Here is a 64,149-nt window from a genome sequence, read left to right as displayed (position 1 = left end):
TTCCCACAGTTTCTGGTGGTCAGAATCCAGGAGAGGTTTCGCTGAGTGCTCCTGGCTCAGGGCCTCTCACAGGGTAGCTGTGCAGTTGTAAGCCAGGCAGTGTCATCTGAGGACTAGACTGGAGCTGGGGATTGCATGAAACGTGGCTCACTCACGTGGCTGCTGGAAGAGGCCTCAGCTGCTTGTTGGCTGGTCCCAGGAGCCCTCAGTTTCTAGAACTTGGAGCTTTGCACAGGGCTGCTTGTGACAAAGCAACTGGCTTCCCCAGAGCTCGTGATCCCAGAGGGGGAGAAACAAGGTGGAAGCCACAGTGAGTTTTATGTCCTACACCAGAGTCACAAACTGTTACATCAGCGTGGCTCTGTCAGTTAGAAGTGAACCATTAAGTCCAGGCCACACTCACAGGGAGGGCATTAAGCTGCACCTCGGGAAGGGAGGAGTATCACTGACTTTGCATACATGCCAAAAGCAAAATGAAAGTGATTGTTTCAGGATTTTGTAAATCAAATGCTTCTTTCCTCTGATTATTTTTTTTAATACTTTAAACTTCTCTTTTCCAAGTAGTGATTAAAATTTTGAGACATCACAGAACATTGGGTGCTGCATAAGAAGTTTGGGACAGAGGAGGGATATACATTAATATCTCTGAGATTTTCATGCAAATGCCTTTAATAATAATGTTCTCTTCAATAAGTTGATACAAAGTTGAGAACATAGTGTAGCTGGATCCAAGAGTTCCAAGACTTCAGTGCCATAACATTAATGCCTTTAAATGAACACTATCTTTGTTTTCTTCCAAAGAGGATTCAGAGCTGGGCACAGTGGTTCACACTTATAATTCCAGCAACTCAGGAGGCTGTAGCTGGAGGATCCCCTGAGGCCTGGAGTTTCATACCAGCCTGGACAACACAGGGATTCCATGTGTATAAAATGAAAAAAAAAAAAAAAAAAAAAAACATTGGGAGAGAGAGAAGACGGAGGGAGGGAGGGAGGAAGGGAGGAAGGAAGGGAAAAAATTTTCAAAATTAGTCTCTTAAGAATTCTTGAGAAGTTATTTACTCAAGCATCATCTTCACAAATATTTGCCTAATTGAATTCCCTTTTTCTTAGAAAAATGTGAGTCTCAAACTTCGGTCCACACACCAACCTTTAACATGGTGACAGTTTCGGTTTGATACAGGAGGAAGAAATGGTTAACTCCAGTCTAGGCACTAGGTTTCCTGAAAACTAGCTATTCGAGATAGGCAAGGTCCCTGTCACTCTGAGGTCGTGAGAGCCTCCTGTGAGCTGGTGGTGTCTGGGGCCAGCTTTCTGCACAGGCCAACCCGCCTCTGCCCTTTTGCTGAGCCTGCTCTTGACTCCATGTCTGGTCCCCAAGGAGAAGCCCCCACCGGTGAGCTGAGAACCCTTCGAGCTACGGGCACCATGGCCACGCCAGCCCCACTGGGGAGCCTGGAAGAAGAGGTGACCTGCTCCATCTGCCTGGATCACCTGGGGGACTCTGTGACCATTGACTGTGGCCACGTCTTCTGCCACAGCTGCGCCGCGACGTCCGCCCCGCCTGGGGGGGGGTGGCGCCCCGCGTGTCCGCTCTGCAAGAAGCCCTTCAATAAGGAGGGCGTCCGCCCTGTGAGGCAGCTGGCCAGCCTGGCGGAGAACATCTAGCAAGCAGCTGAAGGCGCAGGAGGGCTGGCGGCCTGGAACGCGGGCCCGGGAGCATCAGGGCGGGAAGAAGCTGTGCGCGGCACCGGGAGAAGCTGCACTCCTACTGCGAGGACGACGGGAGGCTGCTGTGCGTGATGTGCCGGGAGTCCCGGGAGCACCGGCCCCACACGGCCGGCCTTGCTGGTGGAGAAGTCCGCTCAGCCCCGCCAGGTGAGCCCGCCCTGCCGGGTGTCCAGCCGCCTTCCCGGGACGCTGCGCCCGCAGCCCCCAAAACCTGGGCCGGAGCATCCACCTGTCCCCGCAGCTTCCCTGTGCACAGGAAAAAATCCTGAACCACCTGAAGGCCCTAAGGAGGGACAGAGAGAAAATTCAGGGCTTCCAGGCCAAGGGAGAAGCTGACGTCCTGGCGGCACCGGTGAGCTCGGCTGCGGGAAGGCCGAGGTGGCTGGTGGCGTGGAGCAGGCAGAGCGCGGGGGTGAGCAGGCGGCTGCTGCGAGTGTCCCCAGGGGCACTATTTACAGGAGGACGGGCTCGGGCTGCCAGTGGCCGCCCTGGCTCTGTGTGTCTGAGCTGTGTGGCCTTGAGCCTGCTTCTCACCTGAGAGGTGAGCGGGCCGCCTGGACGCCAGCCGGGGTTCCCTTCCCTTCTCTGTGACTGTCACCTCCGCTGCAGGGTCCGCGTCTGGCAGCTGCTGCTCTTCCACCAGGTGGCGGAGGAGGCCTGGCTTCATTCTTCTCCTAGAGAGGGGAGAGAGACACGAATTCCTGAGCGCGGAGGGAAGCTGCAGGGCCTGGTGAGAGGGAGCTGGCGCCAGGGTAAGAGCTGAGAGGGAGGCGGAGGAGGCTGAGGGGGCCTGACCAGCTCTGGTGGCACCGTGCGGGTGAGGTTCGGGCCGGCGAGGTCGCCAGTGCATCCGGCCCTGCGTGTCGCGGGTCTGCACCCGTGGACTCCACCAGCCCACTGAGATGGAAATGTTCAGAAAAGGGAAAAGCGTCTCCTGCACACGTGCGGACTCTGTCGTTGCTCTCTGAACGGTGCGCAGCAGCGCTTCCCACAGCGTGTTCACTGCGCCGGGCGTCGCGGGTGATCCAGACGACAGAGTGCACGGAGGCCGCGCCCTTGTGTATCAGGGACTTGCACACCCTCAGATTTTGCTCTCCTCGGGGGCGGGAGGTCCTGGCACCCATCGCCTGCTGACAGGAGGGACAGTGGCAGTTATGACCGGGTGGCACCTTGTGTGCTCGCTTAGAAGAAGGCGTCAGGAGGCAGAAGGAAGGAAGGCATCAGGAGGAAGAAGGCGCCTGACAGGCGCCTTCCAGTTCTCCAGGGAGTGTGTTTGTTGGGGGGCGGGGCAGTGGAGGGACACTGGGCCCCAGGAGAGGGAGAGGTAAAGGCAGAGACAGCCCGAGTCCAAGGAGCATCTCCAGGCCCTGGTTGTCATGGACACTCTGGCCCAGCATGGGTCCGAGGGGCACTGAGGACTGTGGCTTGACTCCGGCCGGGCAGGGGGGGTGCAGGCAGGGGTGGACAGGGGCCCTGAGGAGGCAGGACACAGCCTTTGTGTCAGGGACGGGATGACACAGACATTGGGGACCTAGGGGCGGGGTACTGAGGAGAGGGCTGAGCAGGCTCAGATGACAAGTGCCCTTCTGGGAAGAGGCAATAAGTGGATTCCTCCAGGAGGGAGAGTGCTGGCTCATGGGAGAGACCCCAAGTTCCCAGGGCCAGGGGACTCGCAAGGTTGCCTGGAGCAGAGCTGGCTGCCAGGCCGGCAGAGTCCAGTTCTGCTCACACAGGGCTGAGGGAACCCAACCCATTCACTGCTCTCGCTTCTCTGAGGAGAGGAAGGGGAACCAGGAGCCCTTTAAGGCTCCTGCCTGCCAGACGCTGCAGAATTCAGGAATGGGGTCCTGGTGTGCCCCCAATACCAGGTCCTCTGCCCCTTGGCAGAGGCGTCAGCCCTTCCCGTGTCCCCACCCCCCACAGAAGAAGATCCAGGACTAGAGGCGGGACATTGCGGCAGAGTTTGAGCAGGGCTAACAGCTCCTGAGGGAGCGGGAGCAGCACCTGCTAGACCGCAAAAAAAAAAAAAAAAAAAAAAAAAAAAGAAAAGAAAGAAAAGAAAAGAAAAGAAAGGTTGGGTGCAGCAACACGGACACTATGTCAAGAGAAATGAACCAGGCACAGACAGATATCGAGTGTCTGTCTTTCATGTGGGAGCTAAAAAGAATGACCACACAGAGGTAGTGACTACAGTGGTGGTTTCTGGAGTTTGCCATGGCTATAAAATAGTTGGATAGAAGGAATAAGATCTAGTGTTCAGTAGGATAATAGGGTGATTCTAGTTAATAATAATTTACTGTATATTTCAAACTAGAAGAGAAGATTACTTTCCGAACACAAAGAAATGATAAACTTTTTTTTTTTTTTTTTATTAGAGACAGAGTCTTGCTTTGTTGCCTAGGCTAGAGTGAGTGCCATGGCGTCAGCCTAGCTCACAGCAACCTCAAACTCCTGGGCTCAAGCGATCCTTCTGTCTCAGCCTCCCAAGTAGCTGGGACTACAGGCATGTGCCACCATGCCCGGCTAATTTTTTCTATATATATATTAGTTGGCCAATTAGTTTCTTTCTATTTATAGTAGAGACGGGGTCTCGCTCTTGCTCAGGCTGGTTTCGAACTCCCGACCTCGAGCAATCCGCCCGCCTCGGCCTCCCAGAGAGCTAGGATTACAGGCGTGAGCCACCGCGCCCGGCCAATGATAAACTTTTGAGGTGAGGGACAGTCTAATGACCCAGATTTGATCATTACACATGTATGCTTGCACCAAAATATCCCATGTACCCCATAATATAAACAATTATTATGTATCCATAAAAATTAAAAATAAAGGAATAAAAAGGTTGGGGAAAAGATGCAAAACAAAATCCTGGAAAGAGTCCCAAAAGGAGGGCAAGAACTTGCTGGGTCTGAAAGTTCATCTTTTGACACCACAGACTCCCCTGTGCAGTGGCTGCCCTGGGGGCGTCTCAGCCTCTGTCATCACAGGTCCTGCTAGACAAGGTTCTCCTGGGACAAGGACAACAGAGCAGAGAGGATGACACAGCCAAGGAGTGACACATACAGCCTGTGATGGACTGAGCACTGAGTGGGCACAAGCCCCGTCCACACCCGGCTCCTCACAGCCTTCTCCTGTCCCCACCTGCAGCAGACTCAGCACAGCAAACACAAGGGTTCTGGAAGATTCTCAGGTCTTCCATTTATTTCCACTCTCAAATTTTAGGAAACTTATCCTTTAATTAACCCATCCACCTCTCATTGCAAGAATTTGAGAAAACAAATTTATTTTCAATTCTTATTTTCAGAAGGGAAGTGGCTCAGTGCACCGTGACAATGAGCCAGGGATGGAGACATCCCAGCCCTCCCTCCCTTGAACAGGAATAATGAAAGGGACAGGACAGGGACCAGTGTGGGGCCAGTGTGGTGGATAGGGCAGGACACGGGGCTGGATCCGCCTCCCCACCCCCTCACAGGATGCTGACAGGGTGGCACAGTCATCAGGTGCCTTTGCACACAGAGAAGTCAGAGGCTCCTGACGCCACACAGGGGAGGCGGGAACAAATCCTGCATCGCTCCGTCCCACACAGGCATCTGTCTCACCTGCAGAAGACAATAATCAGGAACAAATTCAGGTGAGTCATGATAAGTGGTCACACTAGGCACAGCAGGCCATGGTCAAAATGTCCCAATCACAGAATCCCCACAGCCCAGCTCTGTCCCCGCTGCCCCACTCCCTGCCTTAAGGCCCCCAGGCTCTCACCATTACAAGCAGTGAGAGACACATCTGAGCCCTGGGCACTGTCGCTGCCTGGGGTAGAAGAGAACAGGACCTGGTCAGAGCCCACAGGAGAGGTGGCTACAGGAGGATTATGGGGTGGGGAGCCCCCCCATGGGCTCCTGTCTACACTGTCCCAAAGGTCTCAGGGATAAGACCTCCATACTTACAGGCAGCCTGAGCATAGCTTCCTCCTTTTCTACCTGTGGGAAGAAAATGTCCTGTGAGAAGCCAGAGAGGAGGCAGGGCCACGAGGTCCTAGAAGATTCCCATAGTTTTTGACCTCACAGAAGGTTCTAGAACTGTGACTCATGATCTAGGGCAAGATGAGGAAACATGAGGGAAGGAGGAACTGGACCAACTACCCTCCTGGAGGTCTGTGCTCAGCAGGCACCTGTCCCTGTGACCTGTGACTGCTGGGGTTTCAGGTCCGAATTACCACAATCATGAAGGTGAAAGAATTTGTTATGCACATTCCATGTCCTTTCCAATAGAGCAAATGTGAGCAAATATTGCCCCTGAATGAGGCAGGGCACACTTCTGCCTGGGCATGAAACCCCCAGTGGGACAAGAAAGCCCTAAACCCTCCCCCATCCCTTCCTACCTGAGCTCTTCTTCCTCCACATCACAGTGGCGACCACAGCCCCAATGAGCACAGCTCCAAGGACAACCAGGCCAGCAACGACGCCCACCATGGGGACGCTGGGCTTGGAAGGCGGCTCTGAGAAAGGACGAGAAGGTGAGGGGCCTGAGCCAGGCTCAGCCCTGACCCTGCTCAAGGGCTACAGAAGGGCCCTGCTTTCCCTGAGAAGAGACGGGACCCCCACCCCTCCTTACCCCATCTCAGGGTGAGGGGCTCCGGCAGACCCTCGTGCTGCACATGGCACATGTATCTCTGCTCTTCTCCTGGAGGCACCACCACAGCTGCCCATTTCTGGAAGCTTCCATCCCCTGCTGGCCTGGTCTCCACAAACTCCATATCCTGGGTCAGGTCCTGCCCATCCCGCTGCCAGGTGAGTGTGATCTCCGCAGGGTAGAAGCCCAGGGCCCAGCACCTCAGGGTGGCCTCATGCTCAGAGCTGGGGTGGTGGGTCACGTGTGCCCTTGGGGGGTCTGGGGAAGAGTCAGAAAATTGGGGCACTTTGCATCCCTCAGAGGACACTCCAGCAGTGCTCATGTGACATCCTGAGAATGGGCAGGACAACCGGGGTGGGGGAAGGGAGTGGGAAATCCAGACTCCAGCCTGGACCCAGGGGTCTGGGATAATCTCCTACTCCTTGGAAAGTTCTAGTCTCTCAGGGGGAGTACAGGGACATCAGGACCTGGCCTGATTGGAGGTCAGCGGCCCAGAAGGGTGGGAATCCGACCCCAAACACAGAGTGCCAGGCAGAGAACACGGCCTTAGAGGAAAAGTCAGGGCGCCCGTGGCTGGGGCAGGGTCAGAGGGGACCACTGATTGGTATTCCAGGGACTGTGTTCCCCTGCATTCCCTGGGGGACTGGTCCCTAATTGTCCCAGTGGGAAGGGCGGGTCCTCAGAGTCACACCCTGGTGCAGGATCTGACACCAGGAGGCGTCTTCCTGCTCTGACCAGAGGGAGGGCTATCACCTGGGTCCCATTTTCCTCCCGTCCTTGAGGGAGCAGAGCGGGGACATCCACAGGAGATGCGGGAGGCGCCCCCGGCCCCGCGTACCCGCGCGCAGCAGCGTGTCCTTCCCGTGCTCCAGGTATCTGCGGAGCGAGTCCACGCACTCTCCCTCCACATAGGCCCTGTAGCGCTCCGCCTCACCGGCCGCCTCCCACTTGCGCTTGGTGATCTGAGCCGCCGTGTCCGCCGCGGTCCAGGAGCGCAGGTCCTCGTTCAGGGCGATGTAGTCGGCGCCGTCGTAGGCGTACTGCCAGTACCCGCGGAGGAGGCGACGCTCCCGGCCCACGTGGCAGCCGTACATCGTCTGCATGGTGTGAGAGCCTGGCCCCGCCCCCGCCGTCAGCCACGCCCACTGAGCCACGCCCCCACCCGCCGGGATTTTGGCCTAAACCGAAAATGAAACCCGGTGAAAGTCCCCGCGGGCTCGTCAGTGGTCGAAGGTGTCAACAAGTCCCGCAGCCTCGGGGTGACTGTCCCACCCGGGGACTCGGGGCGACGCGGGGTACTCTGTGAGGACCCGGAGGGGTCGTGACCTGTGACCCGAGGCGGGGTCACTCACCGGCGTCGCTCTGGTTGTAGTAGCCGCGCAGGGTCCGCAGGTTCACTCGGTTAGTCTGCGCGTTGTCCTTGGCGATCCGAGTCTCCTCGTCCCAATACTCCGGCCCCTCCCGCTCCGCCCACGGCGCCCGCGGCTCCATCCTCGGACTCGCCGCGTCGCTGTCGAACCGCACGAACTGCGTGCGGTCCACGTAGCCGACGATGATGAAGAGGGAATCCCCGCGGCCGGGCCGGGACACGGCGGTGTAGAAATACCTCAGGGAGTGGGAGCCTGGGGGCGGGGAGCGGCTGAGACCCCGACCCGCCTCCCGCGCCGCGCCCGCGCCCGCGCCCCCGCCCGGCCCGGCGGCGCCCTCGCTCCGCCCGCACACGCCGCCCCCTCCGACCCGCACTCACCCGCCCGAGTCTCCGTCACGGCCAGGGCGCCCCACAGCAGCAGGAGCGGGGTTCGGGGCGCCGGGACCGCCATCCTCGCGGTCTGGGGAGACTCCGAATCCGTGGAGACATTACAACCGGGAACGGAGGCTTCGCTCATGGCGTCTCTGGAAACCGGGCACCCAATGGGAGTGAGAGTTGGGTGCGCGTCAGCAGTATCCAGGAAGTGGGACCTGACACGGGTTGGGACAGACAGAAGTGAAACTCTGGGAGATGTGGAATCCCCAGGGCTGAGCTTCCAGCTGGAGACACCGCCCTCGTGACTGACACCGTGAGAGCCACGCTTGGGGCCCTGCGACATTGCCCTGACACCTCTCCTTCTGCACCGAGCGCTCTTTGTCACACTGTCTCCCTCAGTCACGGCCCAGGAGCTGTCAGAGGAAACTAGGGAGGGACCCTCCACACTGGGCCCACACCCTGCCCCTTCACTTCCCGCCCAGGAACCCCTCTTCCTGGACTGGACTCCCTGCCTCCTACTCCTGTCCTCTCCCCCTGGACTCTTCTAGAAGAAAACTCACCCCAGGGAACTGGATGCCAGAGTCAGCTTGCCCTGGGCCTGTAGGTGTAGAGACGGGTTTTTCTCTTTAAACCTGGAGATGTTGTGTCTAAATGCACCACAGAGAGACTCTCATAGAGACCAGGTTCCTTTGTGTTTATTGACTAGTGTGGGCAGCACAATCTTGGTAATCCCTGAATGATCAGGAATCTAAGGTGTAAAAGAAGCGAGTAAGACCCCTCGATATAAATGTGTCTAAACACTTTACAGTTAGACTCACAACGCTCCCAAGTTTTACTTTCCCAGACGGTGTGTCTTGGACCCTGAGTTGTTGTATTTTAAAATTGTCTTCGTTCTGTTGCCCTGAGTCTGTGTGTGTGAGTCCAGGACATCGCCTCATACCAAGAAGCACAATCTGTTCCTATTTCAACCAGGAGTAGTAGGACTTGAATCACTTCCAAGCTGCACGTGCTCAGTAGGAATTCACCTCACCCGTGCTCACCTTGCCTGTTTTTCTGAATTATTCACATCTAAGCTGTGTGCATATTTTGAGGCTACAGTTGGTATTATTTAATGAATAATGATGAATATTATAAGACAATTAGCATTTAGGCAGCCCCACAAATGTATTAATTATGAAATACAGGCTGCTGGAACAGCAAGAGCACATCATGGAGCTAGGCATGGGGAGTAATTATCGCCTCGGAATGAAGATCCGGAATTACCTGTGCGATGGTCAGCGGCCTGGAGACCAGCAAGAACTCATTGCAACATGGGATCTCAGCAGGTTATACCATCTCGCCCATCGGGGCTGTCTGGCTGATATTCTTACCTTAGCTCTAGGCCCAGACCACCAGGTCCGTTAGATGGATTTTGTCAGCCTGTCCCTAAGCTGCCTTCCAGACACGTTTTTTACCCATCAGTGGTAAGAGTAGAGGCCAGAATAACAAAAATGTCAGGCCATGTGAAATCATATGTTTGGGTAAGATAGCGGAACTCTTTGGTGTAGGCCGTGTGGTCATTAGAAAAGGAGCCTAAACGCTGTTCGATCTGATAGAGATGAGAAAGGGAGAAGGGAACATCGACACATACCACCTCTTCGGCACTGGCTGCCTCTCACAGGAGGCAGAGAAGGATTTGGTATGAGGGTCCCGAGTGGGATTGATTGTGGTGACTAACAGGGGACCTTGATAGAGAGCCAGAGGGGCTGTAGTGGAGGATGGTGGGGCACTAGGAGGAGGAGGAGGAGGTTCCAGATATGGTGGAGGCCGAGCAGGGGAGAAGTAGGGAGTCAGGTGTGTCAGAGAAGGCGGAAGAGGTTTCTAATGGGTCCTTCAGCTGAGAGGTGGAAGAGGCCTAGGACAGAGTAGGGAAGACTCCATGCAAGGAGGATAGGACAGGTCACAGGTATGACACAGGTAAGGATGGGAGTGCAGATAGAAGAAAGCCTGGGCATAAGGGATCTCCTCCCATTTGCCATTTCAGTGACAAAAGTTATCGAGATCTTGTAAGATTTTGAAATTGAAAGTCCATTTTTAGGCCACTGTGAGCTATTGTCTAATTTGTACATCAGCCAGGCGGTGTTACAATAGAAAATGAGTCGCTTGGGCTGAATATCAGACTTGAGGCCCAGGGCTGCAAGATTGCCTAAGAGACAGCCCAGAGGCGTGCTAGGTTTGATTTTGGAGGGTTGACTGCCCATTGTGTCCTAGTCCAATGAGGGAAGGATGATATTGAGGAGCCACCTTCCCAGATCACCGATCAGGCCTTGGAGAGAAAGCTCTGAGCCTTGCAAAAGATTGATTGAATGGATGAGGCGTCCCTGAGATACTCAGGGCCTTATGAAGCCTTATGGATGGAAGAACTGAATCAGGGGGCTCCGGCGTTCCCGAGACACTCATGTCCTTATGAATCCTTATGGATGGAAGGACTGACTGAGGTGTTCAGGGGTCCCTGTGACACTCAGTCCTTATGGATATAGGATCTCTGACTTGGGCCCAAGGTTTCATGGACAGAGACCCTGGAAGGAATCATTGGGCTAGAAACACAAGGGCAGAGGGATTTACCCAGGCCAATTAGTCGACTCTCGTCCGGTGAAGGTCCTGGTCCGAGGTCAGGAAGACAGGACAGGAGACAGTGCAACCAGGGCCCTGAGGCAGGCCGGCACAGCAATACTCCCCTCTGGTTTCTGCACCAAAAGTAAGGTTTTTAGGCAGCTGGGAAAAGAAAAGACAGACAGAGAGAAAGAGTGGGGGCCAAACCACGGGGCTTTATTATGCACTCCTGGAGGAGGTTCTGGGGTCCCAACAGAGGAGGGTCCCAGAAGTCACCTCCTTTTGAGGGGGGTGTGGCCTTTAATACCATTTGGATGGGCTAGGGACTTTTGGCGGGAAGAGCTGGGGCCACCTTTGTTGGTCATTGAGAAATAGGAGGGGCTGGGGGTATTTGAGGAATTCAGGAGCCAAAATCTTCTTATCCGGGTGGACATCTGGGTGTGGTTTTTCTCAGCGGGGTCTGATAGTTTGCCCTTGGTGGGTCTGGTCTCCTGAGCCTTTTCTTTTTGCTCTAGGGAGGGGAAGGGGGGCCCGCCACCAGACTTACAGTTATTACTATTAGAAGACCAAGAACACCAAAGTCACCTCCTCCTCAATGAATTTGAAGACGAGAGTGAAAAAGTCTAATATAATAGAGGGAAAATTGTAGAGAGAAGTAACCTTGGCTTGATCTCTTCTGTCAAAGTGTCAGGAAGTAACACAGTTCCGCATAACTTACTGTGCCTGACTGGCCCCCCAACTCTAAACATTTACTACCAAACGGCCCCCACTCCCTCTTCCTGTATGTCTTAGCCACACCCCTTAGCCAGTCAGGTAAGGACAAGACTGTGGGTGGAAATCTGGGCCAATGGGCTGAGACACAGCCGCAGGTCTGCGTTAGGGATAAAAGGGAGGACCCCCCTGTAGCACTGGCTGCTATGACTGGCCCTGGGCAACCTTCTGACCAGAAGGAAAGGTTTGGCCTTGCCCAGACAGTCTGCAGCTTCTGCCTGCTTTCTTAAGGACACTGTGGGTCATTTCTAACAACACAATGCCAACCCAATGACGTAGCGTGCAGCCTGGCACAGACGAAAGCTGGAGGGAATATCACACTCTCCAGGGAAGGGGTGGAAAAGTGTTTACTAGTCTCTTGTCCATCCAGCCGACCAAGTGCCGGCAAAGTGCCAGATGAAGCTCTAGTCTCACCTCGCTGCTGCCAGTGTCTCAACTGGTCACTCCTTTCCACCCCTCACCTCCCTGCACCGGAACCCTCATGCTATATCAAATTCTACACTGAACATCTTCACAGGGGACAGAAACCTCGTCCCTCCACAGGAAAGGACCACTCTCCAGTCATCCCTGCAGTGAACATGGACATGAGGCTTAGGCTCCTGCTTGACTCTGACCAGGACGAGGTGACTCAGAGAGGCTGGGATAATGCAGAGCACATTCTGGTAACGATGGTCAAGTGGCAGTGGTGACCGTCCAGTTGCAGGCGCAACAGTGACAGCACTTCTCACTGCAGGGCCCAATGTCCGGCATCAGGTTGTCAGAGGTATGAGCAGTGGCATCTGTCCCTAGAAGCAGGGTCAGGGGCTCCTCCAGGGGTCTGACCTAGGGTGGAATGTGCATTCTGTGCCTGGCTGCGTAGCCACAAGCCTGGCTTCCTGGCCTTCCTGCCAATAAAATTAGCCTCAGTAGCATATATACGACTGTATGTGTAAACCAGAAAAATTTGGCTTCTGTTGCTTGCTCCAAGAAGTGAGTGAGAATTCAGCATGGGGAACAGTGTAGAGAGCAGCATTCAGAGACTTTTTTTTATGCAGAGCTGAGAGCCAATTCTGGAATCTTCTACTTGGCCCTACCCTCAGAAGAGAACAATGCGAATCTCCCAACAATCATGTTTAATAATAATTAATGACATATGTTCTCCCTTTTCTTCCTGAGGGAAAAGAGGACATTTAAGTGGGTGTAAGACCCACCCTGGGCACTCTCTGGTCACTGGCCTCAGCTCCAGTCTGGCTGGGCACCGGGCTTGCTAGTGGTACTTGGACAACACTCAGGCCTCTCCCAGAGCCACCACTCAGAGTGTCATGTGCAAGAGCAAGGACTGGCGTGTTTACCAAGCGCTGCAGGGGCCTGAGCGCACATGTGTGGATCCTCCTCTATGTTCTGATTGGGGATAGGTGACCTGAAGACCAGCAGCATCAGCTCCGCCTTGTCACGAACTCGGGATACTCCTGACTTCCTGAGTCTCAGCGCCACGTCCAGGGGACTACCGCACACGGTACAGTCTGGGACTCCCTGGTCTTGGTGCCTTTGGGACGTGGTGTCGGACTGCGCAGTCTGCTCTGGACTGGGCGTGTGGTTGGATCAGATCCTCACCGCTGGAGGCCCAGGGCTCAGTCCTTGTTCCCTTCCTCTTCTGTAGCCAGTCACTCCTTGGTGACCTCATCCATGCTCAAGGCTTTATTTATTTAATTTTTTGAGACAGAGTCTCACTCTGTTGCCCGGACTAGAGTGCCGTGGCATCAGCCTAGCTCACAGCAACCTCCAACTCCTGGGCTCAACCGATCCTCTTGCCTCAGCCTCCGGAGTAGCTGGGACTACAGGCATGCCCCACCATGCCGGGCTAATTTTTTCTATATATATTTTTAGTTGGCCAATAAATTTCTTCCTTTTGTTTTTTTTTTTTTTTTTTTTTTTTTTTAGTAAAGAAAGGGGTCTCACTCCTGCTCAGGCTGGTTTCCAACTCATGACCTTGAGCAATCCTCCTGCCTCGGCCTCCCAGAGTGCTGGGATTACAGGCCTGAGTGGCCGAGTTCCGCTTCAAGTCTTTAAATATCAATTACACGCTGTAAATGATACGCCTCCAAATTTGGTACACCCCCAAATCTACTCCTCCAGCTCAGACATTTCTCCTAAAGTCCAGACTTGTCGTCCAGCTGCCACCCCGTCCATCCCCTGCACCCCTAGTGGCTCCTCCTGCACTGAAAGCCCCCGACGCCCCCTCCTCAAACCCGCCCCTCCGCAGTCGTCCCATCTCCAGGAGGGCAGCTCTGTCCTTCCGCTCGCACAGCCCACACCGCGGGTCCTCCCGGGCTCCTCCTCTCACACCGCAGATGCATCAGGAGACGCTGTGAAGTCACCTTCAACCTGCACCCAGAGCACAGCTCGTCCGTCCGTCCCCACTGCTCCGCCGCCACCTGCAGCCGGACTCCGCGCCCCTCCCGCCTCTCGGCTCTGCTCTCAGCGAAGCAGGCACAGGTCCTTTAGAAAGGGAGGCTGTGCCATGTCTCGTTCTGCTCACAGCTGTCCTCTGAGTCCACATCTCACTGGGAGCAAAGTTCAGACCCTTCCCACACCCTCAGGCCACCTGCTCCAGCCCCCTCTGACCTCCCCTCAGCGGCTCCAGGTGCCGCCTCCCTGCCTCCTCGCTCCGCCCACAGCGCGGACGCCTCCTGCCCCAGTGCGCCTGCGCGCAAGCGCCCTCTGCCTGGGAAGATCTTCCCTGGCGTCCTGGCAGATCCTTTCAGATCTTTCCTCAGAGCAGGGACCGTCCCTGTTTGCCTCCTTTGCAACAAGGGCCACGCCGACCCCCCCAGTGCCACAGCCACCTTCCCCGTCACTCTGGTCTCCTTCCCCACAGCGCTGACCACCTTCCACAAACCCTTCCTTGTTTGCTCTGCTCCTAGAACAGTCTGTCTCTTCCCACTGAACACGCTGCACATGGCCAGGAATGTTTCCGTTTTTACTCCAACCACGTTCCTCACATGCAGGACCAGCCTGTCATGAATCTGGCAGACAAAGGACAGTTGAATGAACGATCACTGTAGAGCACCCCAGTATTCAAGACACAGGATCTTTACTCATGTAGCCTCAGGGCAAGTGCCCGTTTTTGTGGAAGACACAGCACAGTGTCCTGTCATACTGACATCAATTCCACCTGGGCTTTCCTCACCTGTGCTGTTCTGTCTGCCCTCCCACTCCAACCCTCCCACACAACCTTCCTGCACCCTGCAGCACACAGAGATAGTTCTCCCCTAACAGTAACCATCATCCTTGACTATGGGTCCAATTTCCCACACAAATGTAAATCTAACTTAGAGCCTACTTTATAAATCCATGAGTTTGGATTCGATCCAGTGACAGGATTACTAGAACTAAGGGCAGAGATGGGGATAAATTAGCAGAGGAGACAGAAACCTAAAAGGAATTCATGTAAGATAAGAAATGGTGGGATCTGTCCTCTCTGCTAATTCCAGAATTGGATTCCTTTAAAAAGGTAGGGTGCAGAACAAGCGCAGTGGCTCCCGACTGTAATCGTAACACTCGGGGAGGCTGAGGAGGGAGGAATGCTTGAGGTCAGGAGTTCCAAACCAGCCTGAGCAAGAGCCAGACCTCGTCTTTACTAAAAATAGAAACACGAAAAATATACAGAAAAAATTAGCTGGTCATGGTGGCGGCATGCCTGTAGTCCCAGCTACTCGGGAGGCTAAGGCAGAAGGATCACTTAAGCGCAGGAGTTTGAGGTTGCTGTGAGCTGGGCTGATGCCACAGCACTCTATCCGAGGCAACAGAGTGAGACTCTGCCTACAAAAAAAAAAAAAGTTGGCTGCAGCAATACCAATGGAACTGGAGGACGCTATGTCAAGAGAAATAAACCAGGCACAGACAGACAGATATGGCGTGTCTCTCTCACATGTGGGAGCTAAAAACACTAACCTCACAGAAGTAGTGAATAGAGTGGTGGTTACCGGATGTTGGCATGGGTATAAAAATACTTTGATAGAAGGAATAAGATCTAGTGTTCGGTAGGACAATAGGGTGTTTGTAGTTAACAATAATTTACTGTATATTTCAAACTAGAAGACAAGATTACCTTGCCAACACAGAGAAATGAGAAACGTTTGAGGTGAGGGACACTCTAATTACCCAGATTTGATCATTACACATTGTATGCTTGTACCGAAATATCACATGTACCCCATAATATAAACAATTATAATGTATCCATAAAAATTAAAAATAAAGGAATAAAAAGGTTGGAAAACAAAATCCAGGAGAGAGCCCCAGAAAAAGGGCAAGAACTTGCTGGGTCTGAAAGTTAATCTTTTGACACCACAGAGACTCCCCTGTGCAGGGGCTGCCCTGGGGGTGTCTCAGCCTCTGTCATCACAAGGTTCTACTGGGACAAGGACAACAGAGCAGAGAGTCAGACAAAGCCAAGGAGTGACACATACAGCCCGTGATGGACTGAGCACTGAGTGGGCACAAGCCCCGTCCACACCCGGCTCCTCACAGCCTTCCCTGCCCCTACCTGCAGCAGACTCAGCACAGCAAACACAAGGATTCTGGAATGTTCTCAGGTCTTCCATTTATTCCCACTCTCAAATTTTAGGAAACTTCTTGTTCCATTAACCTGTTGGGCCGCAGAAATGTACAGCCCGTGTGGGGGAGAGACGACTGCCTAAAAAAAGACTCAGAGTCCAGAGACTTGATGCAAAAGCATGAGGTTTTATTTCCAGCGCAGCGCAGGGGCAAGTGAGCTAGGGAAGCTGCCGCGCCGGCCTTTTTTTCTTAGGATTTTTATAGGCAGAAACCACATGCAGGTGGCTAGGGATCACAGGGTGGGGGGAAATTCCATGGGCTTTGACCTTGCACAAACATGTACCAGATGAGCTAATATCGGGAACTTCTAATCTTGGTCAATAAACTCCAAGGACTAACGGCAAGCGGTTTTCGGGGAGTTACAGAGTGGCGCTGGCGCCAGCGGGGGAGGGAATAGGGTTGAGCGAGCGGAGGGACGCCAGCAGGGGAAGGGAGTAGGGTTGAGCGAGCGGATTTTACAGAAGCAGAACGGCAGGTTAGATTTTTCTCCACAAACCCATCAACCTCTCATTTCAAGAATTTGAAAAAAAAGTAGACCCGGAATCCAGCAGTCTGCAGAGTAACTGTCAACATGTGGGTGCAGGGTGAGCTAAGCCTGGGTAACAGGGTGAGCCTGTTAGCCAGTTATTGATATGAAGGACACAGGGCCAGACTGGCCTCCCCACCCCATCACATAATGCTGACAGAGTCGCAGAGTCATCAGGTGCCTTTGCACACAGAGAAGTCAGAGGCTCCCATGCCACACAGGGGAGGCGGGAACAAACCACGCATCACTCAGTCCCACACAGGTAGCGGTGGTACTCTGTAGAAAACAATAATCAGGGAGAAATTCAGGTCAGTCATGATAAGGGTGACACTAGGAACAGCACGCCACAGTCAACATGTCCCAATCACAGAATCCACACAGCCCAGCTCTGTCCCCGCTGCCCCAGCCCCTCCCATCAGGCCCCCAGGCTCTCACCTTTACAAGCCTTGATAAACATATCTGAGCCCTGGGCACTGTCCTGGGCACTGTCGCTGCCTGGGGTAGAACAGAACAGGACCTGGTCAGAGCCCACAGGAGAGGTGGCTACACGAGGATTATGGGGTGGGGAGCTCCCCCATGGGCTCCTGTCTACACTGTCTCAAAGGTCTCAGGGATAAGGCCCCCATACTTACAGGCAGCCTGAGCGTAGCTCCCTCCTTTTCCACCTGTGGGAAGAAAATGTCCTGTGAGAGGCCAGAGAGGAGGCAGGGCCATGAGGTCCTAGAAGATCCCCCTAGTCTTTGAGCCCACAGAAGGTTCCAGAACTGTGACTGATGATGGAGGACAAGATTAAGAAACACGAGGGAAGGAGGAACTGGAGCAACTGCCCTCCTGGAGGTCTGTCCTTAGCAGGCACCTGTCCCTGTGACCTGTGACTACTGGGGATTCAGGTCGCTATTCCCACAATCATCAAGGTGATGGGTTTGTTCTGCACATTCCATGTCCTTTCCAATAGTCCAATTGTCAGCAAAGAGGGCCCTGAATGAGGCAGGGCACACTTCTGCCTGGGCATGAAACCCCAAGTGGGACAAGAAAGCCCCAAACCCTCCCCCATCCCTTCCTACCTGAGCTCTTCTTCCTCCACATCACAGCGGCGACCACAGCCCCAATGAGCACAGCTCCAAGGACAACCAGGCCAGCAACGATGCCCACCATGGGGATGCTGGGCTGGGAAGGCGGCTCTGGGAAAGGACGGGAAGGTCAGGGGCCTGAGCCAGGCTCAGCCCTGACCCTGCTCAAGGGCTCCAGAAGGGCCCTGCTTTCCCTGAGAAGAGACGGGACCCCCACCCCCTCCTTACCCCATCTCAGGGTGAGGGGCTCCGGCAGACCCTCGTGCTGCACATGGCACGTGTATCTCTGCTCCTCTCCTGGAGGCACCACCACAGCTGCCCATTTCTGGAAGCTTCCGTCCCCTGCAGGCCTGGTCTCCACAAGCTCCGTGTCCTGTGTTTGGTCCTGCCCATCCCGCTGCCAGGTCAGTGTGATCTCCGCAGGGTAGAAGCCCAGGGCCCAGCACCTCAGGGTGGCCTCACGCTCAGAGATGGGGTGGTGGGTCACGTGTGCCCTTGGGGGGTCTGAGGGGAAGAGTCAGAAAATCCAAGCAAATTGCATCCCTCAGGGGACACTCCAGCAGTGCTCATGTGGCATCCTGAGAATGGGCAGGACAAACGCAGTGGGGGAAGGAAGTGGGAAATCCAGACACAGCCTGGACCCAGGGGTCTGGGATAATCTCCTACTCCTTGGAAAGTTCTAGTCTCTGAGGGGGAGAACCGGGACTTACGGTCCTGGCCTGAGTGGAGGTCAGCGGCCCAGAAGGGTGGGAATCCGACCCCCAAACACAGAGTATGAGGCAAAAAACGCGGCCTAAGAGGAAAAGTCACGGCGCCCGAGGCTGGGGCAGGGCAGAGGGAACCGCAGATCTGTATTCCAGGGACTGTGTTCCCCTGCATTCACTGGGAGACTCATTTTCAATTATCCCAGAGGGAAGGGCGGGTCCTCAGAGTCACTCCCTGTTACAGGATCCGGACACCAGGAGGCGTCTTCCTGCTCTGGATCAGATGTAGAGTCCATCCTGTTTATCTCCCCTCCTTGGGGGAGCAGAGCAGGGACATCAACAGGACATGTGGGAGGGGCCCCCGCGGCCCACGTACCCACGCGCTGCAGGGAGTCCTTCCCGAGGTCCAGGTATCTGTGGAGCCAGTCCACGCACTCCTCCTGCAGGTAGTCCTTGTAGCGCTCCGCGTCACCGGCCGCCTCCCACTTGCGCTTGGAGATCTGAGCCGCCGTGTCCGCCGCGGTCCAGGAGCGCAGGTCCTCGTTCAGGGCGATGTAGTCGGCGCCGTCGTAGGCGTACTGCCAGTACCCGCGGAGGAGGCGACCGTCCGGCCCCACGTCGCAGCCAGACATCCTCTGGATCCAGTGAGAGCCTGGCCCCGCCCCCGCCGTCAGCCCCGCCCACTCCGCCCCGCCCCTCCACCCGCCGGGATTTTGGCCTAAACCGAAAATGAAACCGCGTGAAAGTCCCCGCGGGCTCATCCGTGTTGAAGATTTGGCGGGCTCCGCCGCCTGGGGATAACTCTCGGACCCGGGTACTACGGGCTTCTCTGTGGGGGTGGGAGGGTCGTGACCTGTGACCCGAGCCGGGGTCACTCACCGCCGTCGCTCTGGTTGTAGTAGCCGCGCAGGTTCCTCAGGCTCACTCGGTAAGTCTGCGCGTTGCCCTTGGCTCTCCGAGTCTCCCGGTCCCAATACTCCGGCCCCTCCCGCTCCGCCCACGGCGCCCGCGGCTCCGCCCTGGGACTCGCTGCGTCGCTGTCGAACCGCACGAACTGCGTGTCGTCCACGTAGCCGACGGAGATGTACCGGGGCTCCCCGCGGCCGGGCCGGGACACGGCGGTGGCGAAATACCTCAGGGAGTGGGAGCCTGGGGGCGGGGAGCGGCTGAGACCCCGACCCGCCTCCCGCGCCGCGCCCGCTCCTGCGCCCCCGCCCGGCCCGGCGGCGCCCTCGCTCCGCCCGCACACGCCGCCCCTCCGACCCGCACTCACCCGCCCGCGTCTCCGTCAGCGCCAGGGCCCCCCACAGCAGCAGGAGCGGGGCTAGGGGCGCCGGGACCGCCATCCTCGCGGTCTGGGGAGACTCTGCGTCCGGGTCGCTGGGTGGGGACTTTACAACCGGGCACCGCGGCGACGCTGATTGGCGACTGTGGAAACCGAACACCCAATGGGAGTGAGAGTTGGGGCTGCGTCATCAGTATCCAGGAAGAAGGAGCTGGCACAGGTTGGGACAGGCAGAAGTGAAACTCTCGCAGATGGGGAATCCCCAATGCTGAGCTTCCCGCCTGGGACTCCGCCCTCTGGATGGACACCTTGAGAGCCGCGTCCTGGGCACTGCGACATTGCCCTGACTCCTCTTCTTCTGACGGAGCGCATTTTGTCACACTGTGTCCCTGCTTCCAGGCCCAGGATCTGTGTGAGGATCCAAGGGACATGGCCCTAGGCTAGGCCCACCCCGGCCCCTTCCCACCCTGGAATCCCTCTCCCTGGACTAGCCTCCCTGCCTCCTACTCCTTTCCTCTCCCCATGGACTCTTCTAGAAGAAAATTCACCCCAGGGGACTGGATGCCAGAGTGTGCTCGCCCTGGGCCTGGAGGTGTAGGGACAGGGTTCTCTCTTTAAACCTGGAGACTTTGTGTCTAAATGCACCACAGAGAGACTCTCATGGAGACCAGTTTCCTTTGTGTTTATGGACTGGGGTGGGCAGCACAATCTTGGTAATCCCTGAATGATCAGGACTCTAAGGTGTAAAAGAGGTGAGTTGGGCCCCTCGATATATACATGTGTCTAAACCAGTTACAGTTAGACTCACAACGCTCCCAAGTGTTGCTTTCCCAGACGGTGTGTATTGGACTCCTGAGTTGTTGTATTTTAAAATTGTCTTCGTTGTACAGCCCTGAGTCTGTGTGTGTGAGTCCAGGACATCGCCTCATACCAAGAAGCACAATCTGTCCTGTCCTGTCTGTTTCAACCAGGAGTTGTAGGACTTTAATCACTTCCAAGCTGCATGTGCTCAGTAGGATTGTGCCTCACCTGTGCTCACACCTATCCTGTTTTTATGAATTCTTCACATCTAGGCTGTGTGCATATTTTGGGTGTACAGTTGGTATTATGTAACCTGATGAATATTATAAGGCAATTAGCATTTAGGCAGCTCCACAAATGTATTTTTTTTTTTTGAGACAGAGTCTCACTTTGTTTCCCAGGCTAGAGTGAGTGCCGTGGTGTCAGCCTAGCTCACAGCAACCTCAAACTCCTGGGCTCAGGTGATCCTCTTGCCTCAGCCTCCTGAGTAGCTGGGACTACAGGCATTCTCCACTATGCCCAGCTAATTTTTCTATATATATATTAGTTAGCCAATTAATTTCTTTCTATTTATAGTAGAGACAGGGTCTCGCTCTTCCTCAGGTTGGATTCGAACTCCTGAGCTGAAACGATCCACCTGCCTCGGCCCCTCAGAGAGCTAGGATTACAGGCGTGAGCCACCGCGACCGGCCCACAAATGTATTAATTACCAAATACAGGCTGCTGGAACAGCAAGAGGGAATCATGGAGCTACCCATGGGGAGTAAGTACCGCCTCGGAATGAAGATCTGAGCGGGTGCTTTGGAGACACCTGCCTGGGTGCCAACATCACCTCTGGTGAAGAAGCTGCTATCAAGCTCCAGTGTGAAAACAAGGAACTTCCAGATGCACATCCAGAGCAATTTCTACATTTCTTTAAATTAAAAATAAAGAAAAGAAAAATTATCAAACACGGAGAACACGCAGCTGGGCTCTGTAGATATTAAATGTGTAAAACACTGTGTTTGAATCTGAGAATTTGGCTGCTTTAGAATTCATAAATTCATTCCAGTGGAAAAAATGATATGCGTTTATTAGGCATGGTGCGGATGTGTTCTCTGGGTTTCACAAAGCTGTATTCTCATCTTGAGGTTGGGTCCTCCCCCAAGCTTATATGGAGCCTGTGGGCAGAATTCCATTTCTGACAGTTGTAGGACGGAGGTCCTTGTTTCATTGCTGGCTATCATGTAAAGGGGGGCTGCTCCCACTTTCTGGTGCCCCCAGCACTCCCTGCCACACAGCCTCTCCACTTTCAAAGCCCACAGCGAAGGAATTTTCTCTCAATGAGTCCCTCTCACACTGTTTATCTCATGCTTAGGAAGAACCCAGTCCTTTTAAGGGCTCACCTGGATTAGGACAGTCCAATTCAAGATAATCCGTTGACTTAAAGTTAACTGATTTTGGACCTTAGTTATATCTGCAAGTCCCTTCGAAGCAGCACCTACATTAGTGGTGATTGAGTAACTGGGGGAAGGTGAATAAGCAGGGGGTGGTTATTGGGGGACATCACAGAATCAGCCTAGCATGGCCAGGATCTTCCTTTTGTGTTCAGTCGGGTCAAAGCTGGAAATAGAAGGTCAAGTAAATGGATAGTTGTGAGTGGTAATAAAATACACCCTATTTAGCCATGGAAATTCTTCTTACATCCTAAGAACAAATGATATGTTTAATACCTTATAATTCATGTAGAGCAAATGAAAATTAAAGTGCTATAATTCATTCTCTCTTTGCAAATTCTATTAGTAATCTACTGCTGTGTATGAAATTACCTAAAACATAGCAGCTCAAAACAAATATTTATTGTTTCCCCCAGTTTCTGGTGGTCAGGAATCCAGGAGAGGTTTCACTAAGTGCTCCTGGCTCAGGGCCTCTCACAGGGTAGCTGTCCAGTTTTCAGCCAGGCAGTGTCATCTGAGGGCTGGACTGGGGCTGGGGATTGCATGAAATGTGGCTCACTGACTTGGCTGCTGGAAGAGGCCTCAGCTGCTTGTTGGCTGGTCCCAGGAGCCCTCAGTTTCTAGAACATGGAGCTTTGCACAGGGCTGCTTATGACAAAGCAACTGGCTTCCCAGAGCTCGTGATCCCAGAGGGGGAGAAGCAAGGTGGAATCCACAGTGAGTTTTATGTCCTACACCAGAGTCACAAACTTACATCAGCATTGCTCTGTCAGTTAGAAGTGAAACATTAAGTCCAGGCCACACTCACAGGGAGGGAATTCAGCTGCACCTCTGGAAGGGAGGAGTATCAATGACTTTGCATACATGCCAAAAGCAAAATGAAAGTGATTGTTTCAGGATTTTGTAAATCAAATGCTTCTTTCCTCTGATTATTTTACTTTAATACTTTAAACTTCTCTTTTCCAAGTAGTGATTAAAATTTTCAGACATCACAGAACATTGGGTGCTGCATAAGAAGTTTGGGACAGAGGAGGGATATACATTAATATCTCTGAGATTTTCATGCAAATGCCATTAATAATAATGTTCTCTTCAATAAGTTGATACAAAGTTGAGAACATATTGTAGCTGGATCCAAGAGTTCCAAGACTTCAGTGCCATAACATTAATGCCTTTAAATGAACACTATCTTAGTTTTTTTCCAAAGAAGATTCAGATGTGGGCACAGTGGCTCAAAATCACAATTCCAGTAACTCAGGAGGCTGTAGCTGGAGTATCACCTGAGGCCTGAAGTTTCATACCAGCCTGGGCAACACAGAGAGTCCCTGTGTATAAAACGAAAAGGAAAAAACATTGGGAGAGAGAGAGAGGGAGGGAGGAAGGGAAGGAATAAAAATTTCAAAATTAGTTTCTTAAGAATTCTTGAGATGTTGATTATTTACTCAAACATCATCTTCACAAATATTTGCCTAATTGAATTCCCTTTCCCTTAGAGAAATGTCAGTCTCAAACCCCGGTCCACACACCTAGCTTAAACATGGTGACAGTTTCGGTTTGATACAGGAGGAAGAAATGGTTAACTCCAGTCTAGGCACTAGGTTTCCTGAAAACTAGCTATTAGAGATAGGCAAGGTCCCTGTCACTCTGAGGTCGTGAGAGCCTCCTGGGAGCTGGTGGTGTCTGGGGCCGGCGCCCTGCACTGGCTACCGCGCCTCTGCCCTGCTGCTGCGCCTGCTCTTGACTCTGTGTCTGGTCCCCAAGGAGAAGCCCCACTGGTGAGCTGAGAACCCTCTGAGCTACGGGTACCATGGCCAGGCCAGCCCGGAGGGGAGCCTGGAGGAAGAGGTGACCTGATCCATCTGCCTTGGTCATCTGCGGGACCCCGTGACCATTGACTAAGGCCACGTCTTCTGCTACAGCTGTGCCAGCGATGTCCGCCCTGCCTGGGGGGGGGGGTGGCGCCCCTCGTGTCTGCTCTGCAAGAAGCCATTCAAGAAGGAGGGCGTCGGCTGGTCAGCCTGGTGGAGAACATCTAGCAAGCAGCTGAAGGCGCAGGAGGGCGGGAGGCCTGGAGTGCAGCCCAGGAACAGCAGGGCGGGAAGAAGCTGTGTGCGCGGCACCGGGAGAAGCTGCACTCCTATTGGTAGTAAGATGGGAGGCTGCTGTGCGCGATGTGCTGGGAGTCCCGGGAGCACCAGCCCCACAGGGCCGGCCGGCCCTGCTGGTGGAGAAGTCCGCACAGCCCCGCAGGATGAGCCCGCCCTGCCGGGTGTCCTGCCGCCTTCCCGGGACGCTGCGCCAGCAGCCTCCAAAACCTGGGCCAGAGCATCCACCTGTCCCCGCGCCTTCCTTGTCCACAGGAAAAAATCCTGAACCACCTGAAGGCCCTAAGGAGGGACAGAGAGAAAATTCAGGGCTTCCAGGCCAAGGGAGAAGCTGACGTCCTGGTGGCACAGGTGAGCTCGGCTGCGGGAAGGCTGAGGTGGCTGCTAGCGCGGAGCAGGCAGCGCAGGGGTGAGCAGGCGGCTGCTGCGAGTGGGCACCTCGCACGGGAGGACGGACAGGCTGGCAGTGGCCTCCCCCGGCTCTGTGCCTCTGAGCTGTGTGGCCTTGAGCCTGCTTCTCACCTGAGAGGTGAGCGGGCTGCCTGGACCTCAGTCAGAGTTCCTTCCCTTCTCTGTGACTGTCACCTCCGCTGCAGGGTCCCCATCTGGCAGCTGCTGCTCTTCCGCCAGGTGGTGCAGGAGGCCTGGCTTCATTCTTCTCCTAAAGAGGGGAGAAAGACATGATTTCCTGAGGGCAGACAGAAGCCCCAGGCTTTGGCAGAGGGAGCTGGCTCCAGGTTAAGAGCTGAGAGGGAGGCGGAGGCGGCTGAGGAGGCCTGACCAGCTCTGGTGGCACCGCGTGGTTGACATGGGGGCTGGCGAGGTCGCCAGTGCAGCCAGCCCTGCGTGTACTGGTCTGCACCCGTGGCTCCACCAGCCACAGAATGGAAATGCTCAGAAAAGGGAAAAGCGTCTCTCCTCCACACGTGCGGACTGTGTCGTTGCTCTCTGAACGGTGCAGCGCAGCAGCGCTTCCCACAGCGTGTTCACTGCGCCGGATGTCATGGGTGATCCAGACGACCGAGTGCACGGAGGCCGCGCCCTTGTGTATCATGGACTTGCACACCCTCGGATTTTGCTATCCTCAGGGGCAGGAGGTCCTAGAACCCAAAGCCCGCTGACAGGAGGGACAGCGGCAGTTATGACCTGGTGGCACTTTGTGTGCTTGCTTAGACAAAGGCGTGAGGAGGGAAAACCCTGACGGGGGCGGTTCCAGTTCTCCAGGGAGTGTGATTGTTGGGGAGCGGGCAGTGGAGGGACACTGGGCCCGGGGAGAGGGAGAGGTAAAGGCAGAGACAGCGAGAGTCCAAGGAGCATCTCCAGGCCCTGGTTGTCACGGACACCTCCGGCCCAGCATAGGTCAGAGGGGCACTGAGGACTGTGGCCTGACTCCAGTCAGGCAGGGGGGCTGCAGGCAGGGGTGGACAGGGGCCCTGAGGAAGCAGGGCACAGCCTGTGTCGTGGGACGGGGTGACACAGACATTGGGGACCCACCAGTGGGGTTGTGAGGAGAGGGTTGTGCAGGCTCAGATGACAAGCACGCTTACCAGATGAGGCGATAGGCGGATTCCACCAGGATGGAGGGTGCTGGCTCATGGGTGAGACCTCAGGTTCCCAGGGCCTTGGGACAGGCCGGATTGCCTGGAGCAGAGATGCCTGCCAGGCTGGCAGAGTCCGGTTCTGCTCACACAGGTCTGAGGGAACCGAACTGCTCGAGCTTCTCTGAGGAGAGGAGGGGGAACCAGGAGCCTTTGAGGCCCCCTCCCCACCAGATGCTGCAGAATTCAGGAATGGGGTCCTGGTGTGTCCCCAATGCCGGTCCTCTGCCCCTCGGCAGAGGCGTCAGCCCTTCCCGTGTCCGACCCTGCAGAAGAAGCTCCAGGACCAGAGGCGGGACATCAAGGCAGAGTTTGAGCAGGGCCACCAGTTCCTGAGGGAGCGGGAGCAGCACCTGCCGGACCAGCTGGCCACAAAAAAAGTAAAAAATAAAAAAAAATAAGGTTTGGGTGTAGCAACACGGACACTACGACAAGACAAATGAACCAGGCACAGACAGATATCACGTGTCTCTCTCACATGTGGGAGGTAAAAGAAACTGACCACACAGAGGTAGGGACTACAGTGGTGGTTTCCAGAGTTTGCCATGGCTATAAAATAGTTGGATAGAAGGAATAAGATCTAGTGTTCAATAGGACAATAGGGTGATTGTCGGTAACAATAATTTACTGTATATTTCAAACTAGAAGAGAAGATTACCTTCCCAACACAAACAAATGATAAACTTTTGAGGTGAGGGACAGTCTAATGACCCAGATTTGATCATTACACATTGTATGCTTGCACCGAAATATCACATGTACCCCATAATATAAACAATTATTATGTATTATAACACGGAAAAGTGTGGCAGAGGGTCCAGGACACAGGGCAGGACTGGCCTCCCCAGCCCCTCACACGATGCTGACAGGGTCGCAGAGTCATCAGGTGCCTTTGCACACAGAGAAGTCAGAGGCTCCTGACGCCACACAGGGGAGGCGGGAACAAGTCCTGCATCGCTCAGTCCCACACAGGCAGCTGTCTCATGCTGCAGAAAACAATCAGGAACAAATTCAGGTGAATCATGATAAGTGGTCACACTAGGAACAGCACGCCACAGTCAAAATGTCCCAATCACAGAATCCCCACAGCCCAGCTCTGTCCCGATGCCCCACTCCCTGCCTTCAGGCCCCCAGGCTCTCACCTTTACAAGCTGTGAGAGACACATCGGAGCCCTGGGCACTGTCACTGCCTGGGGTAGAAGAGAACAGGACCTGGTCAGAGCCCACAGGAGAAGTGGCTACACGAGGATTATGGGGTGGGGAGCCCCCCCATGGGCTCCTGTCTACACTGTCCCAAAGGTCTCAGGGATAAGGTACCCATACTTACAGGCAGCCTGAACGTAGCTCCCTCCTTTTCCACCTGTGGGAAGAAAATGTCCTGTGAGAGGCCAGAGAGGAGGCAGGGCCACGAGGTCCTAGAAGATGCCCCTAGTTTTAGACCTCACAGAAGGTACCAGAACTGAGACTAATGATGTAGGTCAAGATTAAGAAACACGAGGGAAGGAGGAACTGGACCAACTGCCCTCCTGGAGGTCTGTGCTCAGCAGGCACCTGTCCCTGTGACCTGTGACCGCTGGGGATTCAGGTCCCCATTCCCACAATCATCAAGGTGATGGATTTGTTCTGTACATTCCATGTCCTTTCCAATAGAGCAAGTGTGAGTAAATAGGGCCCCTGAATGAGGCAGGGCACACTTCTGCCTGGGCAGAAGTGTGAAACCCTCAGTGGGACAAGAAAGAACCAACCCCTCCCCCATCCCTTCTTACCTGGGCTCTTCTTCCTCCACATGACAGCAGCGACCACAGCTCCAATGAGCACAGCTCCAAGGACAACCAGGCCAGCAATGATGCCCACCATAGAGACGCTGGTCTGGGAAGGCGGCTCTGGGAAAGGACGGGAAGGTGAGGGGCCTGAGCCAGGCTCAGCCCTGACCCTGCTGAAGGGCTCCAGAAGGGCCCTGCTTTCCCTGAGAAGAGACAGGACCCCCAGCCCCTCCTTACCCCATCTCAGGGTGAGGGGCTCCGGCAGACCCTCGTGCTGCACATGGCACGTGTATCTCTGCTCCTCTCCTGGAGGCACTACCACAGCTGCCCATTTCTGGAAGGTTCCATCCCCTGCAGGCCTGGTCTCCACAAACTCCATATCCTGGGTCAGGTCCTGCCCATCCCGCTGCCAGGTCAGTGTGATCTCCCCAGGGTAGAAGCCCAGGGCCCAGCACCTCATGGTGGCCTCACGCTCAGAGCTGGGGTGGTGGGTCACGTGTGTCCTTGGGGGATCTGAGGGGAAGAGTCAGAAAATTGGGGCACTTTGCATCCCTCAGGGGACACTCCAGCAGTGCTCATGTGACACCCTGAGAATGGGCAGGACAAACGGGGCAGGGGAAGGGAGTGGGAAATCCAGTCAAGAGCTTGGACCCAGGGTTCTGGGATAATCTCCTACTCCTTGGAAAGTTCTAGGGTCTCAGGAGGAGAACGGGGACTTCAAGACCTGGCCTGAGTGCAGGGTAGCAGCTCAGAAGGGTGGGAATCCAACCCCAAACACAGAGTGTGAGGCAGAGAACACGGCCTTAGAGGAAAAGTCACGGCGCCCGCAGCTGGGGCAGGGTCAGAGGGGACCCCTGATCCGTATTCCAGGGACTGTGTTCCCCTCCATTCCCTGGGGGACTGGTCCCTAATTCTCCCAGAGAGAAGGGCGGATCCTCAGAGTCACTCCCTGGTGCAGGATCTGACACCAGGAGGCGTCTTCCTGCTCTGACCAGAGGGAGGGTGACATTCTAGCCTCCATCCCATTTTCCTCCCGTCCTTGTGGAGCAGAGCGGGGACATCCACAGGAGATGCGGGAGGCGCCCGCGGCCCCGCGTACCCGCGCGCAGCAGCGTGTCCTTCCCGTGCTCCAGGTATCTGCGGAGCCAGTACACGCACGTTCCCTCCACGTAGGTCCTGTGGTGCTCCGCCGAACCAGCCGTCTCGAACTTCCGCTTGGAGATCTGAGCCGCCGTGTCCGCCGCGGTCCAGGAGCGCAGGTCCTCGTTCAGGGCGATGTAGTCGGCGCCGTCGTAGGCGAACTGTTCATACCCGCGGAGGAGGCGCCCGTCTGGCCCCACGTGGCAGCCGTACATCCACTGGATGGTGTGAGAGCCTGGCCCCGCCCCCGCAGTCAGCCCCGCCCACTCAGCCACGCCCACTCAACCCGGCCCCGCCCCCCACCGCCCGCGGGGATTTGGGCCTAAACCGAAAATGAAACCGGGTGAAAGTCCCCGCGGGATCGAAGTTCTCGGCAAGTCCCGCAGGCTCTGGACCCCGGGACTCGGGGCGACGCGGGTTACTCTGCGGGGACAGGGAGGGGTCGTGACCTGTGACCCGAGCCGGGGTCACTCACCGGCGTCGCTCTGGTTGTAGTAGCCGCGCAGGGTCCGCAGGTTCACTTGGAAATTCTGCGCGTTGACCTTGGCTCTGAGAGTCTGCTCGTCCCAAATCTCCGGCCCCTCCCGCTCCGCCCACGGCGCCCGCGGCTCCATCCTCGGACTCGCCGCGTCGCTGTCGAACCGCACGAACTGCGTGTCGTCCACGTAGGCGACCTCGATGTACCGGGGCTCCCCGCGGCCGGGCCGGGACACGGCGGTGGCGAAATACCTCAGGGAGTGGGAGCCTGGGGGCGGGGAGCGGCTGAGACCCCGACCCGCCTCCCGCGCCGCGCCCGCTCCTGCGCCCCCGCCCGGCCCGGCGGCGCCCTCGCTCCGCCCGCACACGCCGCCCCTCCGACCCGCACTCACCCGCCCGCGTCTCCGTCAGGGCCAGGGCCCCCCACAGCAGCAGGAGCGGGGCTCGGGGCGCCGGGACCGCCATCCTCGCGGTCTGGGGAGACTCTGAGTCCCGGTCGGTGGGTGGGGACTTTATAACCCGGCACCGCGGCTTCGCTCATGGCGTCTCTGGAAACCAGTTACCCAATGGGAGTGAGAGTTGGGTGCGGGTCAGCAGTATCCAGGAAGAAGGACCTATACGGGTTGGGACAGACAGAAGTGAAACTCAGGGAGATGGGGAATCTCCAGGGCTGAGCTTCCCTTCCCTGAACATTGACCTCGGGACTGACACCCTGAGAGCCACGCCCGGGGCCGGGCGACATTGCCCTGACCCCTCTTCTTCTGCACCGAGCGCTCTTTGTCATATTGTCTCCCCGAGTCCCGACCCAGGAGCTGTCAGAGGAAACCAGGGAGAGACCCCCAGGATGGGCCCAGCCCCTGACTACTTCCCGTCCCGGAACCCCTCTCCCTGACTGGACTCCCTACCTCCTACTCCTGTCCTCTCCCCATGGACACTTCTAGAAGAAAACTCACCCCAGGGAACTTGATGCCAGAGTCAGCTTGCCCTGGGTCAGGAGGTGTAGAGATGAGGGTTTTCTCTTTAAACGCGGAGACCTTGTGTCTAAATGCACCACAGAGAGACTCTCATGGAGACCAGTTTCCTTCGTGTTTATTGTCTAGGGTGGGCAGCACAATCTTGGTAACCCCTAAATGATCAGGCATCTAAGGTGTGAAACAAGTGAGTTGGGGCCCTCCATATATAAATGTGTCTAAACCCGTTACAGTTAGACTCACAATGCTCCCAAGTTTTACTTTCCCAGACGGTGTGCCTTGGACCCCTGAGTTGTTCTATTTTAAAATTGTCTTCGTTCTACAGCCCTGACTATGTGTGTGTGAGTCCAGGACATCGCCTCATACCAACAAGCATGATCTGTTGCTGTCTCTTTCAACCAGAGTTGTAGGACTTTGATCACTTCCAAGCTGCGTGTGCTCAGTAGGGATGCCCCTCACCCGTGCTCACGCCTTGCCTGTTTTTATGAATTATTCACACCTAAGTTGTGTGCATATTTTGGGGGGACAGTTGTTATTATTTAACCTGATTAATATTATAGGCAATTAGCATTTAGGCAGCCCCACAAATATATTAATTATGAAATACAGGCTGCTGGAACAGCAAGAGGGAATCATGGAGCTACCTATGGGGAGTAAGTACCGCTTCAGAAAGAAGATCGGGGTGGGTGCTTGGGAGACACCTGCCTGGGTGCCACCATCACCTCTGGTAAAGAAGCTGCTATCAAGCCCAAATGTGAAAACAATGCACCTCTAGCTGCACATCCAGAGCAAGTTCTACATTTTTTTAAATTAAAAAAAAAATTATCAAATACAAAGAACACTTAAAATCTATAAAACCCTGTGTTTGAATCTGAGAATTCGGCTGCTTTAGAACTCTTTCCCTCAGCTCCTGTTCCTCAGCTCCTGCTTCTCAGGCCCTTCCCTCTGTCCCTCTCAGCCTTCACTCATCTCCCCTTAGTCCCACCGCCTCTCACTCCTGACCTGTGTCACTAGCACTGTCCCCTCACCTGCTGCCCACAGCTGTCCCCCCCACAGTGCTCAGCAGTCTTGCCAATGAGAGTCAGGTCCTGTCATTTTTTCACTTAAAATGCTCCCATGGGTTGGTTTCACTCTTGGGAAGCCTCTGGAATGTAAGGTACGTGGGCACAGGGGCTTTGGGCTGTTTGGGTCAAAGCCGTAACCCCAGCATGTAAAGGTATACCTGGTACCAAGTGGGCACTAAGTTAATTTTTGTTGAAGGAATAAATCAGGGTTCCTAAAACTTTTTAAACAGGGGGCCAGTTCATTGTCCCTCAGACCACTGGAGAGTGCACACTGTGGGCCTGGGACCAGACAACTGCTAAGCAGGACAAGGCAGTGGAGGCAAAAACACTGGGCAGGCTGGATAAATGTCCTCCGTGGGCGCCAAGTGGCTTGTGGGCACCAAGTGGCTTGTGGGCAGAGTTTGAGGATGCCTAGAATAAATGAAATCTCATTGTCTTAAAATTTAATTTACTTACATAAAACTCATAAATGGAAAAATACTAAAAAAGGAATGATTTTATTTCATGCAACTATTACACATTAGTTTATAAATTCACTGCAGTGGAAAAAATGCTATGTGCTTATCCGGCATGGTGTGGATGTGTTCTCTGTTCAGGGTTTCCCAAAGCTGTGTCCTCATCTTGAGATTGTGTCCTCCCCCAAGCTTATCTGGAGCCTGTGGGCAGAATTCTGTTTCTGGCAGTTGTAGGACTGAGGTCCTTGTTTCATTGCTGGCTATCAGGTAAGTGGGGCGGGGGGGCGGACAGGGGGTTGAGGGGGTGCTGCTTCCACTTTCTGGTGCCCCCAGCATTCCCTGCCACATGGCCTCTCCACTTTCAAAGCCCCCAGTGAAGAAGTTTTCTCACACTGACTGAGTCCCTCTCACACTGTTTATCTCATGCTCAGGAAGAACCCAGTCCTTTTTAGGGCTCACCTGGATTAAGACAGTCCAATCCAGAATAATTTGTTGTCTTAAAGTCAACTGATTTTGGACCTTAGTTATATCTGCAAGTCCCTTTGCAGCAGCACCTACATTAGTGGTGACTGAGTAACTGGGGGAAGGTGAATAAACAGGGGGTGGTTATTGGGGGACATCGCAGAATCAGCCCAGCATGGCCCGGATCTTCCTTTTGTGTTCAGTTGGGTCACAGCTGGAAATAAAAGTTCAAGTCAATGGATACTTGTGAGTGGTAATAAAGTACACCCTATTTAGCCATGGAAATTTCTTCTTACATTCTAAGACCAAATGATATGTTTAATAACTTATAATTCATGTAGAGAAAATGAAAATTAAAGTGCTATAATTCATTCTCTCTTTGCAAATTCTATTAGCTATCTACTGCTGTGTATGAAATTACCCAAAACATAGCAGCTCAAAACAACAAATATCTATTATTTCCCACAGTTTCTGGTGGTCAGGAATCCAGGAGAGGTTTCGCTGAGTGCTCCTGGCTAAGGGCCTCTCACAGGGTCCCAGTACAGCTGTCAGCCAGGCAGTGTCATCTGAGGGCTGGACTGGGGCTGGGGATTGCATGAAACGTGGCTCACTCACCTGGCTGCTGGAAGAGGCCTCAGCTTCTTGCTTGCTGGTCCCAGGGGCCCGCAGTTTCTAGAACATGGAGCTTTGCACAGGGCTGCTTATGACAAACCAACTGGCTTCCCCAGAGCTCATGATCCTAAAGGGGGAGAAGCAAGGTGGAAGCCACATTGAGTTTTATGTCCTACACCAGAGTCACAAACTGTTACATCAGCATTGCTCTGTCAGTTAGAAGTGAACCATTAAGTCCAGGCCACACTCACAGGGAGGGAATTAAGTTGCACCTCTGGAAGGGAGGAGTATCAATGACTTTGCATACATGCCAAAAGCAAAATGAAAGTGATTGTTTCAGGATTTTGTGAATCAAATGCTTCTTTCCTCTGACTATTTACTTTAATACTTTAAACTTCTCTTTTCCAAGTAGTGATTAAAATTTTGAGACATCACAGAACATTGGGTGCTGCATAAGAAGTTTGGGACAGAGAAGGGAGATAAAATAATATCTCTAAGATTTTCATGCAAATGCCTTTAATAATAATGTTCTCTTCAATAAGTTCCTACAAAGTTGAGAACATATAGTAGCTGGATCCAAGAGTACCATGATTTCAGTGCCATAACAATAATGCCTTTAAATAAACACAATCTTTGTTTTTTCCCAAAGAAGATTCAGACCTGGGCACGGTGGCTCACACTTACAATTCCAGCAACTCAGGAGGCTGTAGCTGGAGGATCACCTGAGGCCTGGAGTTTCATACCAGCCTGGGCAACACAGGGAGTCCGTGTGTATAAAAAGAAAAGGAAAACAGAGAGAAAGAGAGAGACATAGAGGAAAAAAATTTCAAAATTAGTTTCTTAAGAATTCTTGAGATGTTGATTATTTACTCAAACATCATCTTCACAAATATTTGCCTAATTGAATTCTCTTTCCCTTAGAAAAATGTGAATCTCAAACTTCGGTCCGCACATGTATCTTTAACATCGTGACAGTCTTGGTTTGATACAGGAGGAAGAAATGGTCAACTCCAGTATAGGCACTCGGTTTCCTGAAAACTAGCTATTGGAGATAGGCAAGGTCCCTGTCACTCTGAGGTCGTGAGAGCCTCCTGGGAACTGGTGGTGTCTGGGGCCGGCGCCCTGCACAGGCCAACGCGCCTCTGCCCTTTCCCTGCGCCTGCTCTTGACTCCATGTCTGGTCCCCAAGGAGAAGTCCCCACCAGTGAGCTGGGAACCCTCTGAGCTTCGGGCACCATGGCCACGCCAGCCCCACTGGGGAGCCTGGAAGAAGAGGTGACCTGATCCATCTGCCTGGATCATCTGCGGGGACCCCATGACCATTGACTATGGCCACGTCTTCTGCCAGAGCTGCACCAGCGACGTCCGCCCCGCCTGGGGGGGGGCACCCTTCGTGTCCGCTCTGCAAGAAGCCGTTCAAGAAGGAGGGCGCCCGCCCTGTGTGGCAGCTGGTCAGCCTGGCGGAGAACATCTAGGAAGCAGCTGTAGGCGCAGGAGGGCTGGGGGCCTGGAGCGCGGGACTGGGAGCATCAGGGCGGGAAGAAGCTGTGCGCGCGGCACTCCTACTGGGAGGACGATGGGAGGCTTCTGTGCATGATGTGCCGGGAGTCCCGGGAGCACCGGCCCCACACGGCCGGCCGTGCTGGTGTAGAAGTCCGCTCAGCCCCGCCAGGTGACCCCGTCCTGCCGGGTGTCCTGCCGCCTTCCAGGGACGCTGCACCTGCAGCCCCCGAAGCCTTAGCCGGAGCATCCACCTGTCCTCGCGGCTTCCCTGTCCACAGGAAAAAATCCTGAACCACCCGAAGGCCCTAAGGAGGGACAGAGAGAAAATCCAGGGCTTCCAGGCCAAGGGAGAAGCTGACGTCCTGGTGGCACCGGTGAGCTCAGCTGCAGGAAGGCGGAGGTGGCTGCCGGCGCGGAGCAGGCAGAGCGCGGGGGTGAGCAGGCGGCTGCTGCAAGTGTCCCCAGGGCCACCGCCCGCGGGAGGACGGACGGGCTCGGGCTGGCAGTGGCCGCCCCCGGCTCTGTGCGTCTGAGCTATTGGCCTTGAGCCTGCTTCTCACCTGAGAGGTGATCGGGCCGCCTAGACTCCAGGCAGGGTCCCTTCCCTTCTCTGTGACTGTCACCTCCGCTGCAGGGTCCGCGTCTGGCCGCTGCTGCTCTTCCGCCAGGGGGCGCAGGAGGCCTGGCTTCATTACTCTTGTAAAGAGGGGAGAAAGACACGATTTCCTGAGCGCAGAGGGAAGCCGCAGGGCCTGGTGAGAGGGAGCTGCGTCCCGGGTAAGAGCTGAGAGGGAGGCGGAGGCGACTGAGAGCGCACGACCAGCTCTGGTGGCACCGAGTGGGTGAGGCTTGGGCTGGCGAGGTCGCCAGTGCATCCGGCCCTGCGTGTCGCGGGTCTGCACCCGTGGGCTCCACCAGCTCCCAGTGGAAATGTTCAGGAAAGGGAAAAGCGTCTCCTGCACACGTGCGGAGTGTGTCCTTGCTCTCTGAACGGTGCAGCAGCAGCGCTTCCCACAGCGTGTTCACTGTGCCGGGCGTCTCGGGTGAACCAGACGACCGAGTGCACGGAGGCCCCGCCCTTGTGTATCAGGGACTTGCGAGCCCTCGGATTTTGCTCTCCTCGGGGGCGGGAGGCCTGGAACCCATTGCCTGCTGACAGGAGGGACAGTGGCAGTTATGACTTGGGGGCACCTTGTGTGCTCGCTTAGATGAAGGCGTCAGGAGGGAAAACCCTGACGGGGGCGGCTCCAGTTCTCGGGGAGTGTGTTTGTTGGGGAGCGGGCAGTGGAGGGACACTGGGTCCGGGGAGAGGGAGAGGTAAAGGCAGAGACAGCCTGAGTCCAAGGAGCATCTCCAGGCCCTGGTTGTCAGGGACACCTCTGGCCCAGCATGGGTCACAGGGGCACTAAGGACTGCGGCCCAACTCTGGCTGGGCAGGGGGGCTGCAGGCAGGGGCGGACAGGGGCCCTGAGGAAGCAGGGCACATGCTGTGTGGCGGAATGGGGTGACACAGACATTGGGGACCCACCAGTGGGGTTGTGAGGAGAGGGTTGAGCAGGCTCAGATGAGAAGTGCGCTGCTTCCCAGAAGAGGTGACAGGCAGATTCCGCCAGGAGGGAGAGTGCTGGCTTATGAGGCAGACCCCGAGTTCCCAGGGCCGGGGGACATGTAGGGTTGCCTGGAGCAGAGCTGGCTACCAGGCTGGCAGAGAGGGATTCTGCTCACACAGTGCTAGGTGAACCCCATCCATTCACTGCCAGCACTTCTCTGAGGAGAGGAGGGGGAACCTGGAGCCCTTAAGGGCTCCTCCCTGGGAGACAATGCAGAATTCAGGAATGGGGTCCTGGTGTGCCCCCAATGCCGGGTTCTCTGCCCTGCAGCAGAGGCATCAGCCCTTCCCGTGTTCCCCTCCCCCCTACAGAAGAAGCTCCAGGACAAGAGGCGGGACATCACGGCAGAGTTTGAGCAGGGCCACCAGTTCCTGAGGGAGCGGGAGCAGCACCTGCTGGACCAGCTGGCCACAAAAAAAAAAAAAAAAAAAAGGTTGGGTGCAGCAACACGGACACTACGTCAAGAGAAATGAACCAGGCACAGACAGATATCGCGTGTCTCTCTCTCACATGTGGGAGCTAAAAAAAGTGACCACACAGAGGTAGTGACTACAGTGGTGGTTTCCGGATTTTGCCATGGCTATAAAATAGTTTGATAGAAGGAATAAGATCTAGTGCTCAGTAGGACAATAGGGTGATTGTAGTTAATAATAATTTACTGTATATTTCAAACTAGAAGAGAAGATTACCTTCCAAACACAAAGAAATGATAAACGTTTGAGGTGAGGGACAGTCTAATGACCCAGATTTGATCATTACACATTATATGCTTGCACCAAAATATCACAAGTACCCCATAATATAAGCAATTATTATGTATCCATAAAAATTAAAAATAAATGAATAAAAAGGTTGGGGAAAAGATGCAAAACAAAATCCAGGAAGGAGCCCCAGAAGGAGGGCAAGAACTTGCTGGGTCTGAAAGTTCATCTTTTGTCACCACAGAGACTCCCCTGTGCAGGGGCTGCCCTGGGGGGATTTCAGCCTCAGTCATCACAGGTCCTGCTGGACAAGGTTCTACCGGGACAAGGACAACATAACAGAGAGGATGACACAGCCAAGGAGTGACACATACAGCCTATGATGGACTGAACATTGAGTGGGCACAAGTCCCATCCAAACCCAGCTCCTCACAGCCTTCTCCTGTCTCCAACTACAGCAGACTGAGCACAGCAAACACAAGGATTCTACAAGGTTCTCAGGTCTTCCATTTATTTTCACTCTCGAATTTTAGGAAGCTTCTCCTTTAATTAACCAATCCACCTCTCATTGCAAGAATTGAGAAAACAAATTTATTTTCAATTCTTATTTTTAGTAGGGAAGTAGCTCAGTGCACCGTGACAATAAGACAGGGATGGATACATCCCAGCCCTCCCTCCCTGGAACAGGAAAGATGACTGGGCACAGGACACGGAAAAGTGTGGCAGAGGGTGCAGGACAGGGGCCAGGACTGGCCTCCCCACCCCATCACACGATGCTGACAGGGTCGCAGAGTCACTCAGGTGCCTTTGCAGAGAAGTCAGAGGCTCCTGACGCCACACAGGGGAGGCGGGAACAAATCCAGCATCGCTCTGTCCCACACAGACAGCTGTCTCACGCTGCAGAAAGCAATAATCAGGAACAAATTCAGGTGAGTCATGATAAGTGGTCACACTAGAACAGCATGCCACAGTCAAAATGTCCCAATCACAGAATCCCCACAGCCCAGTTTTGTCCCCGCTGCCCTACCCCCTTCCTTCAAGCCCCCAAGCTCTCACCTTTACAAGCCTAAGAGACACATCCGAGCCCTGGGCACTGTCACTGCCTGGGGTAGAACAGAACAGGACCTGGTCAGACCCCAAGGAGATGTGGCTACACGAGGATTATGGGGTGGGGAGCTCCCCATGGGCTCCTGTCCACACTGTGCCAAAGGTCTCAGGGATAAGCCCCCATACTTACAGGCAGCCTGAGCATAGCTCCCTCCTTTTCCACCTGTGGGAAGAAAATGTCCTGTGAGAGGCCAGAGAGGAGGCAGGGCCACGAGATCCTAGAAGACACCTTTGTTTTTGAGCCCACAGAAGGTTCCAGAACTGAGACTAATGATGTAGGGCAAGATGGAGAAACAGGAGTAAAAGAAAAACTGGAGCAACTGTCCTCCTGGAGGTCTGTGCTCAGCAGGCACCTGTCCCTGTCACCTGTGACCGTTGGGGATTCAGGTCGCTATTCCCACAATCATCAGGATGATGAGTTTGTTCTTCACTTTCCATGTCCTTACAATAGAGCAAGTGTGAGCAAATAGGGCCCTTGAGTGAGTCAGGGCACACTTCTGCCTGGGCGTGAAACCCCAAGTGGGACAAGAAGCCTCAACCCATTCCCCCATCCCTTCCTACCTGAGCTCTTCTTCCTCCACATGACAGCAGCGACCACAGCCCCAATGAGCACAGCTCCAAGGACAACCAGGCCAGCAACGATGCCCATCATAGGGACGCTGGGCTGGGAAGGCGGCTCTGGGAAAGGACGGGAAGGTGAGGGGCCTGAGCCAGGCTCAGCCCTGACCCTGCTCAAGGGCTCCTGAAGGGCACTGCTTTCCCTGAGAAGAGACATGACCCTCCCCACGCCCTCCTTACCCCATCTCAGGGTGAGGGGCTCCGGCAGACCCTCGTGCTGCACATGGCACGTGTATCTCTGCTCCTCTCCTGGAGGCACCACCACAGCTGCCCATTTCTGGAAGGTTCCATCCCCTGCCGGCCTAGTCTCCACAAACTCCATATCCTGGGTCAGGTCCTCCCCATCCCGCTGCCAGGTCAGTGTGATCTCCGCAGGGTAGAAGCCCAGGGCCCAGCACCTCAGGGTGGCCTCACGCTCAGAGCTGGGGTGGTGGGTCACGTGTGCCCTTGGGGGTTCTGAGGGGAAGAGTCAGAAAATTCGGGCACTTTGCATCCCTCAGGGGACACTCCAGCAGTGCTCATGTGACACCCTGAGAATGGGCAGGACAAACGGGGTGGGGGAAGGGAGTGGGAAATCCAGACTCCAGCCTGGACCCAGGGTTCTGGGATAATCTCCTACTCCTTGGAAAGTTCTAGTCTCTCAGGGGGAGAACGTGGACTTCAAGACCTGGCCTGAGTGGAGGGCAGCGGCCCAGACGGGTGGGAATCCGACCCCAAACACAGAGTGTGAGGCAGAGAACACGGCACGAGAGGAAAAGTCACGGCGCCCGCGGCTGGGGCAGGGGGGACCCCTGTTCCGTATTCCAGGGACTGTGTTCCCCTCCATTCCCTGGGGGACTGGTCCTTAATTGTCCCAGAGGGAAGGGCGGGTCCTCAGAGTCACTCCCTGGTGCAGGATCTGACACCAGGAGGCGTCTTCCTGCTCTGACCAGAGGGAGGGCGACATTCTAGCCTCCTTCTCATTTTCCTCCCGTCCTTGTGGAGCAGAGCGGGGACATCCACAGGAGATGCGGGAGGCGCCCCCGGCCCCGCGTACCCGCGCGCAGCAGCGTGTCCTTCCCGTGCTCCAGGTATCTGCGGAGCCAGTGCACGCACTCCTCCTCTTGGTAGGCCCTGCTGTCCTCTGCCTTACCGGCCGCCTCCCACTTGCGCTGGGTGATCTGAGCCGCCGTGTCCGCCGCGATCCAGGAGGTCATGTCCTCGTTCAGGGCGATGTAGTCGGCGCCGTCGTAGGAGAACTGTTCATACCCGCGAAGGAAGCGACCGTCCGGCCCCATGTCGCAGCCAGACATCCACTGGATGGTGTGAGAGCCTGGCCCCGCCCCCGCCGTCAGCCACGCCCACTCAGCCCCGCCCCCAACCCGCGGGGATTTTGGCCTAAACTGAAAATGAAACCGGGTGAGAGTCCCCGCGGGGTCGAAGGTCTCGCCATGTCCCGCAGCCAAAGAGTGACTCTCGGACCCGGGGACTCCGGGCGACGCCCGCTTCTCTGTGGGGATGCAGGGGTCGTGACCTGTGACCCGAGCCGGGGTCACTCACCGCCGTCGCTCTGGTTGTAGTAGCGGAGCACTGCCCGCAGGTTCTCTCGGAAAGTCTCGGCTTTGAGCTTGGCGACCCAAGTCTCCCAGTCCCAATACTCCGGCCCCTCCCGCTCCACCCACGGCGCCCGCGGCTCCATCCTCGGACTCGCCGCGTCGCTGTCGAACCGCACGAACTGCGTGCCGTACACGTAGCCGACCTCGATGAAGCGGGAATCCCCGCGGCCGGGCCGGGACACGGAGGTGAAGAAATACCTCAGGGAGTGGGAGCCTGGGGGCGGGGAGCGGCTGAGACCCCGACCCGCCTCCCGCGCCGCGCCCGCGCCTGCGCCCCCGCCCGGCCCGGCGGCGCCCTCGCTCCGCCCGCACACGCCGCCCCCTCCGACCCGCACCCACCCGCCCGGGTCTCCGTCAGGGCCAGGGCCCCCCACAGCAGCAGGAGCGGGATTCGGGGCGCCGGGACCGCCATCCTCGCGGTCTGGGGAGACTCTGCGTCCCTGGGGACTTTACCACCGGGCACCGCGGCGACGCTGATTGGCGACTCTGGAAACGGGTCACCCAATGGGAGTGAGAGTTGGGTGCGCGTCAGCAGTATCCAGGAAGAAGTCCCTGACACGGGTTAGGACAGGCAGAAGTGAAACTCAGGGAGATGGGGAATCCCCAGGGCTGATCTTCCCTGCCCTGGACAGCGACCTTGGGACTGACAGCCTGAGAGCCACGCCCAGGGCCCTGACCCCTCTTCTTCTGCACCAAGCGCTCTTTGTCACACGGTCTCCCTGAGTCCGGGCCCAGGAACTGGATGAGGAAACCAGGAGAGAGACTCCCCCAGGCTGGGCCCAGTCCCTGACCATTCACTTCCTGACCTGGAGCCCCTCTCCCTGGACTGGACTTCCTGCCTCCTACTCCTGTCCTCTCCCCATGGACTCTTCTAGAAGAAAACTCACCCCAGGGAACTGGATGCCAGAGTGAGCTAGCACTGTGCCTGCAGGTGTACAGATGAGGGTTTTCTCTTTAAAGCTGGAGAGGTTGTGTCTAGATGCACCACAGAGAGACTCTCATACAGTTTCCTTTGTGTTTATGGACTAGGGTGGGCAGCACAATCTTGGTAACCCCTGAATGATCAGGCATCTAAGGTGTGAAACAAGGGAGTTGGGCCCCTCTCTATATATATGTGTCTAAACGCATTACAGTTAGACTCACAACGCTCCCAAGTGTTTCTTTCCTAAACGGTGCGTCTTGGACTCTGAGTTGTTGTATTTTAAAATTGTCCTCCTTCTATAGCCCTGAGTTTGTGTGTGTGAGTCCAGGACATCGCCTCATACCAAGAAGCACAATCTGTTGCTGTCTATTCCAACCAGGAGTTGTAGGACTTGAATCACTTCAAAGCTGCACGTGCTCAGTAGGAATGCCCCTCACCCGTGCTCACGCCTTGCCTATTTTATGAATTATTGAAATCTAAGGTGTGTGCATATTTTGGGGGGACAGTTGGTATTATTTAACTTGATTAATATTATAAGGCAATTAGCATTTAGGCAGGCCCACAAATGTATTAATTATGAAATACAGGCTGCTGGAACAGCAAGAGCAAATCATGGAGCTATGCATGAGGAGTAAGTACCGTCTGGGAATGAAGATCCAGAGCCAGTGCTTGGGAGACATCTGCCTGGGTGTCAAATCACCTCTGCTGAAGAAGCTGCTATCAAGCTCCAGTGTGAAAACAAAGCACCTCCAGCTGCACATCCAGAGCAAGTTCTACATTTTTTAAAATTAAAAAAAAATGATCAGCCGGGCGGGGTGGCTCACGCCTGCAATCCTAGCACTCTGGGAGGCTAAGGCGGGCGGATTGCTCGAGGTCAGGAGTTCGAAACCAGCCTGAGCAAGAGCAAGACCCCGTCTCTACTATAAATAGAAAGAAATTAATTGGCCAACTAATATATATAGAAAATTAGCCGGGCATGGTGGCACATGCCTGTAGTCCCAGCTACTTGGGAGGCTGAGGCAGAAGGATTGCTTGAGCCCAGGAGTTTGAGATTGCTGTGAGCTAGGCTGACGCCAGGGCACTCACTCTAGCCTGGTCAACAAACAAGACTCCATCTCAAAAAAAAAAAAAAAAAAAAAAAAAAGATCAAATACAAAGAACACCCTGCTGGGCTCTGTAGATATGCATAGTAAAAGCTATAAAACACTGTGTTTGCATCTGAAAATTTGGCTGCTTTAGAACTCTATCCCTGTGCTCCTGTTCCTCAGCTCCTGCTTCTTCAGCCCTTCCCTCTGTCCCTCTCAGCCTACATTCATCTCCCCTTAGTCCCACCTGCACCCATCTCCCCTTAGTCACTCCTGACCTGTGGCACTGGCACTGTCCCCTCACCTGCTGCCCACAGCTGTCCTCCCCACAGTGCTCAGTAGTCTTGCCAATGAGAGTCAGGTCCTGTCACTTTTTCACCTAAAATGCTCCCATGGGTTGGTTTCACTCTTGCAAAGCCTCTTGAATGTGTAGCATGTGGGCACAGGGGCTTTGGGCTGTTTGGGTCAAAGCCCTAACCCCAGCATGTAAAGGTGTACCTGGTACCAAGTAGGCACTAAGTTAATTTTTGTTGAAGGAATAAATCAGGGTTCCTCAAACCTTTTAAACAGGGGGATAGTTCATTGTCCCTCAGACCATTGGAGAGTGCACACTGTGGGCCTGGGACCAGACAACTGCTAAGCAGGACAGGCAGTGGAGGCAAAAACACTGGGCCAGCTGGATAAATGTCCTCAGTGGGCAGCAAGTGGCTTGTGGGCAGAGTTTGAGGATGCCTAGAATAAATGAAATCTCATTGTCTTAAAATTTAATTTACTCACATAAAAATCATAAACCGAAAAATACTAAAAAAGGAATGATTTTATTTCATGCAACTATTACATATTACTTTATAAGTTCACTGCAGTCGAGAAATTGCTATGTGCTTATCTGGCATGGTATGGATGTGTTCTCTGTTCAGGGTTTCACAAAGCTGTGTCCTCATCTTGAGGTCGTGTCTTCCCCCACGCTTATCTGGAGCCTGTGGGCAGAATTCGGATTCTGGCAGTTGTAGGACTGAGGTCCTTGTTTCATTGCTGGCTATCAGGTAAGTGGGGTTGTGGTGGTGGCAGGGGTTGAGGGGGTGCTGCTCCCACTTTCTGGTGCCCCCAGCATTCCCAGCCACACGGCTTCTCCACTTTCAAAGCCCACAGTGAAGTTATTTTATCACACTGGGTCCCTTTCACACTGTGAATCTCATACTCAGGAAGAACCCAGTCCTTTTAAGGGCTCACCTGGATTAGGACAGTCCAATCCAAGATAATCCCTTGACTTAAAGTTAACTGATTTTGGACCTTAGTTATATCTGCAAGTCCCTTCCCAGCAGCACCTACATTAGTGGTGACTGAGTAACTGGGGGAAGGTGAATAAGCAGGGGGTGGTTATTGGGGGACATCACAGAATCAGCCTAGCATGCCCGGATCTTCCTTTTCTGTTCAGTTGGGTCACAGCTGGAAATAGAAGGTCAAGTAAATGGATAGTTCTGAGTGGTAATAAAATACACCCTATTTGGCCATGGAAGTTCTTCTTACATCCTAAGGCCAAATGATATGTTTAATATCTTATAATTCATGTAGAGAAAATGAAAATTAAAGTGCCATAATTCATTCTTTCTTTGCAAATTCTATTATCTACTGCTGTGTATGAAATTACCCAAAACATAGCAGCTCAAAACAACAAATATTTATTATTTCCCACAGTTTCTGGTGGTCAGGAATCCAGGAGAGGTTTCACTAAGTGCTCCTGGCTCAGGGCTTCTCACAGGGTAGCTGTCCAGTTGTCAGCCAGGCAGTGTCATCTGAGGGCTGGACTGGGGCTGGGGATTGCATGAAACGTGGCTCACTCACCTGGCTGCTGGAAGAGGCCTCAGCTGCTTGTTGGCTGGTCCCAGGAGCCCTCAGTTTCTAGAATGTGGAGCTTTGCACAGGGCTGCTTATGACAAACCAACTGGCTTCCCCAGAGCTCGTCATCCCAGAAAGGGAGAAGCAGGGTGGAATCCACAGTGAGTTTTATGTCCTACACCAGAGTCACAAACTGTTACATCAGCGTTGCTCTGTCAGTTAGAAGTGAACCATTAAGTCCAGGCCACACTCACAGGGAGGGAATTAAGCTGCACCTCCAGAAAGGAGGAGTATCAATGACTTTGCATATATGCCAAAAGCAAAATGAAAGTGATTGTTTCAGGATTTTGTAAATCAAATGCTTCTTTCCTCTGATTATTTTACTTTAATACTTTAAACTTCTCTTTTCCAAGCAGTGATTAAAATTTTGAGACATCACAGAGGATTGGATGCTGCTAAAGAAGTTTGGGACAGAGGAGGGATATACATTAATATCTCTAAGATTTTCATGCAAATGCCTTTAATAGTAATGTTCTCTTCAATAAGTTCCTACAAAATTGAGAACATATAGTAGCTGGATCCAAGGATCCAAGAGTATCGTGATTTCAGTGCCATAACAATAATGCCTTTAAATAATCACAATCTTTGTTTTTTCCAAAGAATATTCAGAGCTGGGCACAGTGGCTCACACTTACAATTCCAGCATCTCAGGAGGCTTTAGCTGGAGGATCCCCAGAGGCCTGGAGTTTCATACCAGCCTGGGCAACACAGGGAGTCCCTGTGTATAAAAAGAAAAGGAAAACAGAGAGAGAGAGAGAGAGAGAGAGAGAGAGAGAGAGAGAGAGAGGAAAAAAATTTCAAAATTAGTTTCTTAAGAATTCTTGAGATGTTGATTATTTACTCAAACATCATCTTCACAAATATTTGCCTAATTGAATTCCCTTTCCCTTAGAAAAATGTCAGTCTCAAACCTGGGTCCACTCACCTAGCTTAACATCGTGACAGTCTTGGTTTGATACAGGAGGAAGAAATGGTTAACTCCAATCTAGGCACTAGGTTTCTTGAAATCTAGCTATTGGAGATAGGCAAGGTCCCTGTCACTCTGAGGTCATGAGAGCCTCCTGGGAGTTGGTGGTGTCTGGGGCTGGCGCCCTACACAGGCCAACGCGCCTCTGCCCTTTTGCTGCGCCTGCTCTTGACTCCGTGTCTGGTCCCCAAGGAGAAGCCCCCACAGGTGAGCTGAGAACCCTTTGAGCTACGGGCACCATGACCAGGCCAGCCCCACTGGGGAGCCTGGAAGAAGAGGTGACCTGCTCCATCTGCCTGGATCACCTGCAGGACCCCATGACCATTGACTGTGGCCACGTCTTCTGCCACAGTTGCACCAGCAAGGTCTGGTGGGGCACCCTTCGTGTCTGCTCTGCAAGAAGCCGTTCAAGAAGGAGGGCGCCCGCCCTGTGTGACAGCTGGTCAGCCTGGTGGAGAACATCTAGCGAGCAGCTGAAGGCGCAGGAGGGCTGGCAGCCTTGAGCACGGGCCAGGAGCAGCAGGGCGCATAGAAGGTGTGTGCGCCCCCGCACTGGGAGAAGCTGCACTCCTACTGGGAGGACCACGGGAGGCTGCTGTGCGTGACATGCCGGGAGTCCAGGGAGCACCGCCCCCACACGGCCGGCCGTGCTGGTGGAGAAGTCCGCTCAGCCCCGCCAGGTGAGCCTGCCCTGCCTGGTGTCCTGCCATCTTCTTGGGTGTCCTGCTGCCTTCCAGGGACGTTTCGCCGGCATCCCCCAAAGCCTGGGCCAGAGCATCCACCTGTCCTCGCGGCTTCCCTGTCCACAGGAAAAAATCCTGAACCACCTGAAGGCCCTAAGGAGGGACAGAGAGAAAATCCAGGGCTTCCAGGCCAAGGGAGAAGCTGACTTCCTGGAGACACCGGTGAGCTCCGCTGTGGGAAGGCAAAGGTGGCTGCTGGCGCGGAGCAGGGAGTGCAGGGTGAGCAGGCGGCTGCCACGAGTGTCCCCAGGGGCACCGCCTGCGGGAGGACGGGCTCGGGCTGGCAGTGGCCGACCCAGCTCTGTACGTCTGAGCTGTGTGGTCTTGAGCCTGCTTCTCACCTGAGAGGTGAGCAGGCCGCCTGGATGCCAGTCAGGGTCCCTTCCGTTCTCTGTGACTGTCACCTCCACTGCAGGGTCCCTGTCTGGCAGCTGCTGCTCTTCAGCCAGTTGGCAGAGGAGGCCTGGCTTCATTATTCTCCTAAAGAGGGGAGAAAGACACGAATTCCTGAGGGCGGAGGGAAGCCACAGGGTCTGGCTAGAGGGAGCTGGCTCCCTGGTAAGCATTGAGGGAGGTGGAGGTGTCTGAGGGGGCAGAATTCAGGAATGGGGTCCTCGTGTGCCCCAAATGCTGGGTCCTCTGCCCCGAGGCAGAGGCGTCAGCCCTTCCCTTGTCCCCACCCCTGCAGAGGAAGCTCTAGGACCATAGGCGGGACATCACAGCAGAGTTTGAGCAGGGGCCCGAGTTCCTGAGGGAGTGGGAACAGCACCAGCTGGACCAGCTGGCCACAAAAAAAAAAAAAAAAAATAAGTTTGTGTGCAGCAACATGGACACTATGTGAAGAGAAATGAACCAGGCACAGACAGATATCGTGTGTCTCTCTCACATGTGGGAGCTAAAAATACTGACCACACAGAAGTAGTGACTACAGTGGTGGTTTCCGGAGTTTGCCATGGCTATAAAATAGTCTGATAGAAGGAATGAGATCTAGTGTTCAGTAGGACAATAGGGTGATTCTAGTTAACAATAATTTACTGTATATTTCAAACTAGAAGATTACCTTCCCAAAATGATAAACTTTTGAGGTGAGGGACAGTCTAATGAGCCAGATTGGATCATTACACATTGTATGCTTGTATGCAAATATCACATGTACCACCTAATATAAACAATTATTATGTATCCATAAATATTAAAAATAAAGGAATAAAAAGGTTGAGGAAAAGATGGAAAACAAAATCCAGGAAAAAGCCCCAGGAGGGCAAGAGCTTGCTGGGTCTGAAAGTTCATCTTTTGACACCACAGAGACTCTCCTGTGCAGGGGCTGCCCTGGGTGCGTCTCAGCCTCAGTAATCACAGGTCCTGCTAGACAAGGTTCTACTGGGACAAGGAAAACAGAGCACAGAGGATGACACAGCCAAGGAGTGACACATACAGCCCGTGACGGACTGAGCACAGACTGGGCACAAGCTACATCCACACCGGACTCCTCACAGCCTTCTCCTGTCCCCACCTGAGCAGACACAGCACAGCACACACAGGGTTCTGGAAGTTTCTCAGGTCTTCCATTTATTTCCACTCTCAAATTTTAGGAAACTTCTCCTTTAATTAACCAATCCATCTCTCATTGCAAGAATTTGAGAAAACAAATTTACTTTGAATCTTATTTTCAGTAGGGAAGTAGCTCAGTGCACCGTGATGAGACAGGCATGGAGACGTCCCAACCTTCCCTCACTGGAACACGAATAATGACTGGGAACAGGACACAGACCAGTGTGGGACCAGTGTGGGGGAGGGTGCAGAACACAGGGCAGGACTGGCCTCCCCCCAACACACGATGCTGACAGGGTCGCAGAGGCATCAGGTGCCTTTGCACACAGAGAAGTCAGAGGCTCCTGACGCCACACAGGGGAGGCGGGAACAAGTCCTGTCCTACATCGCTCAGTCCCACACAGGCAGCTGTCTCACGCTGCAGAAGACAATAATCAGGAACAAACTCAGGTAAGTCATGATAAGTGGTCACACTAGGAACAGCACACCACAGTCAAAATGTCCCAATCACAGAATCCCCACAGCCAAGCTCTGTCCCCGATGCCCCAGCCCTACCATCAGGCCCCCAGGCTCTCACCTTTACAAGCTGTGAGAGACACATCGGAGTCCTGGGCACTGTCGCTGCCTGGGGTAGAACAGAACAGGACCTAGTCAGACCCCACAGGAGAGGTGGCTACAGGAGGATTATGGGGTGGGGAGCCCCCCCCCCCATGGGCTCCTGTCTACACTGTCCCAAAGGTCTCAGGGATAAGGTACCCATACTTACAGGCAGCCTGAGCGAAGCTCCCTCCTTTTCCACCTGTGGGAAGAAAATGTCCTGTGAGAGGCCAGAGAGGAGGCAGGGCCACGAGGTCCTAGAAGATGCCCCTAGTTTTGGACCTCACAGAAGGTTCCAAAACTGAGACTAATGATATAGGTGAAGATTAAGAAACACGAGGGAAGGAGGACCTGGACCAACTGCCCTCCTAGATGTCTGTGTTCAGCAGGCACCTGTCCATGTGACCTGTGACTGCTGGGGATTCAGGTCGAAATTCCCACAATCATCAAGGTGATGGATTTGTTCTGCACATTCCATGTCCTTTCCAATAGAGCAAGTGTGAGTAAATAGGGCCCCGGAATGAGGCAGAGCACACTTCCGCCTGGGCGTGAAACCCCCAGTGGGACAAGAAAGCACCAACCCCTCCCCCCATCCTTCCCTACCTGAGCTCTTCTTCCTCCACATCACAGCGGCAGCCCCAATGAGCACAGCTCCAAGGAGAAACAGGCCAGCAACGATGCCCACCATAGGGACGCTGGGCTGGGAAGGCGGCTCTGGGAAAGGACGGGAAGGTGAGGGGCCTGAGCCAGGCTCAGCCCTGACCCTGCTCAAGGGCTCCAGAAGGGCCCTGCTTTCCCTGAGAAGAGACAAGACCCCCACCCCCTCCTTACCCCATCTCAGGGTGAGGGGCTCCGGCAGACCCTCGTGCTGCACATGGCACGTGTATCTCTGCTCCTCTCCTGGAGGCACCACCACAGCTGCCCATTTCTGGAAGCTTCCGTCCCCTGCAGGCCTGGTCTCCACAAACTCTGTGTCCTGTGTCTGGTCCTGCCCATCCCGCTGCCAGGTGAGTGTGATCTCTGCAGGGTAGAAGCCCAGGGCCCAGCACCTCAGGGTGGCCTCATGCTCAGAGATGGGGTGGTGGGTCACGTGTGTCCTTGGGGGGTCTGAGGGGAAGAGTCAGAAAATTGGGGCACTTTGCATCCCTCAGGGGACACTCCAGCAGTGCTCATGTGACACCCAGAGAATGGGCAGGACAAACGGGGTGGGGGAAGGGAGTGGGAAATCCAGACAAGAGCCTGGACCCAGGGGTCTGGGATAATCTCCTACTCTTTGGAAAGTTCTAGTGTCTCAGGAGGAGAACAGGGACTTCTGGTCCTGGTCTGAGTGGAGGTCAGCGGCTCAGAAGAGCGGGAATCCGACCCCAAACACAGATTGCTTGGCAGAGAACACGGCCTTAGAGGAAAAGTCACAGTGCCCACGGCTGGGGCAGGGTCAGAGGGGACCCCTGATCGGTATTCCAGGGACTGTGTTCCCCTCCATTCCCTGGGGGACTGGTCCCTAATGGTCCCAGAGGGAAGGGCGGGTCCTCAGTCACTCTCTGGTGCAGGATCTGACACCAGGAGGCGTCTTCCTGCTCTGGACCAGAGGGAGGGCGACATTCTAGCCTGGGTCTCATTTTCCTCCTGTCCTTGCGTGAGCAGAGCGGGGACATCCACAGGACATGGGGGAGGCGCCCTGGGGCCCCGAGTACCCGCGCGCAGCAGCGTGTCCTTCCCGTGCTCCAGGTATCTGCGGAGCGAGTCCACGCACAGTCCCTCCAGGTAGGCCCTGCGGTGCTCCGCCTCACCGGCCGACTCCCACTTGCGCTTGGAGATCTGAGCCGCCGTGTCCGCCGCGGTCCAGGAGCGCAGGTCCTCGTTCAGGGCGAGGTAGTCGGCGCCGTCGTAGGCGAACTGCAGGTACCCGCGGAGGAGGCGCCCGTCTGGCCCCAGAATACAGCCCTGCATCCTCTGGAAGGTGTGAGATCCTGTCTCCGCCCCCGCGGTCAGCCCAGCACCCAAGGTCAGCCACACCCACACTCCGCACCCAAGGTCAGATCCTCCCCCGCCCTGAGCCCCGCCCCCGCCGCCAGCCACGCCCACTGAGGCCCGCCTTCAGCCACGCCCCCTCAGCCCCCGCCCCGCCCCCTCACCCGCTGGGATTTTGGCCTAAATCGAAAATGCAACCGGGTGAAAGTCCCGCGGGCTCCCCAGGGGTCAAAAGTCTGGGCCGGTCTCCCAGCCTCCGGGTGATTCTCGGACCCGGAGACTCCAGGCGTTGCGGGCTTGTTTGTGGGGATGGTTCGGGGTCGTGACCTGTGACCCGAGGCGCGGTCACTCACCGCCGTCGCTCTGGTTGTAGTAGCGGAGCGCGTTCCGCAGGTTCACTCGGAAAGTCTGCGCGTGGCCATTGGCGACCCGCGTCTCCCGGTCCCAATACTCCGGCCCCTCCCGCTCCACCCACGGCGCCCGCGGCTCCACCCTCGGACTCGCCGCGTCGCTGTCGAACCGCACGAACTGCGTGCCGTCCACGTAGCCGACGGAGATGTACCGGGAATCCCCGCGGCCGGGCCGGGACACGGCGGTGCGGAAATACCTCATGGAGTGGGGGCCTGGGGGCGGGGAGCGGCTGAGACCCCGACCCGCCTCCGCGCCGCGCCCGCGCCTGCGCCCCCGCCCGGCCCGGCGGCGCCCTCGCTCCGCCCGCACTCACCCGCCCGCGTCTCCGTCAGGGCCAGGGCCCCCCACAGCAGCAGGAGCGGGGTTCGGGGCGCCGGGACCGCCATCCTCGCGGTCTGGGGAGACTCCGAGTCCGTGGGGACATTACAACCGGGAACCGCGGTTTCTCTCTTGGCGGCTCTGGAAACCGCCCACCCAATGGGAGTGAGAGCTGGGTCTGCGTCAGCAGTATCCAGGAAGAAGGACCTGACACGGGTTGGGACAGGCAGGAGGGAAACTCAGGGAGATGGGGAATCCCCAGTGCTGAGCTTCCCTGCCCTGGAGAGGGACCTTGGTACTGACACCCTGAGAGCCACGCCTGGGGCCTAGCGACATTGCTCTGACCCCTCTCCTTCTGCACGGAGCACTCTTTGTCACACTGTCTCCCTGAGTCCGGGCCCAGGAACTGGATGAGGAAACCAAGGAGAGACCCCCCCAGGCTGGGCTGTGCCCCTGCCACTTCACTTCAGGGTGACCTCGCCCTGGGCGTGGAGGTGTAGAGACGGGGTTTTCTCTTTAAACCCAGAGACGTTGCGTCTAAATGCACCACAGAGAGACTCTCATAGAGACCAGTTTCCTTTGTGTTTATGGACTGGGGTGGGCAGCACAATCTTAGTAATCCCTGAATGATCAGGAATCTAAGGTGTAAAAGAAGTGAGTTGGGCCCCTCCATATATACATGTGTCTAAACGCTTTACGGTTAGACTCACAACACTCCCAAGTTTTACATTCCCAGACGGTGTGTCTTGGACTCCTGAGTTGTTATATTTTAAAATTGTCTTCATTGTACAGCCCTGAGTCTGTGTGTGTGAGTGCAGGACATCGCCTCATACCAAGAAGCACAATCTGTTGCTGTCTCTATCAACCAGTAGTTGTAGGACTTGAATCACTTGACAGCTGTTGGGGACTGACATTACACTTTCCTGGTTTAAGAATTCAATTTAGTGAGTAATGTATGTGCTCTTCCCAGAGCATTTGAGAGTAATGTGTTCCGGACAGTGTCCATGTGACAAACAAGGTTGCTGTCTAGAGGCATAACAAAGGACCTGAGTTTCTGCACTTAGGCAAGAGCTGCCCAGCTCCAAGGCAGTGGGGGTCTGGAGGCCACACCATAAACACATTGTTCCTGTGCTTGCTGCTTAGCCCATAAGATGGCTGGTTAGTCAATAATGGGTAAGATCCCTCAAGGGAGGGGCGACCTAAGCCATGCACAACCACAGAGGATCAGCCTAAGAGAAACTGGGGACGAAAAATGCCCCCTGTGGCTGCTTTCCCCATCTTTGCTAATCTCGGTCTGTGATCTATGCCTGGGGCCTAGAGCAACTACCTAGAAACCTTGAGTCAGGGGACATCTGTGTCCTTAAGGCTACGTGTTCCCAAATTTATGGCCATTGCTGTAATGCCTGGGTGGTTATGTACAGGGAAGTAACTTTAATTTTTTAGAGTATAAAAATAAACTGACCGGTGCATTGGACACTGGAGTCATGTAACTGTCTTTGTGTGTGAGTCTGTATTTTTCTTTTGTGTTCTGTGTTCATCCCCCATCCTGTAAACGGGCCACGGGACAAAGCTGCACGTGCTCAGTAGGAATGTCCCTAACCCGTGCTCACGCCTTGCCTGCTTTTATGAATTATTTGCATCTAAGCTTTGTGCATATTTTGGGGGGACAGTTGGCATTATTTAACCTGATTAATATTATAAGGAAATTAGTATTTAGACAGCCCCACAAATATATTATTATTATTATTTTACAAGAGCAGATTTTCTTTATTGTGGTTCAAGACAAAGCGAGGGAGCTGGAGAGACAGTCAATGGCGAGTCCCAGCCCCCTCCACAGGGCTCAAGGAGGAACAAGGGATTCAGTCTCTCGCCAGGGAAACCCAGTCACTCAGAGGTGGCTAGAATGGGTGAGATGGGACCCAGGTGAGGGGGTGGAAGGAGTCGTTAAATAGATGAGAGGGCTGGAGAGGGGAATCGGGACTGTGCTCTAGCGCACCATGTTTTCCTTGTGCTTATTGAGCCCAACTCGGCAGAAAGAGAAGCCTCCAAGGAGGAGGTAAAGGCCGGCAGTGATGAAACAGTTGTAGCTGACTTGCTCATAAAGGCTGTATATGTTCTGGAGGCCATCCTCAAAATCTTTCTGCATCAAAGGAACACCCTCAATTAACACAGAGGAATGGACATTAAAAAATATTCTGAGCATTATCTGAAAATTGGGAACGCCTAGGTTGTTCAACTCAGGCACCTGACATACGGGTCACGCTCTAAACCCCTCCCATTTCTAATGTTGCCACAACACCTGGGTCTGGGATTAACCAGAAGAAGGTAGGATTAGGGGTGGTTGTTGCTAGATTCGGACTCAGCCACCCGGAATAGGGATTGGGGTGGTGACATTGAGAATGGCTGGGGCAATGTCAGGAATAGTGAGCACCCTGTCTTTCCCAGGAACCCTAGTTATCCTCCTCCCCAGAGGCGTCATTGTCACGGGACAGTGCAGAATAGATGAGGACAAACTGGCATTTCTTCATAGTATTTCTTCTTGAAGTGGGGGTAGAATAAAGTCCTGCCATCCATCTCGGTTAGAAGCACTCCCTTTCCCCCATATGCTCCATTCAACTCAAGCATCTCTCAGACACCCAGCTCTTCTTTTTCTTACCTTGAGGGGTTTCCACAGTTACCAATCCCTCCTCCTCCCATTGCAGACTTCAGTCCCCAACCCCCCTCCAGTTCCCATTTTGCAATCTCAGTTCTGTATTGTTCTCCAGCGGCCACCAGAGCTCCAGCCTGCCTGCTTGCTGCCTTCTAAGGTCGGGAGTTTCCCAGCCTTGGAGCCTTCCAACCTTCCAACCCCAGAGCCCTTCAGGCCCTCTGGGTTCTCGCGGGAGTCAGGGAGGGCTCACCAACATGAGCACTCAGCAGCCGCTGAGCCCTTGCCACAGGAGGCCAGCTTCCGCCAACACCACAGGAACGGCGACATGGAGAAGGGAGTCCGGGGTTCATCTAGGGGTGAGCCCGGTGGAAAGGCCCCACAAATGTATTAATTACGAAAAACAGGCTGCTGGAACAGCAAGAATGAATCATGGAGGTACGCATGGGGAGTAAGTACCGCCTCGGAATGAAGATCCAGAGCAGTAGCTTTGGAGACACCTGCCTGGGTGCCACCATCGCCTCTGGTGAAGAAGCTGCTATCAAGCCCGAGTGTGAAAACAAAGCACCTCCAGCTGCAAAGCCAAAGCAAGTTCTACATTTCTTTAAATTAAAAAAAAAAAAAAGAAAAATGATCAAATATGAAGAATACCCTCCTGGGCTCTGTAGACATGCGTATTAAACCCTATAAAACACTGTGTTTGCATCTGAGAATTTGGCTGCTTTAGAACTCTTTCCCTCTACTCCTGTTCCTCAGCTCTTGCTTCTCCAGCCCTTCCCTCTGTCCCTCTCAGCCTGCACTCATCTCCCCTTAGTCCCACCGCCTCTCACTCCTGACCTGTGGCACTAGCACTGTCCCCTCACCTCCTGCCCACAGCTGTCCTCCCCACTGTGCTCAGCAGTCCTGCCAATGAGAGTCAGGTCCTATCATTTCTTCACTTAAAATGCTCCCATGGGTTGGTTTCACTCTTGCAAAGCCTCTGGAATGTAAGGTACGTGGGCATAGGGGCTTTGGGCTGTTTGTGTCAAAGCCATAACCCCAGCATGTAAAGGTGTACCTGGTACCAAGTAGGCACAAAATTAATTTTTGTTGAATGAATAAATGAAATCTCCATTGTCCTAAAATTTAATTTACTCACATAAAATCATAAAGGAAAAATACTCAAAAAGGAAAGAGTTTATTTCATGCAACTATTACATATTAGTTTATAAAGCCATTCCAGTGGAAAAAAGGTTATGTGCTTATCAGGCATGGTGTGGATGTGTTCTCTGTTCAGGGTTTCACAAAGCTGTGTCCTCATCTTGAGGTTGGGTCCTCCCCCAAGCTTATACGGAGCCTGTGGGCAGAATTCTGAATCTGGCAGTTGTAGGACGGAGGTCCTTGTTTCATTGCTGGCTATCAGGTAAGGGGGGGCTGCTCCCAATTCCTGGTGCCCCTAGAGCTCCCTGCCACAAGGCCTCTCCACTTTCAAAGCCCACAGTGAAGAAATTTTCTCACATTGAGCCCCTCTCACACTGTGAATCTCATGCTCAAGAACCCAGTCCTTTTAATGGCTCACCTAGATTAGGACAGTCCAATCCAGGATAATCCCTTGTCTTAGAGTCAACTGATTTCAGACCTTAGTTATATCTGCAAGTCCCTTCCCAGCAGCACCTACATTAGTGGTGACTGAGTAACTGGGGGAAGGTGAATAAGCAGGGGGTTGTTATTGGGGGACATCACAGAATCAGCCCAGCAAGCCCGGATCTTCCTTTGTTTTTGTTGGGTCACAGCTGGAAATAGAATTTCAAGTCAATGGATACTTGTGAGTGGCAATAAAATACACCTGATTTAGCCATGGAAAGTCTTCTTATATCCTACAACTAAATGATATGTTTAAGATCTTATAACTCATGTAGAGCAAATGAAAATTAAAGTGCGATAATTCATTATCTCTTTGCAAATTCTATTAGTTATCTACTGCTGTGTATGACATTACCTAAAACGTAGCAGCTGAAAACAACAAATATTTATTATTTCCCACAGTTTCTAGTGGTCACGAATCCAGGAGAGGTTTCACTAAGTGCTCCTGGCTCAGGGCCTCTCACAGGGTAGCTGTCCAGTTGTCAGCCAGGCAGTGTCATCTGAGGGCTGGACTGGGGCTGGGGATTGCATGAAACGTGGCTCACTCGTGGCTGCTGGAAGAGGCCTCAGCTGCCTGTTTGCTGCTCCTAGGATCCCTCTGTTTCTAGAACATGGAGCTTTGCACAGGGCTGGGATGACACAGCAGGTGGCTTCCCCACAGCACAGGGTCTTTATTAATGTAGCCTCATGGCAAGTGTCCCCTCACATTGACATTGTCCTTGCACACTGACATCAATTCCACCTGTGCTTTCCTCATCTGTGCTGTTCTGTTCTCCCTCCCCCTTCCCTCCCTCACACACAACCTTCCTGCACCCTACAGCACACAGAGATAGTTCTCCCCTAGGAACAACCATCATCTTTGACTATGAGTCTAATTTTCCACACAAATGTAAATCTAACTTAGAGCCTACTTTATAAATCCATGAGTGTGGATTTGAGCCAGTGACGGGATTACTGGAACTAAGGGCAAAGTTGGGGATAAATTAGCAGAGGAGACAGAAACCAAATAGGAATTTATCTAAGAGAAGATATGGTGGGATCTGTCTTCTCTGTAAATTCCAGAAATGGGTTCCTTTAAAAAGGTTTGGTACAAGCCAGGCGCCATGGCTCACACCTGTAATCCTAGCACTTGGGAGGCCAAGGCAGGAGGATCACTCGAGGTCAGGAGTTCCAAACCAGCCTGAGCAAGAGCGAGATCCCGTCTCTACAAAAAAATAGAAAGAAATAAATTGGAAAACTAAAAATATATAGAAAAAATTAGCTGGGCATGGTGGCGCATGCCTGTAGTCCCAGCTACTCAGGAGGCTGAGGCAGAAGGATCACTGGAGCCCAGGAGTTTGAGGTTGCTGTGAGCTAGGCTAATGCCCTGGCACTCTAGCCTGGGCAACAGTGAGACTCTGCCTGAAAAAAAAAAAAAAATGGGTGCAGCAACACGGATGGAACTAGAGGATGCTAAGTCAAGAGAAATCGACCAGGAACAGACAGACAGATACCATGTGTCTCTCTCACATGTGGGAGCTAAAAAATGTGACCTCTCAGAGGTAGTGAATACAGTGGTGGTTACCGGATGTTGGCATGGGTATAAAAATAGTTTGATAGAAGGAAGAAGATCTAGTGTTCAGTAGGACAATAGGGTAATTCTAGTTAACAATAATTTACTGTATATTTCAAACCAACTAGAAGAGATTACCTTCCCAACACAAAGAAATGATAAACGTTTGAGGTAAGGGATCTGATCATTACACATTGTATGCTTCTACTGAAATAGCACATGTACACCATAAATATAAGCAATATTATGTATCCATAAAAATTAAAAATAAAGGAATAAAAAGGTTGGGGAAAAGATGCAAAACAAAATCGAGGAAAAAGCCTCAGGCTTGCTCAGTCTGAAATTTCATCTTTTGACACCAGAGACTCCCCGTTCAGGGGCTGCCCTGGGGGCGTCTCAGCCTCTGTCATCACAGGTCCTGCTGGACAAGGTTCTCCTGGGACAAGGACAAGAGAGCAGAGAGGATGACAGAGCCAAGGAGTGACACATACAGCCCGTGAAGGACTGAGCACTCAGAGGGCAGAGCCCCGTCCACACTGGGGTCCTCACAGCCTTCTCCTGTCCCCACCTGCAGCAGAGTCAGCACAGCAAACACAAGGGTTCTGGAAGATTCTCAGGTCTTCCATTTATTCCCACTCTCAATTTTAGGAAACTTCTCCTTTAATTAAACCATCCACCTCTAATTGAAATAATTGGAGAAAATAAATTTATTTTCAATTCTTATTTTCATTAGGGAAGGAGCTCAGTGCACTGTGACGATCAGATAGGGATGGAGACGTCCCAGCCCTCCCTCACTGGAATAGGCATAATGACAGGGCACAGGACACAGACCAGTGTGGGACCAGTGTGGCAGAGGGTGCAGGACACAGGGCAGGACTGGCCTCCCCACCCCATCACACGATGCTGACAGGGTCACAGAGTCATCAGGTGCCTTTGCACACAGAGAAGTCAGAGGCTCCTGACGCCACACAGGGGAGGCGGGAAGAAGTCCTGCATTGCTCAGTCCCACACAGGCAGCTGTCTCACGCTGCAAAAAACAATAATCAGGAACAAATTCAGGTGAGTCAAGATAAGTGGTCACACTAGGAACAGCACGCCACAGTCAAAATGTCCCAAACACAGAATCCCCACAGCCCAGCTCCGTCCCTGCTGCCCCACTCCCTGCCTTCAGGCCCCCAAGCTCTCACCTTTACAAGCTGTGAGAGACACATCCGAGCCCTGGGCACTGTCGCTGCCTGGGGTAGAAGAGAACAGGACCTGGTCAGAGCCCACAGGAGAGGTGGCTACACGAGGATTATGGGGTGGGGAGCCCCCCATGGGCTCCTGTCTACACTGTCCCAAAGGTCTCAGGGACAAGGCCCCCATACTTACAGGCAGCCTGAGTGTAGCTCCCTCCTTTTCCACCTGTGGGAAGAAAATGTCCTGTGAGAGGCCAGAGAGGAGGCACGGCCATGAGGTCCTAGAAGATCCCCCTAGTTATTGACCTCTCAGAAGGTTCCAGAACTGTGACTGATGATGTAGGGCAAGATAAAGAAACACGAGGGAAGGAGGAACTGGACCAACTGCCCTCCTGGATGTCTGTGTTCAGCAGGCACCTGTCCCTGTGACCTGTGACTGCTGGGATTCAGGTCTAAATTCCCACAATCATCAAGGTGATGGATTTGTTCTGCACATTCCATGTCCTTTCCAATAGAGCAAGTGTGAGCAAACAGGGCCCCTGAGTGAGGCAGGGCACACTTCTGCCTGGGCGTGAAACCCTCAGTGGGACAAGAAAGCACCAAACCCTCCCCCATCCCTTCCTACCTGAGCTCTTCTTCCTCCACATCACAGTGGCGACCACAGCCCCAATGAGCACAGCTCCAAGGACAACCAGGCCAGCAATGATGCCCAACATGGGGATGCTGGGCTGGGAAGGCGGCTCTGGGAAAGGACGGGAAGGTGAGGGGCCTGAGCCAGGCTCAGGGTGACCCTGCTCAAGGGCTCCAGAAGGGCCCTGCTTTCCCTGAGAAGAGACGGGACCCCCACCCCCTCCTTACCCCATCTCAGGGTGAGGGGCTCCGGCAGACCCTCGTGCTGCACATGGCACGTGTATCTCTGCTCCTCTCCTGGAGGCACCACCACAGCTGCCCATTTCTGGAAGTTTCCATCCCCTGCCGGCCTGGTCTCCACAAACTCCATATCCTGGGTCAGGTCCTGCCCATCCCGCTGCCAGGTGAGTGTGATCTCCGCAGGGTAGAAGCCCAGGGCCCAGCACCTCAGGGTGGCCTCACGCTCAGAGCTGGGGTGGTGGGTCACGTGTGTCCTTGGGGGGTCTGGGGAAGAGTCAGAAAATTCGGGCACTTTGCATCCCTCAGGGGACCCTCCAGCAGTGCTCATGTGACACCCTGAAAATGGGGAGGACAAACGGGGTGGGGGAAGGGAGTGGGAAATCCAGACTCCAGCCTGGACCCAGGGGTCTGGGATAATCTCCTACTCTTTGGAAAGTTCTAGTCTTTGAGGGGGAGAACAGGGACTTCAGGACCTGGCCTGATTGGAGGGTAGCGGCCCAGACGGGTGGGAATCCGACCCCAAACACAGATTTCGAGGCAGAGAACACGGCCTGAGAGGAAAAGTCACGGCGCCCGCGGCTGGGGCAGGGCAGAGGGGACCCCTGATCTGTATTCCAGGGACTGTGTTCCCCTCCATTCCCTGGGGGACTGGTCCTTAATTGTCCCAGAGGGAAGGGCGGGTCCTCAGAGTCACTCCCTGGTGCAGGATCTGACACCAGGAGGCGTCTTCCTGCTCTGGACCAGAGGGAGGGCGACATTCTAGCCTGGGTCCCATTTTCCTCCCGTTCTTGTGGAGCAGAGCGGGGACATCCACAGGAGATGCGGGAGGCGCCCGCGGCCCCGCGTACCCGCGCGCAGCAGCGTGTCCTTCCCGTGCTCCAGGTATCTGCGGAGCGAGTCCACGCACAGTCCCTCCAGGTAGGCCCTGTATTGCTCCGCCCAACCGGCCGCCTCCCACTTGCGCTTGGAGATCTGAGCCGCCGTGTCCGCCGCGGTCCAGGAGCGCAGGTCCTCGTTCAGGGCGAGGTAGTCGGCGCCGTCGTAGGCGTACTGTTCATACCCGCGGAGGAGGCGACCGTCCGGCCCCACGTCGCAGCCGTACATCCTCTGGATGGTGTGAGAGCCTGGCCCCGCCCCCGCCGTCAGCCACGCCCACTCGCCCCCGCCCCCCCCACCCGCGGGGATTTTGGTCTAAACCGAAAATGAAACCGGGTGAAAGTCCCCGGGCTCGTCAGGGGTCGAAGGTCTCGGCAAGTCCCGAGCCTTGAGGTGACTCTCCACCCGGGGACTCGGGGCGACTCGGGATACTCTGCGGGGACAGGAAGGGGTCGTGACCTGTGACCCGAGCCGGGGTCACTCACCGGCGTCGCTCTGGTTGTAGTAGCCGCGCAGGTTCCGCAGGCTCACTCGGTCATTCTGCGCGCTGTCCTTGGAGATCCGCGTGTTCCGCTCCCAATACTCCGGCCCCTCCCGCTCCACCCACGGCGCCCGCGGCTCCATCCTCGGACTCGCCGCGTCGCTGTCGAACCGCACGAACTGCGTGTCGTCCACGTAGCCGACGGAGATGAAGCGGGAATCCCCGCGGCCGGGCCGGGACACGGAGGTGTAAAAATACCTCAGGGAGTGGGAGCCTGGGGGCGGGGAGCGGCTGAGACCCCGACCCGCCTCCCGCGCCGCGCCCGCTCCTGCGCCCCCGCCCGGCCCGGCGGCGCCCTCGCTCCGCCCGCACACGCCGCCCCTCCGACCCGCACTCACCCGCCCGGGTCTCCGTCAGGGCCAGGGCCCCCAACAGCAGCAGGAGCGGGGCTCGGGGCGCCGGGACCGCCATCCTCGCGGTCTGGGGAGACTCTGCGTCCGGGCGGGTCCGCGGGGACTTTATAACCGGGCACCGCGGCGACGCTGATTGGCGACTCTGGAAACTGGACACCCAGTGAGAGTGAGAACTGGTGTCGCGTCAGCAGTATCCAGGAAGAAGGACCTGACACGGGTTGGGACAGGCAGAAGTGAAACTCAGGCAGAAGGGGAATCCCCAATGCTGAGTTTTTTGGTCTGGGACTTGGCCCTTGGGACTGACACCCTGAGAGCCACGCCCGGGGCCCGGCGACATTGCCCTGACCCCTCTCCTTCTGCGCCGAGCGCTCTTTGTCATACTGTCTCCCTGAGTCCCGGCCCAGGAGCTGTCAGAGGAAACCAGGGAGAGGCCCCCCAGCCTAGTCCCAGCCCCTGCGCCTTCTCTTCCCGGGAATCCCTCTTCCCGGACTAGACTCCCTGCCTCCTACTCCTGTCCTCTTCCCTTGGACTCTTCTAGAAGAAAACTCACCCCAAGGAACTGGATACAAGAGTGAGCTCGCCCTGGGCCGGAAGGTGTAGAGACAGGGTTTTTTTCTCTTTAAACCCTGAGAGGTTGTGTCTAAATGTACCACAGAGAGACTCTATCATAGAAACGAGTTTCCTTTGTGTTTATTGACTAAGGTAGGCAACACAATCTTGGAAATCCCTGATGATCAGGAATCTAAGGTGTAAAAGAGGTGAGTTGGGCCCCTCCATATATAAATGTGTCCATATATAAATATATGGACATATCCTCCATATATAAATATATAAACCGTTACAGTTAGACTCACTACGCTCCCAAATTTTACTTTCCCAGACAGTGTGCCTTGGACTCCTGAGTTGTTGTATTTTAAAATTGTCTTCATTCTAGAGTCCTAAGTCTGTGTGTGTGAGTCCAGGACATCACCTCATACCAAGAAGCACAATCTGTTCCTGTCTATTTCAGCCAGGAGTTGTAGGACTTTAATTACTTCAAAGTAGCTCGTGCTCAGTAGGGATGCCCCTCACCCGTGCTCACGCCTTGCCTGTTTTTCTGAATTATTCACATCTAAGCTGTGTGTATATTTTGGAAGGACAGTTGATATTATTTAATCTGTTTAATATTATAAGGCAATTAGCATTTAGGCAGGCCCACAATGTATTAGTTATGAAATGCAGGCTGCTGGAATAGCAAGAGCGAATTATGGAGCTACACTTGTGGAGTAATTACCCCCTTGGAATGAAGATCTGGAATTAACTGCAGATGGGCAGCGGTCTGGAGTCCAGTAAGAAGGCATTGCAGCATGTGATCTCGGCGGGTTCTACCATCTCGGCCAGTGGGGGTGTCTGGCTGGTATTCTTACATTGGCTCATTTAATGGGACAGCCTCTGCCCCGACTGGCATGGTGTGTTCCATTAGATGGACTTAGCATGTCCCTGAGTCTCTGTCCAGACAGGTTCCTTTTCATCAGTAGTGAGAGTAGAAGCCAGAATAACAAAAAGGTCATGCCAGGTCAAATCATATGCTTGTGTAAGATAGCGAAACTCTTTGGTGTAGGCCGTGGTGTCGTTAGAAAAGGAACCTAAACGCTTTTCAATCTGAGAGAGATCAGAAAGGAAGAAGGGAACATGGACGTGCACGACCCCTTCGGCACCTCTCACAGGGGGCAGAGAAGGGTTTGGCCTCAGGGTCTTGCGTGGGAGCGAGTGTGGTGACTAACAGGGGACCTTGGCAGAGAGCCAGCACTGAGCAGTAGGGGAGGATTGTGGGGCACTAGGAGGAGGAGGAGGATCCAGGTATGGTGGAGGCCAAGCAGGGGAGAGGTAAGGGAGTCAGGCAGGTCAGAGAAGGCGAAAGAGGTTTCTAATGGGTCCTTCACCTGAGAGGTGGAAGAGGCCCAGGATGGCAGAGAATTCCGCACAAGGATGATAGGAGGGGTCACAGGTCTGACAGAGGGAAGGACGGGAGCGCAGATAGAAGAAAGACTGGACACAAGGGATCTCCTCCCATTTGTCATTTCGGTGACAAATGTTATTGAAGTCTTGTATGATTTTAAAATTGAAAGTCCCATTTTTAGGCCGCTGTGACCTATTGTCTAATTTGTACATCAGCCAGGCAGTGTTACAATAGAAAAAGAGTTGCTTGGGCCGAATATCAGGCTTGAGGCCCAGGGCTGCAAGATTGGCTATGAGACAGCCCAGAGGCGTGCTAGATTTGATTTTGGAGGGTTGACTGCCCACGGTGTTCTAGTCCAATGAGGGAAGGATGAAATCTGGTAGCCGGCGTCTCAAGTCACCAATAAGGCATTAGAGAGAAGTCTCTGAGCCTTGGAAAGGACCGACTGAGTGGATCAGGCATCCTTGAGGCACTCAGGTCCTTATGAATCCTTACGGATGGAAGGACTGACTGAGGGGCTCAGGCGTCCCCGAGACACTCAGGTCCTTATGAATCCTTACGGATGGAAGGACTGACTGAGGGGCTCAGGCGTCCCCGAGACACTCAGGTCCTTGTGGTGGAGGATCTCTCACTTGGGCTCAAGGTTTTATGGACAGAGACCCTGGAATGGACTCACTGGGCTAGGAACACAAGGGCAGAGGGACTTAACTAGGCCAATTAGAGGACTGGCATTTGGTGGAGGTCCCTGTCCGAGGTCAGGAAGACACAAGAGGGGACGGCGTGACCACGGCCCTGAGGCAGGTCAGCACAGCCAAGATTCCCCTCCCGGGTTTTGGCACCAAATGTAAGGTTTTTCGGGGGTGTCGAAAAGAAAAGAAAGACAAAGAGAAAGAGTGGGGCCAAACTACATGGCTTTATTTAGTGCTCTCCGACGAGGTTCTGGGGCCCCAAGAGAGGGGGACTCCAGAAGTTGCCCCCATTTGAAGGGGGTGTGGCCTTTTATACCGTTTGGGCAGGGTAGGGACTTTTGGCCGGAAGAGCTCCGGGACCTTTGGTGGTCATTGAGAAATAGGAGGGGCTGGCGGTATTTTCGGAATCCAGGAGCCGAAACGATATCAGGGTAGACATCTGAGTGTGATTTTTCTCAGCAGGGTCTGGTAGTTTGTCCTTGGTGGGTCTGGTCTCGGGAGCCTTTTCTTTTTGATCTAGGGAGGGGAGGGGGGACCCCCCCCACCAGCCTTACACCAGCTACTCAGGAGGCTGAGGCAGGAGGATCATTTGAGCCCAGGAATTTGAGGTTGCTGTGAGTTAGGTTGACACCACCGTCACTCTCTCCCGGGCAACAAAGTGAGACTCTGTCAAAAAAAAAAAAAAAAAAAAAAAAAATCCACCTGGCAACTGCAAAACCCTAAGCGCTCTGCAGCATCCAATGTGAGTTTCCTCAGTCTCACAACGCGGTTAACAAAGAACCAGAGTTGAAAATAAACGCGACCTTACTTGTTCTTGGAACTGGAGACTCCCCCGGCGTCGGGGGCGTCCACTCTCCCTACCGAATGCAGGAATGCGATTCCATCGCCAGAAAATTCACAGAGACAGATTCAGACCGTGACAAAGTGACTTGGAAGAGGACCTCGCAGCAGAATCCCCTGGTAACCTGCAAAGCGCTGAGGCGCAGAGGAAGGCGCAGCCCTCCTGGGCTCCCGGCCCGGCCTCGGGGCGGCTCGGGCTCGCGGGGTCTCCAGGCCGGACGCCTGGTCCTGGAGCTCGCAATGGAGGCCGCCACGGAGGACGCAGGCCGGCCTCGCGTGCACTCGGGCGCAACGTGCGCACCTGAGCGCGCAGCCCCGCCCCCTCTCCCCTGAGCGCTCCAGGCCCCGCCCCCCCGCAGCCGGCCGCGCGGGTGGAGCGTGAGGGGCGGGCGCTTGCCATCGCCTGGTGCTGCCCTGCGTGGCGCTGAGCGCTCCGAGCCCCTGCCCGCTCCCGCGCTACCCCGAGCCCGCGCCCCGCACCCGCCCTGGCTGCGCTTCCCATTTATGGGGCAGTCTCCTCCTGCTCGGCGGCGCAGCAGATGCCCAAGTGCCCGGGTGCCAGGCCCGAGGGGCTTTCCAGATGCGTAAGCCACGCCCGGCCTGCCGCTCCAGGTACCGGGCATCCTGCGGGCGGCCAGGGTGGCTGGGCAGCCTGGGAGCAGGAGGACGCGGGCTGGAGGACCCAGGCAGGTAGCACTGGTTGGTGACCAGGGCCTGGAATTCAATCAAGAGCAGACTTGGGGCAGCACGGGGATATCTTGAGGACCCCAGGCCATTACCACCTAGGGGCTCGGACCAGGGCTTGTTCCAATTCTGTGCAAAGACCACCAGAGTCAGGAGGGGCTGCTGCGTGACCTCAACCCTGTCCCTTGCCCTCTCATGCCTCAGTTTCCTCTCCAGGGACGGGTTGAAGCAGG

At 54.5% G+C, this 64,149-nt stretch overlaps 5 protein-coding genes and 2 long non-coding RNA genes across 19 annotated transcripts; 1 reads left to right on the top strand and 6 right to left on the bottom strand.

The window, feature by feature from the left end:
* Positions 1-4,898: 4,898 nt before the first annotated feature.
* LOC105870762 (HLA class I histocompatibility antigen, B alpha chain-like) lies at positions 4,899-19,763 on the bottom strand. 4 transcript variants are annotated; one of them, XM_075995874.1, is made up of 8 exons: positions 19,634-19,763; positions 19,240-19,509; positions 18,737-19,012; positions 17,885-18,160; positions 17,651-17,767; positions 17,215-17,251; positions 5,485-5,528; positions 4,899-5,324 (listed from the first exon to the last, which is right to left on the bottom strand). In XM_075995874.1, exons 1-8 carry the CDS (start codon positions 19,704-19,706, stop codon positions 5,026-5,028), a joined length of 1,392 nt encoding a protein of 463 aa, XP_075851989.1. In that variant the 5' UTR covers positions 19,707-19,763; the 3' UTR covers positions 4,899-5,025. The 4 variants fall into 4 exon arrangements, with proteins under 4 accessions (XP_075851989.1, XP_075851987.1, XP_075851988.1 ...); XM_075995872.1 differs by lacking the exons at positions 17,215-17,251; positions 17,651-17,767; positions 17,885-18,160; ... (1 more) ...; positions 19,240-19,509; positions 19,634-19,763 and adding exons at positions 5,670-5,702; positions 6,104-6,220; positions 6,337-6,612; ... (1 more) ...; positions 7,707-7,976; positions 8,102-8,456 and having other exon boundaries at positions 5,485-5,532; XM_075995875.1 differs by lacking the exons at positions 4,899-5,324; positions 5,485-5,528 and adding exons at positions 16,167-16,862; positions 17,022-17,081 and having other exon boundaries at positions 17,219-17,251; positions 19,634-19,762.
* Positions 19,764-19,787: 24 nt separating this feature from the next.
* LOC142862631 (uncharacterized) lies at positions 19,788-21,411 on the top strand. The gene is made up of 2 exons (XR_012913727.1): positions 19,788-20,397; positions 21,166-21,411. It is a non-coding gene; the product is annotated as an uncharacterized LOC142862631 (long non-coding RNA).
* A 4,943-nt stretch (positions 21,412-26,354) lies between these two features.
* On the bottom strand, positions 26,355-29,507 carry LOC105870765 (saoe class I histocompatibility antigen, A alpha chain-like). The gene is made up of 8 exons (XM_020282717.2): positions 29,358-29,507; positions 28,964-29,233; positions 28,448-28,723; positions 27,586-27,861; positions 27,352-27,468; positions 26,913-26,945; positions 26,728-26,775; positions 26,355-26,571 (listed from the first exon to the last, which is right to left on the bottom strand). Exons 1-8 carry the CDS (start codon positions 29,428-29,430, stop codon positions 26,567-26,569), a joined length of 1,098 nt encoding a protein of 365 aa, XP_020138306.2. The 5' UTR covers positions 29,431-29,507; the 3' UTR covers positions 26,355-26,566.
* On the bottom strand, positions 26,494-59,904 carry LOC105855951 (HLA class I histocompatibility antigen, B alpha chain). 4 transcript variants are annotated; one of them, XM_075995886.1, is made up of 8 exons: positions 59,750-59,904; positions 59,356-59,625; positions 58,843-59,118; positions 57,983-58,258; positions 57,750-57,866; positions 57,314-57,350; positions 57,134-57,177; positions 26,494-26,571 (listed from the first exon to the last, which is right to left on the bottom strand). In XM_075995886.1, exons 1-8 carry the CDS (start codon positions 59,820-59,822, stop codon positions 26,567-26,569), a joined length of 1,098 nt encoding a protein of 365 aa, XP_075852001.1. In that variant the 5' UTR covers positions 59,823-59,904; the 3' UTR covers positions 26,494-26,566. The 4 variants fall into 4 exon arrangements, with proteins under 4 accessions (XP_075852001.1, XP_075852000.1, XP_075851999.1 ...); XM_075995885.1 differs by lacking the exon at positions 26,494-26,571 and adding an exon at positions 47,205-47,245; XM_075995884.1 differs by lacking the exon at positions 26,494-26,571 and adding an exon at positions 56,636-56,973.
* LOC142862630 (uncharacterized) lies at positions 31,500-35,997 on the bottom strand. The gene is made up of 5 exons (XR_012913726.1): positions 34,593-35,997; positions 33,214-33,276; positions 32,533-32,656; positions 31,915-32,131; positions 31,500-31,656 (listed from the first exon to the last, which is right to left on the bottom strand). It is a non-coding gene; the product is annotated as an uncharacterized LOC142862630 (long non-coding RNA).
* Positions 36,912-40,148, bottom strand: LOC105870764 (class I histocompatibility antigen, Gogo-B*0103 alpha chain-like). Of its 2 annotated transcripts, none has more exons than XM_020282715.2 (8): positions 40,003-40,148; positions 39,608-39,877; positions 39,105-39,380; positions 38,249-38,524; positions 38,012-38,128; positions 37,581-37,613; positions 37,400-37,446; positions 36,912-37,240 (listed from the first exon to the last, which is right to left on the bottom strand). In XM_020282715.2, exons 1-8 carry the CDS (start codon positions 40,073-40,075, stop codon positions 36,941-36,943), a joined length of 1,392 nt encoding a protein of 463 aa, XP_020138304.2. In that variant the 5' UTR covers positions 40,076-40,148; the 3' UTR covers positions 36,912-36,940. The 2 variants fall into 2 exon arrangements, with proteins under 2 accessions (XP_020138304.2, XP_020138305.2); XM_020282716.2 differs by having other exon boundaries at positions 39,201-39,380.
* On the bottom strand, positions 45,703-50,250 carry LOC105870766 (class I histocompatibility antigen, Gogo-B*0102 alpha chain-like). Of its 6 annotated transcripts, none has more exons than XM_075995877.1 (8): positions 50,120-50,250; positions 49,749-50,018; positions 49,119-49,394; positions 48,256-48,531; positions 48,028-48,138; positions 47,594-47,626; positions 47,405-47,448; positions 45,703-45,756 (listed from the first exon to the last, which is right to left on the bottom strand). In XM_075995877.1, the coding sequence occupies exons 1-8, from the start codon at positions 50,190-50,192 to the stop codon at positions 45,718-45,720; spliced, it is 1,122 nt and encodes a 373-aa protein (XP_075851992.1). In that variant the 5' UTR covers positions 50,193-50,250; the 3' UTR covers positions 45,703-45,717. The 6 variants fall into 6 exon arrangements, with proteins under 6 accessions (XP_075851992.1, XP_075851994.1, XP_075851993.1 ...); XM_075995879.1 differs by having other exon boundaries at positions 45,734-45,756; positions 47,590-47,626; XM_075995878.1 differs by having other exon boundaries at positions 45,734-45,756; positions 47,405-47,452.
* Positions 59,905-64,149: the final 4,245 nt, after the last annotated feature.

The sequence above is a fragment of the Microcebus murinus genome, chromosome 20 (genome assembly GCF_040939455.1).
Source record: "Microcebus murinus isolate Inina chromosome 20, M.murinus_Inina_mat1.0, whole genome shotgun sequence".
NCBI classification, from domain to species: Eukaryota; Metazoa; Chordata; class Mammalia; order Primates; family Cheirogaleidae; genus Microcebus; species Microcebus murinus.
Note: the sequence above shows the minus strand (reverse complement) of the source record. Positions and strands in the feature narration are given on the sequence as shown.

Coding starts and splice junctions, on each gene's coding strand:
- LOC105870764 (XM_020282715.2), bottom strand. CDS start 40,075: ATGGCGGTCCCGGCGCCCCGAATCCCGCTCCTGCTGCTGTGGGGGGCC. Junction 39,878..40,002: donor CCTGACGGAGACCCGGGCGG/GTGGGTGCGGGT, acceptor CCCCGCCCCCAG/GCTCCCACTCCCTGAGGTAT. Junction 38,129..38,248: donor GCCCCTCACCCTGAGATGGG/GTAAGGAGGGCG, acceptor GTCCTTTCCCAG/AGCCGCCTTCCCAGCCCAGC.
- LOC105855951 (XM_075995886.1), bottom strand. CDS start 59,822: ATGGCGGTCCCGGCGCCCCGAGCCCCGCTCCTGCTGCTGTTGGGGGCC. Junction 59,626..59,749: donor CCTGACGGAGACCCGGGCGG/GTGAGTGCGGGT, acceptor CCCCGCCCCCAG/GCTCCCACTCCCTGAGGTAT. Junction 58,259..58,842: donor GGACACGCTGCTGCGCGCGG/GTACGCGGGGCC, acceptor ACTCTTCCCCAG/ACCCCCCAAGGACACACGTG.
- LOC105870765 (XM_020282717.2), bottom strand. CDS start 29,430: ATGGCGGTCCCGGCGCCCCGAGCCCCGCTCCTGCTGCTGTGGGGGGCC. Junction 28,724..28,963: donor CTACAACCAGAGCGACGCCG/GTGAGTGACCCC, acceptor GGGCGGGGCCAG/GCTCTCACACCATCCAGTGG. Junction 26,776..26,912: donor GAGCTACGTTCAGGCTGCCT/GTAAGTATGGGT, acceptor CTTCTACCCCAG/GCAGTGACAGTGCCCAGGGC.
- LOC105870766 (XM_075995876.1), bottom strand. CDS start 50,192: ATGGCGGTCCCGGCGCCCCGAACCCCGCTCCTGCTGCTGTGGGGGGCC. Junction 49,395..49,748: donor CTACAACCAGAGCGACGGCG/GTGAGTGACCGC, acceptor GGGCGGAGACAG/GATCTCACACCTTCCAGAGG. Junction 48,139..48,255: donor GCCCCTCACCCTGAGATGGG/GTAAGGAGGGGG, acceptor GTCCTTTCCCAG/AGCCGCCTTCCCAGCCCAGC.
- LOC105870762 (XM_075995872.1), bottom strand. CDS start 8,441: ATGTCGCAGGGCCCCAAGCGTGGCTCTCACGGTGTCAGTCACGAGGGC. Junction 6,613..7,192: donor GGACACGCTGCTGCGCGCGG/GTACGCGGGGCC, acceptor ACTCTTCCCCAG/ACCCCCCAAGGGCACACGTG. Junction 6,221..6,336: donor GCCCCTCACCCTGAGATGGG/GTAAGGAGGGGT, acceptor GTCCTTTCTCAG/AGCCGCCTTCCAAGCCCAGC.